Raw genomic sequence first — 72,089 nt, forward strand, 5'->3', positions numbered from 1 at the left:
AAGAAACTATGGATCAGTTGGAGCTGGAAGCGGTGGAGATGCTTGAAAATTTGACCTAAGTCCGAGCTTTTGTCGGTCATTTTTGGTTTTTAGTCTGTTCTGATCTTTTGCTTGTTGGCGTTTTGTATGCTAGCTGTCTTTTCTTTTGCTAATGTCTTTTCTTAGTTGTGCATTAATGCTTATCTTTTGATCTTCCTAATGTACTGGGTTTCAGGAACCCATCAAAACTTGTTTTCCCTTAATCAAAAACATTTCATTTATTATTTTTTATTCACTTAAAGTTATTTTATTATTATGTATGACAAAGTTTTTAGTTTATTTATCTACTCCTAACTTAGTGTATTATAAGTAACAATTAATAATCAATATCAGTTGTATGGGACACAAATTGAAGTCTATAATATATGTAATTCCTATTTTCTTAGCACCCTTTAGTTATATTTCTGGTTTTCTAGATTGTAATATACCATTTAAAACCTGAGGAGTCATCCACTTCATCATATAATTTTAACAATGACATTTACCCAATGCCATTTTTTGATGTCCACTCATATCAATCATTAGATATTAAACCATAGGGCTAAATAGGTAGATTGATATAATTTATAAAATCTTTACTTAATTGTATTTATTTTTCATGATATGAATTTTGGCTTATGCGACCAATTTGTGATAATGCTTTCAAGATCAACACATATACCACCATAATATCCTCTACCAAAAAGAGAGATACTACTAATATAAGTTGAGACATGCTTATAACAAAGAGAGACCCCTAAAACAAATTTATAAGCCACCACAAGCACAAATGCAACTAAGAAAAACCTAGACCATGGGATGCAAATCCAAACAAAAAAAAAATCATAAAACCCTTATGCAACACTTTATTGTTGTTTATAACCATAGGGCCATCCAAAGTACATAGAAATATAAATTATTGCAAATCATGAGGGTTGTCAAAGAGTATGTTTTTTTCTATTGTGACAATCAAAGTTTCATTGAATAGTCCAAACTCTAATCTTTTATGCTAGAACAAAGAATATTGCAGCCTTTTAGCATTATACCAAGTACTTGATCCAATAGTGATCCAATAGTGGGTATGGGACTAAAAGAGTAGAAAACTTATATTTTTAATAAGACCTATTTTGAGATTAAGTTCGTTTATGTTAGAAATTTGATAGGATCGAGATAAGTCACATGATCATTTAATGTTTTTCAATTATAAGACAATTATTATCAATGTCAATAATTGTATAAAAAAGTGAATGCTTTATGTTGCGAGCCATCTCAAATAAAATTTAACATCAAATATATATATATATATATATATATATATAAATGATTTTCTTTCATATGAAACGCTCCACTTCAAAACCCTAAAGTGTTTAAGAAAACAAAGAACAAAATCATTCAAGGGCCATGCTTTTAGTTTTACCCATTGTGCACTACTATCAACTGAATGCTATTTGATTTATAATTAATTCAACTTCCAAAATAATTGGAATATTGCAGCCATAATAGATACTAGTTTCTAAAGAATATTGAGCCACACATAACAAAAGAATTAAATCATCATTCATAATTCGTTAGTCTGCATGCCTGGCCACTTCTTCAATTTATTGAGGAATGATAAAGAAGGAATGCCAGAAGAATCCATGGAAACAATTACATGAATTTGCCCTGAATGAAATCGACTACTGTTTTATCACTGCGGAAGGCCTTGGTCAATACACCATCTGGCATAGGAGGATTTGCTGCAACAGAGAATTGGAAGTAACCTGAACTCCTGGATTCTGGCTGCTCAACCCAGCGATGGCCACTGCATTTCGCTGCCCCACATTCTGCTGGAAATGTAGTAATCCCTTGGGAAACACAAACACGTCTCCTTTCTTCAACACCTTGCTGTGAAACTTGTTTGTTGTATCGATGAATCCCACTAGCAACTCACCTTTAAGTAAAACCAGGATTTCTGAGGCTCTTGGATGGGTGTGAGGAGGATTAATTCCATCCACAGCGTAGTCTATACGGACCAACGATATTCCCAGAGTGTTTAACCCCGGAATCTGGTTAACGTTGGCTGCTGTTACGTTAAACCCTACGGCGTTGTTTGTGTCCCCTCGTCGCAGCCCTCCGAAGAAGAAGTCCTCTGCTGAAACCATTTTGGGGTACTTGCAAGAGAAGCCGTTCACCAAAACTGTTCATATTCGAATTCATATTCACATTTTCTTAGTACTCTTACATGTACATAGAGAGCTAACAAAAAAGAAACATAAATTCCATGCATCAGACTTTACCTTGGCCTTGCCGGTCTGCAACACAGAAATCTTGCAAGGAATCAGGATCTCCTCCCATCACACGCTCACTGCAACAACACATAAATACACACAGGAAAATGAAGCTCATGCTCAAGCACCCCCCCATTTTTCCCAAGAAGATTATATCAACAGAGAAAACTCTGAGAAGTGAATTTGATTGAATTGCAAATCATGAGTCAACATTATATAGTGGAAATTGTAAAGGAGAGATTCGAAGTCACGTCGGCAATACCGCGTAAAGCTTAATTTTAATATGAATTATACACGGTCTTCATTACATAGGGGACCAAGAAGCGACCCCTTAGAACGACAAAATCGAATTCAAACTGCCCTCCCGCGCAAAGTACGGTAGAAACCCGTAAGCGTTTGATCTTTAATCTTCTGTCGACTTCATTTTTAATTTGCATACATCTAAATAACGCTGCCAACATCATCTAAGACGTGGGTATGTTTCCAGCACAAGGGTGATCCGTTAGCTTCAGTCTATGCAAATGGTTGCTGCAGCGGGAACAACGGGAGCTTCGAACAGGGTATCCGCATCTATCAAATCATAATGGAATGCGCATTATTTTTAGAATTTTACAGTTATAAATGCTCTGGTAGACATGTATGCAAAATGTGGAAGCATAGACAAGGCACGTGAGCTGTTTGACAGAATGCCTTAATGAATTGAGCCTTATAATCTGCTCATGGCCTCTTTGTGAAATATAGCCTTCAATGTTCTTTCTATCCCATGCTTACTGCAGATGAAATAAAGCACGTAGAGATCTTACACATAGAGGAATGAACCTAAAGGGTGTGACAATGTTGAACACAGAAAAATGTGGCCAACGAGAGAGAAATTGGCCAGAGCAAGAAACTAACGGCCTAAATAAAGTCATGGCAGTCCAAGAGTTAGTCTTTCATGTAGAAACAACCATAAAATAAGAGTTAGGTAGTCTTTCATGTAGAAACAACCATAAAATAAGAAATTGTCATGGAATGTTTGCATGCTACATAGACATCCAAGCATTGTACTAGATTCTAGACAATTTTACCTCCAAAAAGGATGTGACAAGTTTAAAAAAGCATAAGGCTGCCACAAGGACATAAAAGTTGACAAAAAGAGACCACGAGAAATAATAACTAAGAAAATTGAGGAGAAAACATGATCCTAGAAGTAGGCTACTAAGGGAATGGACACAAAGTGAGAAAAAAAGTTAACGTGAGATTGTAAATGTCATATGTAATTTTTAGTGTTATACATAAAATTTTAATATGGATTTTTTTAATTGATTATAATTATAAAGTTTTCTAAAGAATAGAGGAAAATAAATTATTACAAAATCATGAGAGGGACACAAAGTGAGCAAAAAAGTTAACGTGAGATTGTAAATGTCATATGTAATTTTTAGTGTTATACATAAAATTTTAATATGGATTTTTTTAATTGGTTATAATTATAAAGTTTTCTAAAGAATAGAGGAAAATAAATTATTACAGAATCATGAGAGGGACACAAAGTGAGCAAAAAAGTTAACGTGAGATTGTAAATGTCATATGTAATTTTTAGTGTTATACATAAAATTTTAATATGGATTTTTTTAATTGGTTATAATTATAAAGTTTTCTAAAGAATAGAGGAAAATAAATTATTACAAAATCATGAGAGGTATCAACATAGCCTTGTTTATTTTGTTGTAACAATCAAAGATACATTCAGTTGTCCAAAAAATTATGATTTATATTAGAACAAGGAATACAAAGTTTTATCATCATTACATTAGATATGACATTCTACTATGGGTGATCAATCTTTAATACAACGCAATGTCTCATGATTATTTTATGGATGTCATTTATGGAAGATTGTTATGAATGTTGACCATTGTATATGAAGGCAAGTGTTTTTATTGCGTGTCATCTTATGTAAACTCTAGCATTAAGAAGAGATATCAAAATATATAATTTAACAAATAGATAAGTTGAGATAGTTCATATTAATGATTGTTAGATTGAAAAAAAAAAAGAAAATTGTACATAATGTATATATAAATACTATATATTATTAGCATAAATTAAATCAAAATAAATTTCCTCACCTATATAAACTAGCCTTTTTGAGGAACTAATTTTTTAGAGTTATAATCAAGATCAAAATTATTCCCAAAGCCATACTTTTAGTTTTATCCATTATATACTGGCTATGTAGTTACTCGACTCAAATTTGATGTTTCAACTAAGGAAAACTTGGATTAGGTGTGTGGGAGTTAGTTCATCAATGCCTACTCTATAAATTTGAAAGTCCACCTATCTAGTATGGCATCCTTTTAGATATCAACAAAGGAATCAAAAAGGTAATTATCAAGGAATTTCCAAAAATATTATAGATATGATGAGTTCTAAAGCTCAACCTTGAGCTAGAAATATGAAGATATTATTAGGGAGGCTAAAGCAAGCATTATCAACTTAGATGATTTTAAAATATAGCATATTTTTAGAGAAGGCAACATGGCTGCTAATCTCTTTTCCAACCACAACCCCTAAAATCATAACACCATGATTTGGAGTAGTATTGCTATAGTGTCATAAATTGTATCCTTATAAAATTCCATACTCACTTGAACCTCACTTTGGAAAAATTTCCCTTACACCCTAATTATGTTGGATTTTACTCACACCAGTGCCAAATTTGTCATCTTCATTATTTTCTCTAATTTCTAGACCTTGGTTTAGACCAGATGAGATTGACCATGGTGCTAAGCATCATACTCCAAACCAAAGACCCAAATTTGAACCCTCTAATGGTCATAAATTGTTGAGTGGGAAATGTTTTCTGATGTCAGCCTTCTTCATAATTTTTAACACGTTTCATGAGGATAGGTATAAAATCATCTTATCACCTCATTTGAAACTAAAAGAAAGTATTATCCCTTCATTTGAAACAACTCTCTCATCAAGGAAATTCACTCCACAATTCAAATTTAAGTGATTAAGCAATAAAGCATCATTGCAGCACTAAAGGAGAGGTCAAGTATTCACATTTCAAGCATTCAAGATGGCATCTATGATCAAATTCTTATGAAGACATCCATGAATATTACTTCCCAACATCAACCTTTTTATGAAGACTTAAAGGCAAAGGAGATTTGCAAAATAAGGTATAACATTTTAGTTAAGCATTTCATTTTTAGATCTAGCCTCTACCTCATAATGGCATGCTCCCTTTTCCATTTTATTCATCATCACGTTAATTCTAAACTCAAGGTTTCACCTAGGAAATTCCCTATCAACCCAACAATACTTTTTCTCACTTATGTGTGTACATGATAGGATCATAAGAGAATAAATGTAGTTCAAAAAAGTATAGATTGAAACAAATTGAACCAGATTTTGAAGAACTAGAAAACTTGGACAATGGAAATCGCAAACAACATCTAACACCTTTTTGACAAAATTTTAGGAGGATATTCAAAGCAACATTGTGATCTTAAAACTATTTTTAATATCTGAAACTGATACCTTTGAGACTAGGTCGCTTAGCCCCATAGTCAAGCATTCTTGAGCCCAACTTTTAGACATAGATTCCTCTTTGCTTCCCTTTTCCAAATATTTTCTCAAAGTATGCATATATGCTCTAAAACTATCTGGTATATGTTGATTACTTTCAATTTTGCATCATTAGCCTTAGTTCTTGCATTTAATCAATTCATATCCAATTAAAATAATTCAATTAAAACAAGGTGAGTTTTATTTAATTTGTGCACAACCCTTTCCAATAGGTTTGAGTTTGAGCCTATTGAACTTTACTCACCTTAAAATTATGTTGTTAATGGGTTTGGATTCAAATCCTTGAAAAGGTGAAAGATAATTACCCGAATACTATTAGAAGGTTCCTTAAAATAGTCAAAATTAGTAGGCTATAGAAAGGGTACAATGTAGATGACCTCATTAGCATCTAGAAGCAAGTTTCTAAATTTTTTATGTGGTATATTACATTGGGAGGTTACTAAAAAAGGGTTATTTCATACCTTTTCTCAATGATTAACCATTTTAGGCATAATGTTAGGATAAATCTTGTATTTTGGCTTCATTATTCTTTAGCTAAATATTAAGTCCAATTAAATGAAATTGATATTTTCTTGCACTAGGGGATTATCTACTACCTGTACTATTATAATTTTTCCCTTACCTTAGTTCTTGTTTTCATAAAATGCATATATAACCCCTCACTTATCAGGTTTGAGTAGCTTCCCAGCCTTGAAAAGTGAAAAATTTGGCATGTCCAACCCTACTAATTGTTACATGACACTTCTTGGGTTGGATCTACTTTCATTATATAATATACCTTTCTTCTTACTTTGCCAAACCAAAAAAGGTCTCCTTAAAGAAACACCTCATTAGTTTTTTCATTTTCTCTTCTCATGAGATTGCTACCCCACCCAACTCCCCTATTCAAGATTAATCATACCTATGGGTAAGAATTATACCCCTCCCCTTAAAGATCACCCCACTACAAAATTATCCCCAACTAATTTTACATTTCTTAGTAAATTTCATCAATCTAACAATAAAAATCTTTTCTATACTTGTAATGTGGGGAAATAGGGATCACTAGCCCGTATGGGAAAACTAGAAATCTTGGGCCTATTTCCACTTTAATTACTATGAGAGGGAGAATGATCCAATTGTTCCAATATTTTCTTAGGCACAAGGTGAATTCAATGGTCCTTAATGGGGAGAGTTGAAAGGTGACTCTGCAATTTTAAGGAGGGATGCAAATGGGGTGAAAAGATGACCTTTTTGTGTGCATAGGAAAATTTTTAATTGATAGACCAATCCTAGAATAAGATCTAGTATAGTAGACTATAGCTATCCTATAGAATAAACCCTAGGAAAAATTGGAGGAAATGGGGCACCCTGCTTGAACTAATTCTAAGACTGACGCACCTTACTCACTTTGCTCCTAACAGTTTCAGTTCCGACGAATTGCAAACAATAGATCTCTACCTGCTTGATTTGTTCCTATTTTCATGGGTCCATCACCTATTCCTACACATATAAAAGAGGGAAATTATTTGGTAGAAAACAATTTTCCTAAGTCAAACCCTAATTTTGGAATTAACCTTGAAATTGAATTGAAATTTACTTGAAAGGAAAGCATGTTGATATGTAACAAAGGCTAGATTTGAGAATTAAAATGTCTTATACCTTGATGATGCAAGTGGTTTTTTGAAGATGATCACATATTTTTATGCAATAGCATGATTATACAAGATACATAAAAGGAAATCATACAATATATGCTTGCATGAAGATTGTTAAAGGTTTCCACAATTAAGAATATTGTGGGATGAAATACATTGAATAATAAGAATAGTTAACCTCCTTTATTCATCCTTAATTCGTGATTCATTATCCTTCCCAAAAGAAGGACAATACCTTTCTAATATAAATCTCCCAAGCATTTTGAGGTGTAAAACTTGGAACAAGCTGATATGAGAAAAGATTTCCAACTTAAACCAAGCTAACTATTAAGTGGTTTGAATTTGGTCCCAAACAACAGGGGACAAGGCAACCTGATTTGCCCAGTCTAGAGAGTGGATCACCCTAGGTGCCTTGACCCCTCCGATGTGGCCCTAAATTGGGGCTTGAGGTCCAAAATGGGAAGGAGAAGCCATAATGAGATGTAGAATTGAGTTGGGATGAACAACACTATATATGATATAGGCCATATATTCTTATATAAGGCCTAGCTAGGAAGTTAATTGTATAGAGATGCAATTTACAATACTACATTTAGTCCACCATTTTAGTGGGAGTATGAGCCTACACACATACTCATTGTACAATAGAATAAAGAGAAAGAGAGAGAGGCATTGTGAATGCATACAAAGAGATAAGACATCACTAAGTTCAAGGGAAAAAGCCCCCAAACCAAGGATTCTAAGTCATGTCTGATTTTGCCCAAGTTTACTATAGACATTGACAAGAAAATAAGGGAATGTGAAAGTCAGCTAGCAAGCATATCATAGTCATATGCACCACAATCATCTTTGGCTAGCAATTTTGAACCCCAAGTTGTGAGTATATTGAATAAGATCAAGGGTTTCAATCAAGAAAGGGATAGATTTTTGGGTAGAGTGTCTGAACTGAGGAGTCTTATTACTACCCGGATAGATTCTTTGATGAGTAGCATGCAGGATGCTAAGGATGCACTAAATAAGATTATTATGGAGATAGATAGGGAACATAAATGCATGCTTGCCTTTTCAGTGGAATGATAAGCATTTTGGAGATCTTGAAGAAGGCATGTGATAATCATTTGCTTTCCCTTAGAACAATTTTTGTACACATCTTCAAGTTTTTGTGAGTAGTTGTACATATCTTTGTATATCAGTTTTGGCGAACTCTTTGGCATTGTTGTCAAAGAGGGAGAGAGTAGAGTGGAAAATGGTGTAAATTCTTAGGGGGAACTTACAGTTCATTCAGCTCATTTTTCACAGTGTTTCCATCAATGCCAAAGGGGGAGATTATTGGCAAGAGACACTGTTTCGGTGAATATTGGTGCATGATAGATGTTTAGGGGTTTTCATTAATGGCAACTCAGTTTTTAGATCACATCCTGTGTACATGAATCTAGTTTACCGGAAGTCATTTTGTTCATAAGGCATAAGTCTGGAAGGTGGAACATAGTAACCGGTAGAGCATAAGATCATGGTGCACATCTTGATTCCAGTGACGTATTTTTGGTTGCGGTGATCAAGTTAGCTAGTTCAAGGTTCGAGTTAAATTACTTCATGATCCTAATATCCGGTGTTGAATTGTGTGTAATTTTAGAGCTCCAGTATCCGGTAACTCAGTTAGGATAGAACTATTTTGGAGTAACGTGTGTTGTGGATTTGTTGGGCTGATTTCGGTGATTAGTTTTATGTTTGAGGTGATTGGGTCGACTTATGGGAAGCATTTTATCATCTTATTTTGGTTTGCATGTGGATTTGTGATTGGATCGAGCCGACTTGGTGAAACACATTTCATGTTGCGTGTTATATGGTTGTTGGAAGCCGACTTAGTAAATAATTTTTTTGATGGTGCACATATATAAGATATTTGGTTGATCATTTTTTCATATGCGATGAGTGAAGGAAGTTTGTGTGAGCGAATTTGTAAGTTTGGTAAAGATTTTGGTGCTCTAGTATGTGACAGAGCAATATTATAGAGCAGAATGACAGATCAATTGAAGGAGACAATCTGAGCCTAACCAAAACTGTATTTTGGCATAGTTAGATGCTACACTTTAGCTCATTGATCATTGTAATCCTTTTGTGATAGCATGTAAGGAAATGAGCCTTCCTCTAGGTTGTAGCCCTTTTGTAAATGAGCAGTGAGCTCTAGGCAGTGTGCCTAAATGCAAGTGTATTCCTCTTTTCAAATATTGTTCTACTACTTGCCATAGTATAATAATATTATGGGTACTCAATCTCACCATGGTTTTTCCCTTTTCAGGTTTCCAAATGAAAATATTGGTGTTATGGTTGTGTGGTTGTTTACTTTATGTTTTTGCACTTCGATTAATTTCTCATGCATCTGCTGGTTTAAGAATCAGCTTGATAAGTTTGCGAATTATATAACACTGATTCACGCCCCCCCTCTTAGTGTTCATTGATTCCAATAGTTACTTCATTCTTCTCTAATTATGATATATTTCTCTCTAATGCAAGGTGCACAAATACTAAGCAATAAAGTACTGATAGCGAGAAATAGTAGAAGTGGGATTACTAAATGGACATGATAATGATGCTAAACAATGGATAATTGAAAACTATTTTGACAAAATAAAAATGCAAAAAAGGTGGATAATTTGAATGAAGAACAAGGTCTCAATTTATAAAAAACTAGAAAAATGATGGATGGTCGGGATCAAAATAATTTAAGGTTAATCGAATGGACCTGATTGAGTGCATGAAAAAGATGCCATTCGAGGAAGGATGAAGATGTAGAAAGTGGAGGAAATAGAAGAAAGCTGATTTTCGCATGTTCATTTCTCCTTTTTTAATTTAAAATTAAAATAAATGAGATATTTAAAAAAAAAATTAATTTTTAAAAATTAGGGAAGATATTACTTCCCCAAATTAAAAAATTAGGAGGATAAATAGAAGATTGAATTAAAAAATAAGAAAAAACAGTAATTATCCTCATATGAGAGGATAAAGAGTGATAATTTAATAAATAAAACTTATTAAATATCTCATGAAAAAAAAGAAGATAAAGATGAATTAATAAATTAAATTTATTAATTATCTTTATTTTGGAAGAATATAAATATAATAAATGAATAAATATAATTTATTTATCTATTATTTAATTTATGACTAAATTAATTGAATAACATAAATTTATTTAATAATTTGATGAAGGGGATAAATAAATAAATTATTAAATTTATTTAATTAACTTTAGAATAATTGTTAGTTAAGAAAGGGGTTTAATTAATTGAACCTAAAAGGACATATAAGTCAAATTGATGTCTAGAGACCTTTACTAGGTCAAATTAAGTCAAATTAGGTCAAATTAGATAAAAATGGGAAGAACTAGGAAGGTTCGAACATAAAATGGGAAGAATTGTTCAATCGAAATGGGAAAATTAGGTCAAAGTAGGTAAAAATGGGTAAACCAAGTCAAAGAGAATCATAGGACTGAAATGGGACCGATGCAATGCAATGAGGAAGGAGAAGAGGTAAAAATGATGTCATCAAAACTTGAAATTGGGAGAAAATGATGCAATCTAAACAAAAATGGGAAAGAGGAAATGACAAGATCAAAATATGAGAAAAATGACCTAATCGAGATAGGTTTTCGGATGAATTGACATTTTAGGATTGAAATGGTAATGAACTGACATCAATGGGATGGATTTTAGGCCAAAATGATATCCTAGAATTGAAATGGGGAGAAAATGATGTGAACTGGACAAAAAATAGGAAAGGAGAAGCAAGACAGTATCATGTGAATAATAAAGACTATACATGTAATTAGGTTTAAATAAAAAACGTAGGAATTTACCAATTTTGAGTGTCTACAAAAAGAATAAGAGATAGAATCCTTTCCCCTCAAGCGTGAAGGTCAAGGAAAAGGAGCTATTATGTTTCTCACAAAGTAAGATTGAAAATGAAAGAATAACACCATGCAAAAAAAGAGTTCACCATAAGGTAAAATACTATGATTACATGGTGTGGAGAAACAAAATAGGAAAATGGGGTGCTAAGGCACAACCTCTTTACCAAGAAAAAGAATAAGATCAGTTGTGAGAGTAATATGAGCTTTATCATGTTGGTCCTAAAAAAATTCAGTAAAAGCTTTACAATTATTAAGTGAATGAGAATAAATATGATGAAAGAGACAATACACATCACAATCTTTGTTCTTATAATTATTGCCATATATTATGAAAGGAAAAATAACATTCTTTTCATACTTCTTTCTCCAAATTATTCTTGTAGCTAGTTTTTCTTAATTGTCGATATGGATATGTCTTGTCTCTTGAGATATATGACAAGATACACTAGTGGAAGGCGAAGGGTTGTTTTCTTGTGGTAAAATATTTGATAAGGGAGGAGGTGGATTGTTTGATCAAGAAGAATTTTTTAATGGACAATAGTTTCCATTTTTCAAAGTACTCCTTAAGCATTTGAACCTTATGAGAGTCTTCCATAGATGTTTGAGATGATGACTTAGGATATCCTATATCTTCTCTTGTAGTTTGTGAGGGAAGATCTATAAGGATCTTAATTTTCTTTTCATTATTTCCAAGTCCTTGTCCTCTATAGCCTTGTTTCAAAATCATGCCATAGACAACCTCATAATATATTCACAATTTTTAAGGACCTGTTAGACACAATGTGCCACTGAGAGGGGGGGTGAATCAGTGGTTTACAAACTTTTCCCTTTATCTACACTATGTGTGAATACCAGTTATCATCCTATTACCTAGTGGGTCTACTAGTAAGATAAATCAAGACAATGCAATGCAAGCATACACAAGGGCACATCCCATAACACCAGTATATACGAGGAAAACCCAAGATGGGAAAAACCTCGGTGAGAAATGTTGCTTGAGTCTACTGCTCCAATCCAATCTCACAATGAAACACTTTGGTTACAACATTTAGGGCACCAACCCAAGGAGTACCACTCCTATAGTTTATGGGCACCAACCCAAAGGAGCTACAACCTCTACACCGAGCACCAACTTAGTGATCTACAAAGAAACATTATCAAATACAAAAGTGATTGTTACAAGTGAATCTTGCAACCACCGCATATAATTTCTCTACGATATGACCCCTTCTCTACCTTATCAGTTCTCTACTCTTCCTGTCACTCTACCTCTCTTCAACTTTCTACTGGATCGCTATCTTCTGCTCTCTACTACACTCTTCTGCTATTGCCTTACCGGATCAATTCTACCGGTTACCTTTCTTTTGCCTTTTCTCTATTGAATCTCCTCTTCACTTGCTCTACACTTCAACACTCTCTACTATCTTCCAGCTAGTTTTAGCATTGTTGGTTGGCTTCACTGACACTCTCTTGCAGCTTGCTGGTTACTTTAACCTTATTGGTTAAACCTTCGCTAAAACATATTACAAGTTGTCTCCCTTCTTCTCAATCTCTATTATACTTTGCAGATATCACTCTTCATATACTTCTCTATTTTTCCTTTGGTATTACTTGGGAGCATCTCTCTTTGAGGCAACAGCAAATTCTATCTTTGACCAACATATTTATGATCAGAAATTCCTGCCAAAAGAAACATTCCAACTTGGCACCTTAGGGTTTCTTCCATTGATCACGAGGCACATCGAATCCAATCAAATCTCCTTCCAGAGATCGATCACCTACAACAAATCAATCAAGTTCCACCAATCAAGTGGCTTCTAATACATGTTTGCTAAGTTTACCAAACACGGCCCTGTATGTCGACCTGCATCTAAAAAATGCCATTAAATGGTTCAATGATTTGCTTCACAAACTTTGATATATCTCTAGACATCCTACATCGATCAATGCATTCCACATATTCAATCTGATACGTCCTACCTCGAGCCGCAACCCCTCAGCAACTCGACCCACAATAGTCACAGTCAATATCAAATGTCGACCAACTCTATAACAACCTCACTGTCACGGTAGTTCACCGACCTCTACAATCTTGCCACCTCAGCTCCACATGGCATCCCTTTCGATATCCATCTTAGCTTAGACCTTTGTGTCGATTCAAATAGGATCACCGACCAAATACTCAACTGGGGCACACCTACCAGACATCTAACCCTATTGGTTCTCTAGTAACCCTACTAGTTTGTCTTCTCTTAGCACCTTTGTCGACATCCACCTTAGCTGACTATATCAAACCATCATGGTCAGGTCGACCAATAACATATAACTGGTATATACTTCATACTACCGGTCCCTCTTTACGTATTGGTTAACCTTCTTGCCTTCTCCTTCCTTGTTCCGGTAGATTTTCTCAGCCCGATTGTCAATCATGTTGGTATTCAACAACACTCTTAGATGACACATCATGTGCATCTTCATCAGACTGAGAGCACTTCACCTTTGTCTCTTTGTCCACTTGATTGTATGTCGCTATTCTCCTTGTTTACCAATTTGCATTTTTCTGCCTTCATACGGGTAGTGTGCATGATATCTTCATGCCAACTATCTTCATCTGTTATGTATCTATGTAAACACCACTTTCCATCTTCATACCGATGACTCCATGTGTGCAATTTCAGAGCCTCATTTTCATTTGACTGGTTCTCCTCTCAACCGGTTTGCCAGGAAGGAAAACTCACCATCTTAACTCTTCCTTCTCTACCTGGGTAGCACATCATGTCTTCACACACTGATCCAGTGTTCATCTCTGATCTCACACTCTAGAGGCTTTCTCATCTTCCACTTGGTCATTCATTTTGTGCATCCAATCACCTGCCTTGGCCTACTCTAGCAGCCTTATCTCGGGGAATTATTCTACTGGTATAAATGAGACTTCACCGAGGGGAGGAAACATCTTCACCTTGACATATGTCATCCTTGCTCACAAAAGAATCACATTCTTAGTCAGCCTTTCACTAAATCTTGTGATACCTTCTTCATCCGATGGGAGTCCTTCTAGTATGACTTTACACTGCACACCGGCAGTCTGCACATACTTTACCTTCGGTGTTGTTGTGATTTAAATAACATTGTGCCTCTTTATCACCATCAACAACCAACAACTTTTCTCACTTATGGATGTCATCATGTTGCATCTTCATCAATTTGGATTCCATGTCTTCATACCAGTTTCACACACATTTGTTTGCATCACTATGCCTTCAACCATTAACTTGTCACTTCACTGGTCTCCAAATCTTGTCTTCAACACAAGTCAGCATGAACTTGTGTATCGATGATCATCAATGACATCACAATACTAACATCAATGATAGTAATGTCAACACTCTCCCATACTGGTTGATCCTTCTATACCAGTTGACATAAATGACAACATAATGCCAACAACACCTTCATCCTAAATTTCTTTAAAATGTGTTGTGTAACGATAACTTGAAGGGCCAAAGGGATGAGTTACTAAAGAAGGAATGTCCTTTGTAGGGAGATTCTCCTTTCTATCATCATTATTCATGTCATCTTTGGTAGGTCTGGAAGGAGGGTCATTTAAATATTCTTTTTTTCTTAGTGTTATGTTTGGAGATAGATCATGAATAAAATGCATAACATCATCTTGTTTTAGAATATTTTGATGGCGAAGATAAGATGTAGGAGAATAGGGAGGATCTAAAGTGATTGAACTAGTTAAATTAAGATGCTTAACTTGTCCTTCTTGCACTAAGGTATCTTTGTGAGGATAGGGTCTTGGAGTATGGACTCTAGCCTCATTAATAAAAGATAACCTAGGGGAGGTACAAGTGTTGTTTATGTCAATGTCATCTCTAGTATTATCATTTTCTACATAAGTTCTTATGTGATATACATATGCTATACATTTTCTCAAGAATACCATCATAAGGCAACATACAACATCGATAAAAGATTTGACAAATATTTTAAAGTAGGAAATATCTCTACAATTCTAATGATATCATAGGAAAGAGTACTATGAATGAAAATAAGCAACATGAAGTGAAAGAAACCATTATTCAACACATGATTTTGATAAATATAACTAGACAACAATGTAATCACATGTGAAATAAAATACCAATTGGATTTAGTGAATTCCATTATGAATAATGCAATATAGCCAAATCAAATCTGAAAATTAGAAAATGGAAGTATAAGACATGTCTGGTTCACCAAAATGTAATGTGAGGAGATAGGGTTCACTAGCTTGTATGGGAAAACTAGGAAGCTTACGCTTATTTCTAATTTAGTTACTTTGGAATGGAGAATGATCCACTTGGCCCAAGATGCTCTTAGGCACAAGGTAAATTCAACGGTCCCACATTGGGGAAATTGAAAGGTGAATCTACAATTTTAAGAAGAGGCATGCAAAATAGGGTGAAAAGATAACCTTTTGTGTGCACAAGAATATAGTGGATTGATATACTGATTATATAATAAGATCCAACAAAGTATATTGTATCTAGCCTACAAAATGAATCCTAGGCAAAAATAGAGGAACTCGAGCACCCTACTCAACTTGCTCCTAGGACTAAAGCGCCTAGCTCAACCCGCTCCTAGTAGTTTTAGCTCTGACAAATTGTAGACTATATATCTCTACCTACTTGCTCTATACCTAGGTCTATCATATGTTCCTATACAAAGAAAAGAGGAGAAAAAAATGGGTAGAAAAGGTTTTTCCTATGTCAAACCCCAAATTTGGAATGAATGTAAAAACATAATTGAAATCTACTTGAAAGGAAAGCATTCTTATATGTGGTAGAGGCTAGATCTAAGAATGAAAATGCCTTGTAATTTGATGATACAAATGCTTCTTTTAAGATTATCACAAGTGTTGATGCAATAGTATGACTCTAAAAAAGACGTAAAAGGAAATCATAAAAGATATACTTGCATGAAGGTTATTGAAGGTTGTCACAATGAAGAATATGGTGGTATGAAATACCTTGAATTCTTGAATTGTATTAAACTGCCTCTAGTTCCTCTCCTTTATTTGTCCTTGATTCATGATTAGTTACCCTTCCCAAAATAAGGGAGGATACCTTTCTTATATACCTCTCCCAAACATTTTGAGGTGTAAAAGTTGGAGCAGGCCGACACATGTAGAGATTTCCCACTTAACTAAGATGATTACTAAGTGGTTTGAATTTGAGCCCAAACAATGGGGAATAAGGTGCCCTAATTGGCCCAGACCCATGAGCCCAAGATGCCTTACTCCCTCCAATGTTGCCCCAAATTGGGACTGGGGGTCCCAAATAGGAAGGACAAGCTAGAATGAGATGTGGAATTGAGTTGGGATGAATATGACTAGATGCAAGAGGCCATACATGTTAAAATAGGGCCTAATTGAGCACTAAATTGCATAGGGATGCAATTTATGATGCTACAATACTAACGCCTATACTAGCCATAGTTCTCAAAAGCTTATTATATCAACCATTGTGAAGGATGTCCCTACTACAAATCATGTGGCCTACCAGAGGAAACAATAAATAATCTATATAAGGTAGTTAATATCTAAACCAATATCCTCAAGTGATAGGTTTCCCAATGACATATGGCCAAAAGGAAAATTCATAAATTGGGCTCAACCCTATCCTTGAATAAATCTCTTGAATGAAAAAATGAGGAGATAGATAAAATATGTGGGAGTATGTTGAAATTCTTGTAGATAATTTTTATAAGTGGGAGTTCCTAGAAATGAAGGGGAATATGTTAAAAAGTTGGTCAATAAATTTGATAAGAGGAGGTTCTTGGTGAAGTAAGTGGAGTCCCTCAAATTGAATCGGGAGAATATCCTCTGAAATTTTGATTCAATTATAAATATTGTTATTACTCTTCAATTTTTCAAAGATAAGCTAGAGAAAAGAAAAAAAGAAAAACTAGGCCAAAGTGATTGTTTCTTAGGTTGATCCTATTACATTTGGACCTACAAATAGAACTTGCAATAAAAAGAAAGAAACCTAATCACTCAATCTAAATTTTATCTTATCACAGATGGTGAGAAGAGAGGTGATCCGAAGGAGGTTTCATTGGAGGAGAATTTTTAATTCCTAAACCATGAGTGGCGATACATTAATGACCTAAAACTTCTTAAAGATCTTTAATTGTCTTTTACTAGTCCTCAGTTGTGTCTAGTGACTATTATGGAATTAATTTATTTCTCTTTTTTATTTTAGTTTTATTTTATTTTTACTCCAAGTGAAATTTGCTCCATTTTTCATTATGCCTATTATGTAATGGGTGTAGACCCTTTCTCAAATTTATCTTAATCAAGACTTTGAAGTGAGTAAATTCTAATTGATTTATAACTACTTTTACTTTCAAACTAATTGTAACATTGTAGCCATAATGGATACTAGTTTCTAAATAATATTAAACCATGCATAACACAAATAATAATCATCATTCTTATTTTGTTAGCCTACCAGGCCACTTCTTCCATTTATTAAAATTGAGGACTTCTAAATAAAAAATGCTAGAAGGAAGCCCTAGAAGGTATTACCTGAACCTTCCGTAAATGAAATCGGCTAGTGTGTTGTTGGTATAGAAGGCCTTTCTCAAAAACCATCTAGGATGGGAGGATTTTCTACAAAGAGGGAATTGGCAATAGCCTAAACTCCTTGGTTCTCTATACTCAATGCAATCATGGTCACTGCATTTCACTATGCCACATTTTGTTAGAAATGTAGCAATCCCTTTAAAAACACAAACACATCTCCTCTCATTAACAACTTGCTATAAAAAAAAAATTGTTCTTTTGATGAACCATAATAGAAATTGTCCTTTAATTAAAACTAATATTTATGTTGATCTGGGTTTGGTGTGAGGAAGATTAAATCTATCCATAGAGTAGGCTTTATAGACCAACTATATCACCAGAGTGTTGTTGAATTGGTTGTTAGAACCTCCTTGGAGACTCCTAACATGGCTTAACAGCCTCCTATTGGTCGGGTTATATCTGGCATTTGTATCGGGTTTTGATAGTTTGAGCTTTTGGTGCATTGATAAATGATTCCAACAAGTGTTTAACCCCACGTTCTACTTAATATTAGCTATTATAATGTTATAGTCTACAATGTTTCTTGTATTCCCTATTCTTCCCAACCATTGGAAGAAGATGTCCTCTACTACAACAATTTTGGAGTTCTTGCAAGAGAATTCATTTATCAAAATTGTTTATATTCATTATCATATTCATATTCACTCAGAACTTTCACATGTGCATAGAGAGATTAAATCTAAAAACTTAAATTCCATGCATCAAAATTTACCTTAGTCTTGCTTTTCTGCAACACAAAAATCTTTCTAGGAATTTTGATATCTCCCATGACACTATTTCTACAACAACATATAAATGCACACAGGAAAATTAAGCCCAAGCGAAAGCACCCTAACATTGCTTTCCAAGAAGAGGATATTAAATATTAAGAATCTAAAGAGCTCAAGAAGACTAGTATTCAAATGAAATATCTTTTAATAGTTAACTTTTCCTCTTAGTAAGTCTAGATCTCCTCAAAATATAGACATTAGGAGACCATGTAGAGCATAAAGTCCCAAGGAGAATGACAAAATTCTAATGAGGTACATGCCAATGCAATCTATTGATTATATTTAATAAACATTATCTAGTTCAATTATTGATCAATTTTTTTAATAAAATAGGATAAATATATATCACTTTTTGATGTGGATGATGAGTAAAATTTCTGTTTTCTATTCAACCATTAAAATTTTGAAGTACACGATGTTTAAGTAGAGTATCAAGTGCTACTTTTAAAAAAAATAGAATGATCATGTTAAGTAATTTCTTGTTGTGATCTTAAATTTTAAAAATTGTAGATTACACTTGCTTCATCTTTAATCTTTGAAATAATTTTAAGGATTTGGTGACTAATAAATGATATAATCTTTTGTATTCCTTGATGATGACTTTGATCTAGCATTTTCTAAACTATTTTAGGAATCTTTTATAAAATCACTTGCTTTATACAATTACTTTCTATTAATATTGAACTATCTATAGATGCAATAAGATTGGTTACAAGTCATGGTATTAACTTATTTGATAACCTGAATCAATTATCCTAAGTATACTAAGATGATAAATATTGAACTATGGGATTGTTCAGAAGTATAAAGATGTTTTATTTTGAAAGATATCATTTGGATCTTATATTCAATACTAAAAAAATGATTTTTTTTCCCTTTATTTCATAAGGAGAAAATTTTGCTAAACATCATTAAACAATATGAAAAATATGATATAATGGGTGTTTTAGTTTTATTGTCCTACCAATCTAGCGTAGTTGTCATACTATTTTTTCAATCATTATTATTGCTAATCATTCTTACAAAGGTATAGATGGTTTATACTATCATTGTTGTAACTAATCATGGTGTGGGTTGTAACATTTCAGTTATTATTTTTTATTCACTTAATTTTTTTTATTATGTATGAAAATGTTTATATTTTATTTATCTTCTCCTAACTTAGTGTATTCTAGGTGACAGGTAATAATCAATATCAAATTTATGGGACATAAATTGAAGTCTACAATATGTAATTTGTCTTTTTAGAGATAATTTATTTTGTTAAATATCTAGGAAGGGTGAACCCTTTAGTTACATTCCAATTTTTCTAGATCGTAATATACCATTTAACCTAAGGAGCCATTCACTCCATCATATTATTTTGACAATGAGATTTACCCAATGCCAATTTTTTCATACCCACTCACATCAAACATTAGATACTAGACCATAGGGCTAAACAAGTAGACTAATATAATTTAAAAAATCTTTATATAATTACATATATTTTCATTCGTATGAATTTTATCTTATAAAAGAAATTTGTGATAATGGTTTGAAGATCAACACATATACCACTATAAGATCCTCTACCAAAAAGAAAGATACTACTAATACAAGCTAAGACATGTTGAAAACACACGGAGACCCCAAAACAAATGTAAAAGCCACCTCAAGCACAATTGCAACTAAGAAAAACATAAACCAAAGATACAAAGCCCAACCAAAAGAAGTTATAAGACCTCTTTGGTTGTCTTTAACTATAGGGGCCTCCAAACCACGAAGGAGAATAAATTATTGCAAATTCATAAGAGGTGTCATAATGGCTTATTTACTCTAGGTGACAATCAAGGTTTAATTGCATTGTCCAAAATATAATCTTTCATGTATTAAAGTCTTTTAGCATTATATCAAGTACTTCATCCAATAATGGATAATCCATTTGTAATATCACGGGACAAAAGACTGGATAGCTTATCTTTTTAGAAAGGCCTTATTAGAGATTAAGTTTGTTTTTCATAAAAATTTATTAAGATTGAAATAAGTCATATGATTATTTAATGGTTTTCAATACTAAGAAAACTATTATGAATGATAAAATAAATGTTTGGTGTTGTGAGTCATGTCAAATAAAATTAAATATATTTATATATAATATCCTTCGTATGAAACGCCTCTCCTAGAAGCTAAAACTATTGAAGAAAATAAGACCAAAATCATTCCCAAGAGCCATACTTTTGTTTAATCCATTTTGTCTTACCATGTAGTAACCGAATGCTATTTGATTTATAATTAATTCAATTTCCAAAATAGTTGGAATATTTCAGCCATAATAGAAACTAGTTTCTAAAGAATATTGAGCCACGCATGACCAAAAATAAATAAATCATCATTCATAATTCGTTAGTCTGCATGCCTGGCCTCTTGTTCAATTTATTGAGGAATGATAAAGAAGGAATGCCAGAACAATCTATGGAAGCTATTACATGAATTTGTCCTGAATGGAATCGACTACTGTTTGATCGCTGCGGAAGGCCTTGGTCAATACACCATTTGGCATGGGAGGATTTGCTGCAAACAGAGAATTGGCAGTAACCTGATCTCCTGGATTCTGGCTGCTCAACCCAGCGATGGCCACTGCATTTCGCTGCCCCACATTCTGCTGGAAATGTAGTAATCCCTTGGGAAACACAAACACGTCTCCTTTCTTCAACACCTTGCTGTGAAACTTGTTTGTTGTATCGATGAATCCCACTAGCAACTCACCTTTAAGTAAAACCAGGATTTCTGAGGCTCTTGGATGGGTGTGAGGAGGATTAATTCCATCCACAGCGTAGTCTATGCGGACCAACGATATTCCTAGTGTGTTTAACCCCGGAATCTGGTTAACGTTGGCTGCTGTTACGTTAGACCCTACGGCGTTGCTCGTGTCCCCTCGTCGAAGCCCTCTGAAGAAGAAGTCCTCTGCTGAAACCATTTTGGGGTCCTTGCAAGAGAAGCCGTTCACCGAAACTGTCCATATTCTCATTTTCTTAGTACTCTTACATGTACATAGAGAGCTAAAGCAGAAAGAAAAAAAATCCATGCATCAAACTTTACCTTGGCCTTGCTTGTCTGCAACACAGAAATCTTGCAACGAGTCGGGATCTCCTCCCATCACACGCTCACTGCAACAACATATAAATACACACAGGAAAATTAAGCTCAAACGTAAATAGCCTGCCATTTTTCCCAATAAGAGGATATCAACTGAAAGAACACTGAGAAGTGAATGTGATTGAATTGCAAATCATGATTCAACATTATATAGTGGAAATTGTAAAGGAGAGATGCAAAGTCACGTCGGCAATGCCGCGTAAAGCCTTTTAATATGAATTAAAGACGGCCTTCATTAGATAGGGGACCAAGAAGCGGCCACATGCAGGAAAGTAAAACAAACGACAAAATAGAAGGACGGGGTGGCATTTCGAAGCGACAAGTATCCTTTAAAATTGTACATATACAACAAAGACAGTACTAAATACAAAACTAACATGCTTGAATAAATACGAGAACAACATGGAAGGCGGGCAGCGAGCAGGTAGGATAAAGACGGCAAGAAAAATTGCAGTAGTAGGAGGAAAAAGCCAAAGGAATGCCCCACTATGGGCAAGGCAATAGTAGAGATGGAAAGAGCCCATAAAACTGGCTTGTGTGGGCCCCCAACGCCCTCCGGATCGCCCTTCCCGTTTGCCTCAATCCAGCCCAGAGTTATATATTTTCAAACTGTTACGAGCCTTTTCTAATCCCGCCCGTTAGATCTTCAACTCTCATAAACAGGTTTTCGACACCAGCAGTTTTCATTTGCAGCGGCCTGTACCAAAATGGGAACTTTCGAATAGGGTATGGATGTCCATCGTTTCTATTGGAAATGCGTTGGTAGACATATATACAAAATGTGGAGCATATACAAGGCACGTGAAATATTTGACAAGGTGCCTCAAAGAAATGTGGTCTCGTTTTCTGCTACGATTGCAGGGTATGCCCAAAATGTGTTTGTTGATAAGGATTTGGAAGCCTTCAATCTAACGTAACTGGGACGTGTAAATCCAGAAGCCGTAATCCCTGACTGTGCTAAAATGGGAGCTTTAGAACGGGGTATGGACTTCCACCAATTTTGCCAGAATACCTTCAAGAACTGTTTACAGAATGCCATGATTGTAGAATATGCAAAATACGGGCAACTGAACTGTTTGACAAAATACCTCAAATTACACTGTTCTAGTGGAACGCCCTGGTCGCAGGATATTACCAAAATTGGTTTGTTGAAAAGGCTTCAAAAACATCCTAAACCCGGCCACATTGGAAGGCCGAGACACTTTTGGAGGGTGATTATGGAGGTTGAAGAACACGATCTAGATGTAAACATGTCACAACTTTCTTCAAGCGATTTCTTTGTATATTCTCAGAGAGGGCATGCAAGAAGTCGACCCTGCTGAGCTACAATATTCTCTAAAAACTAGGTTATTAGCAGCATATTAGGTTTTCATGGCACATCGTTTCATGAGGAGGTTGACAAGCCCATTCCAGCTGCTTTAGATTTCTGCCATACTATCAAGCTTTCGTCACATAGGCAGTCTCTTGGATGATCACTTTTACTTAGATATTCGATTTAAATAGTTACTTAAAAGAAGAAATAATTGTACTGACAAATTCACTGTGATCTTTCTTGTCTTTTCATTAATAGAAATATTGTAAGACTTACAATGGGATATATTGATAGTTATCATATTAAATCTCTGTTGGAAAGTGAGAATTTGTTTATGTTTAATTTTTTTATAATAAAAATCATATATAAAAATGTGGACAAATAAAATCAATTTTGTCATTTAAAACGGTTTAAATATATTCTAATATCAAAGGAATTATATCATATCTTTTTAAGTTTTCATTTGATGATAATAATAGTCTTTGATTTCTTTTCTATTATGTTAATAAATCTTACATTAAATTTATTAAAACATGCAATATGTTTCTTGTAGATAATTAATAAACCATGTAATAATTGAAAAGATTAAATGCATGTCTAGTGGATATAATAATAAGGATTCAAAAGAAAAAACAACCTAAGAAATTATTATATAATAAAAAAGTGAATGTAGCATCTTTTTTCTAGATAATGATTTTATTAAATTATTATATCTAATCATAACTACCAATTTAACCATTCGTTAAGAAATGAGCATTACTAAGAAAGCTAACATAAACTAAAAGATTCATTTCCATTGAATTTTCACTAAAATGAGATACTAATTGCATTCATTTAACCTTTAAGATTAGATTCATTTTAGAACCCAAATCAAAATTTTCCTACAATTCGCAAACTAAAAAATGATTAACATATACTTAATCCAACTACACAATAACATCATTGCAAATCTCACATAAATCCCACAAGACCATTTCACTTAAATAAAATCCTAATTACATCAATGTTTACATCATCTCCCTTAAAGGTGTATTCAATATTACAATTACAATTGATATAAACATGACAACAATATAAAGAATATATGATTCTTCATCTAATCTACTAAGCTAACTATATCCATGAGAAGCAACTAGAGAATCAAGCAACACCAATCCACTCCTCAATAGGTCCAAAATACTCGATGGAAGAAGGCAACTACCACCTGACTAGGTGGAACCCAAAGGCGCACCCCCCATGCTAGAAGATAGACATATGGCCCACATTCACACAAGCAAGGGATAAAACAGTACAAGGTCACTACCTACCTCCACACGATAAGGACAAACAATCAAGGAATACAAAGATGAACCACTTAATAAGGACAACACTAGAGGTTTACAAATACAACACAAGAGTAGAGCACTAGTGCACACAAGGGGATAGTGTCATCACATAGCTTGATATGGGTTATCCTGGTAGGTCTCCATAGACCCCAACCCCTATCCTAGTAGTCTCTCCCAACCCCTGACCCCCATACAAGACTCATGTGGAACCAACATACCTTTCATGAAGACAAGGTAGTTGATCTTGTCATTCCATGCCTTCCCATCTTATCTCGAGCCTAAACAAGCACTCAAGCCATGAGTGGGGCATTACCATTATTTTGATTAATGTCAAATGCTATCCAACCCTTCCTATGCTCGATTATTAATCTTATCACTTATTAGAACAATTCTCCTAATGGGTTATCTTGACAATCACTTAGGATCCCCACCCCCAGGGAGAGCCACTCTCCCTTATGACACTATGCCTACTCAAACCCAAATCAAGGCATAATAAGAATCAAATAAACAACATAATATGATTCAATCAAGTCTGGAGACAACATTGCATCCTTACAACATTAATATCAACATCCCAACAAAAGGGCACATAGGGTCACATTGGTGAACAAAACTCATACTTATTCCCATTACAATAACCTTGGTTGAAAAGTGGGAAAAACTTCAAATTAAAGTAACTAAATTACAAACACATAAATATATAATAAACATCATTAATTACTAAATAATAACACACGGGTAATTATGATTAATTTAATTTCGTTGGATTGATTAAAACCAATTACAAAACGGTTGATATATATTTAATTAAACTTTATTTTATTAAATTCATTCAAAACATAATAACAAACTTAACCACACAAATAGATAAATAAATAAATGATTTATAACGATCATAATAATACAATAAATAAAATAAATTATTCAAATCCTACTTTCACCCAAGCTATATCCTAGAAATGCATCCAGGTAAATAGTTGAATATTGGTTGGTGGTTGGTTCTTTGCATAATCCAGACAATAAAAATATATTACCAAATATAATCTCCCAACGTGAACAATAAATAATAAACTAAACTCTAATGTCCAATTACAACATTTAGAGACTTTATCATTTAAAAATAATTAATTACACAAGTTGATCCCTCAAATCTAAAAAAAATCTAAAACTATAAGGCATAAGAAATAATGAGCAGCCAAGGACGATGCAAAATAAATATATTTTAGATTATAGGACCAAAACCCTATTATCTAATTCCCAAATCCATAAACTATAATTTATAACAAACTATTTGCAACTCAAAACTTTACAATAAGATTTAAAATCTTGGCCACTAAAACCCTTAAAACTATCTTAGCCTCTATATTATAATATGACAAAATATAATTCAAAATGCAGGATCTTATTGGCTAGGAAAAATCTCATCAATGCCTATGCAAAATGAAATGTTGGCTGGTTGGACAAAGGTTAGCGTCATACTACACTACCAGGGCGAGATGGAGAAAGGTTGACAACTCGCAAATATAGTGTGAGGCATGGGTGATCACCCCCACATAGGTGGGAAGTCTCATGGGAGGAGCCACTATGCACGTGGTCTCCCCCACGCAGGTGCGAGATCCCCCACCTTGTGTGGAAATGCCTATGCCAAGGCGGAAAACCCCACCTTGTGTGGGATTTCCCGTGCATAGTGAAGTGCCCCCACTCCCCCCACCCACAAACAAACTCAAGCTCATGAAAGAAAACACAGAAAACCAAGGGCCGACAAACATCAATAAAAAACTAGGAAGCACAGGAAAATAAAATAATATATACAAGCTACGAAATAAAGAGCCAATAACAATAGTATAATAGTCTTCCTATCTAGACATGGATTGAGTCTAAGTCTAATAAGAAAATCTGATTTAAATAATACTAAGGTTTAAATCTGAGAACTATTTGAAAATTAAAACAATAGAGAAAATGACATAAACACAATAAACAGATCCAAACATTGCATGATGACAGGCTTAAAATTCCTTTGCGGTATTCTAAGCAAACACAAAGAAATAATAATAAAAAATTCACGCTTAGTACAAAATAAAGAGCCAACCTAGAAACACAAATAAACCCAAGCCTGAAGACACTTTCTGCAAACTTCAATCCAGCCCCAATCCTTCTACAATCTCTTGTTAAAACCTCCACACCAATAAAACAAAATAACAATATTTTTGAAAACAAGATCCCTCCAAAGTTCTTTCCCCATTTTTTTCAAAAACCAAAACTCTCTCCTCATAATGCTTTCTGATAGATTAAAACCTTCCTCAACTGCCCAAAACTAACCATCCATGAATGGTAAGAAATTCATTTAATTAATTTGCCACTAACTATTGTTCAAGTTTTTACTTATTTATATTATTTAATTTATTGAATAAATTTGGGTAATTGCTTATATTTTGTTAATTAAATTGTTAATAAGGTTATAAGGTTTATACATAAATATTTACATTTATATATTATATTATTACTTATTAAAATACAAACCATTAGATTAATGTTTATAATTAATAATGAATACAAAAGACATGGGCAATTAATCTCCTACACAAAGACACACATACTCAAACTGGATTGTCGGATATTGCCTAAATGGTATTCCGATCAAGTAAACACAAGACAAGGATTATTGCCTCGATATAGAGAAAAATTTATAGGTTAGGTCAATAGGGCCAATATGATATCTCCCACAACCACCATCGGTGTTATTTAGGCATCCTCTGAATAGGTGGAGTCGATGTCCTGTACGCGCAACCCTACATCACAAATGAACACATTTGCAAATATAATATATATGTATATAGCATGCACACACACATCAATGAAGGAAAATTGTGAAATCCTATGTCTCTCCTTAGAGAGTGATAAGACATCACCCCCTTGCACCACAATGAGGACTTAGGAGCACACAGATGATACATAAATCAAATCTCCATATACTTCAAATTTTATAACCAATCACATTTCATAGTCTAACTAGATTCGTTAGTACATGGGTCATTAATCATGTATACATCACCTATTACGAGCTAGGGTTGTTGTTGCACCAAAAGATCGACCTGTCAATGCCCGATATAACCACTAGACTTATAGAATCCACAGGGGGCTTTTAAACCATGTCGTGAATCCCCACGAGGGACGCTGGCCCACTACCAACAATCCCCCTCCTAGCTTCACTCATCACAGCCTGTGTGATTCGAACCTATGACCAAACTCTGATACCACTTGTTACAAGCTAGGGTTGTCGTTGCACCAAAAGATCGACCTGTAAATTTCCGATACAACCACTAGACTTATAGAATCCACAAGAGGTTGTTAAACCATGCCGCGAATCTCCACAAGGGACGGTGGCCCACTACCAACATAACCCACATTACATGTTCATAAAGAAACATATTCATAATTCATTGCAACATAAACATAAATCATGGCATCTATCAATCCTAACATCATAACAAGGTCTCAAACCATCACAAAATGTAGCATCATCAAAACCCCATATAGAACCAAAGATGTCACCATGAGTCCATCTAAATAGAATCAATGTCTAAAACATGGAGGGGTATCACAAAGCTTTTGAATAACTTTTCAATTATCCACACCATTGACCATCTATAAACCATACCTTGTCTATTTTTTCTTGGTTTCCACTTCCTCTTCTACTTTTATAGACACAATTTTCTAACAACCTTCATTTAGAGTAAACCATTATTATAAAGTGTAAGCTAAAAAATAGTTATTTTGTAGTGGTACAATGCAAAAAAATACAAGGATAGTTTCTTTATTTTATTTATTTTTTATTTTGATGAATATTGATATTTATATTAGGAAATAAATTCATTCAAACATAAAAAATTGTGATTTTAAATAACATTACAAACAAAAAGAATTTTGAATAAATACAAATATTTTTAAAATATAAAACAAATGAATAATTTATATCTAATCTTCCTTGGTAAAAAATTAAATTTTTTTTTTTATCAATGATCATAAATTGTACAAAAATCTAATTGAATCAATATTTTTCTTGTTTGTGAAAAAACCAATTAATATTAAATATTTTTAGTTAATTATCCATGAGCCATATCTTATGAACATAATAGTAAATTATGTACTTGATTAGTAATTACAAGTTTTTGAATCAAAATTTTGTATTATTTATTTCTCTATTTCTTTTCCTTTTCTATGCAGTTAGTCAATGTGGTCAAAAAGTGCCAAGCTTTAATATTTTTTCTTGTCAATAGTCAATACTAAATATTTTATATGAATTTGACTTCATCTATAAATTAATTCATGGCCTTAAGATAGACAACCCTATGGAAAAACAAGAATTACATCTAGGTCTTCTAATAGCATCTATAGACAAACCCCACTTTGGATGTAGTCTTAAAATGGAGTCCAAAAAATAGTCATATGTAGATTTAGTTGCGCTCAAGGAATATTGGACACAAAACTATCAACTCTATCAAACTTAACACATTCATTATATTTAACTTTATTTTCACTAAAATCCCAAAATGCAACTTTGTAATTACATATGATGAATAAGAAATTCACAAGTGGTTTCTTTAACCTTGAATAACATGTAAAATCAACATTTCTATAGAATAAATATAATAATCACAAAAACTATATATATAAATGAACCAAAAGTTACTCCTAGCAAAGCAAGAAGTTGGTAATTCAAGAGGTATTGAGAGAATAAGACAAAGACAGGTATAGAAGCATATCAAAATTTATTTTAAAACTTCTAATCAAGCCAGACTAGACAAAATTTTAATTATCTTTAGATATTTCTGAAAGAGAAGAAGAAAAGATAAATAGATCAAAGTCAATAATAAATAGTTCAAGGTCAAGTATGGTCAAGAATATGTAACAAAATATGGAATTTCTAAAAGCAAGGGTTGGACCAAAAGAACACTAGTGATGGTGTTTTTATAATTCTACCAGATGCAAGTAATTAGTGTTTTAGTATTTTCTATCACACTTCGTAGTGATTAGGATGTGGTACTTAAACATTGTGTGATATTTTTGGACTGAATTTATAGTTTGAATTGTATTTTTAACCATCCCTTGGAATCCATTGTTGCAAGTGTATCTCCATATTTTGGGTCATCATGATATTTTTATAAGAAATTAAATTTTCACTTTACAATTCACAAAAGTATATTTAGACAAAATAAATTGACACATCATCATTTCAACTCATCACTTGTCATTTCTTTTATAATTTAATCATTTGTATTCAATTGATTATCTTATTTTCTTTCTGAAATAGTTAAATAATATTTCATTATTTTTTTACCCTATTTCTAGCATTTAATCCAATTAGTCATTTTTTCCTATATATTAACTTAGGTAAATAAATAAAAATATATATTTGTAGTATCGTAATGGTCACCGGGCCAATTTATACCTCATGTTTGTGCCCCTACTTTAGTGTGTCCTATCCTCATTACCTATCTAGGTTCATTTTATGCTTATTCTTTAGTTCAGATGTCATTTACACCCATTGATGGATTCCCTTGTGAGGTACCCTACTCCATGAGGCCTCATTTTTCTCCCTCTTAGTGTGGCCCAAATTTGAATTGTGGAAGGGTTCTTATCTCTGTGGCTCTGCATGACCATTGGAGGTCAGCCTAATCGATAATTCACCTAGATAGCCCTACATAAAGACACTTCATCAATATAATTTCATCCAAGAATTATAAATATTCATCTATATTCAACCTAAAGCATCCATGCCTCCATCGAGCATTTATTATCAAGCATTTTCAGATATCTTCAAGGTTGTGTATTCTCCATTTAGTCATTGTGGAGTAAACTTACATTATTTATATGCAAGCATGTGTGTGTGATTAGGGTTTTTTCATGTTCATGCCATTTCATACAACATATGTGATTACATTCAAAGAACAAAGAATCATCATCAACAATTGGAGATCTCAAGTATATCTTTCTAGTATTTATTTCAATACTTGCATTATTTCATTCAAGGTTAATTCTTAAAATCAGGTTTGAATTGTTAGCAACAACCAAGAAGGAAATCTGAGAGGTGGGCGGGTGGGTTTGAATCAATTTTCACCGGACTAAACAATTTAAGCACAATCTCAGATCTAAACAACTGCAACAAGAATGAATTTAAACACAATATCACCAAGAAACATAACACCGAGATTTTGACATGGAAAACCCAGTTAAGGGGAAAACCATGGTGGGAACCTACCCACAATAAGATGATACTCTGTAGTAGTATGTGTAAATATTACAATGGGGAATGCAAATGCATTTAGGCACACTACCTAGAGCTCACTACTCAAAATAAGAAGACCTAAAAGGCCCCAAGCCTCAGGGAACGCTCACTACCTTACAATAAGATTCAGACTACAATTTGAATTGCATGAACTGCAAATATAGCATCTCCTTATGCTTGATGACAGTTCTGATTAAACACATTTGTTTTCCCTGCAATAATCTTTTCTCAATACACCACATCAAAGGATAAATTTTCTTAAGTACACATACACTACTCTTTGATAATGCAGAGACCATATCAACACCAAAATTACATGACTATACCACCTATTTATACAATTCATCAACCTTGACGACAAGGTCAGCCAAACCCTAAACTCTCAATTATAAAATTACATCACACGATACATATATGAACCATCAGACCAATAAAATGATATGCATCACATAGCATGGACCTAAACCAAACCTCCAAACATGCATCATCACCAAAAATCTTGCCAAGATCAACCACAACATGCTACACCACCAAGAATACCGCATAACATGAAGAATATCACCGGATTAGCATAAACACCAAGAGAATGCACAAGGATCAATGCAGACCATAAAAAAAAAAAGATCACGATCAAGAAACACCAACAAGCACATTAGAATCATCCACAATAGCTGCACCAACACCACTTATTGAAATCTTCATCGATCAACATGCTAACTCTCAAGAATACTCAACAACAGCAATTTCGACTAGAAAGATAGCTTGTGGAGCACCAAATGAGGAACCATATTAACTGAAGATACACATGAACATCCAAAACATTCTCCCAAATCCACAACCAAAGATAGAACATAACGGAGCTCACCAGATCAAATACCAAACACTGCCAACCACAGGAATAGAAAGACTGAACTACAAACTAGATCAAATAATATGATCAAGTAAACTTTCAAACCACTTAAAACAATAAGGAATTAAGTATTCAAACATCCCAAATAGATAAACCAACCATATAAACTCAATGCAATCATCAGAATACCAAGTATCTCTCTATAACACAAGAATATGTTGACATCAATGACAACAACATATCTTAGCAGCAGCAATATCCAACAATCTTGCCCTTTGGCATTGATGGCAACATATGAATGTGGAAAAAATCAATGCAAAGGAAATATATCAACACCAAAAATTAGCAACAAACTCCCCCTAAGATCATTCACTCAAAGCTCCAAAGATAAGGTAGTTTTTCGCATGACCCTCTCCCCCTTTGACAGTAATGTCAAAGAAAGAGTACAAATTATGCTCTCTCTCCAAAAACTTATCTTCTAAGAAGAAGACCTAACATGCCAAGTTGTTATATGGATACTTGGCATGGTAAAAAGATTATGTCTAATTACAGATACCTGGTATGGTAAAAAGATTATGTCTAACTACTTTAGTATGTCTAAGTGGATGTAGGAGATTTTTTTATAACACCCATAAAAAGGAGGGAAAGTATCATCAAGGAGAGGGGCACAAACACAAAAGAGGTCAAAGTTGTCATCATTGCCAAGATCCTTGAGAAAAATAACCTTTTAGGGTTTGATTTGTTACCCTATAGTTGTAGGGTCAACTTAGTGATATTTCATTTGTTGTCAAGTTTCAGTTAATCAATTGGTCTAGTCAAGGTTGCCTCTTTATGTTAATCTTTTTCATTTTAAAATCTAATTAAACACTTTGAAGAGCACTCATAATGATAAAAGATCAATGAAGTTGAGTTTGGGAGTAACTAATACTCAAACATTTTAAATTATTATCATATATGCCTATGGTAGTACAAGTTAATAGAATGATCTATGGAATTGGATTGTCTCTTCATTGTGACTAAAAAATTTATCAGAAAGCCTACAAAGTCCAAAATTATTATAATTTTCTCAAGTGGTACAAATTTATTACTAAAATTATTGTATGGGATGGTGTACATGCATTTCAATCTCTTTGCAATGAATTTGCACCACATTAATGAGTATCAACAAATATGAAAGTTTCAAGAAATAAAACACATAAAATCCACCAATTACAAAAAGTTATAAGAAAGGAAACTACATTTAAAATCAACTAAATGATGCTTAAGAGATCCATTAAAAAATAATGACTTTTCATAGGAATACTGCAAATGAAAAATTTAAAAGCATCTTAATAGGTTTTTAAATCAAATGACTTGATGTTTCACACGAGACACAATAAAAGTAGATATACATTCATAGAGTAGGTATCAACTTGATATTTCTAGTTCATAAATATCAACATGATAGTTCTAGATTCCTAAATTATAAATTTGGAGTTTGAAATTTGTTAATTGAAAGAATCATTAAAATAACATCATAATTATAATATGTTTCTTTGACAAAATAAAAATGAATTAGGGATTACATTCTAGACTTGAAGTTAAGGTTGTTATAAAACATTCCTTCAATTGATTATAAACAAATATGTAATACGTCCATACTTTGTTTATTATACTTGTATTTCAAAGATAAATTTCAAAATTGCAAATTAAATAACAAGTTCAAACATCTATTTTACATCTTTGATGATATAATCTATAAAATAAAATTGAATCTACAAAATTGATATTCTACACAAAAAATCAATGCACCATATTTTAAATATTACTTTCTACACAAAAATTGGTAATAAAATATTATATCTTCCATTGCACTAATTGAATTGTACTCTCTATGTCTTCAGATGTCTAGTGTTGTGGTATAAACACTCCATTGGTGAGACAACCACCAAGGTTTAAACCCCCTACTAGGCCATTGAGCCGAGCTTTTTGCCTTTGTTGGGTTGTTGAGCTCATGGGTTTGAACAAGTGATGTGTGGGGAATGATGAACCCCCAAAAATGGAATTTTACTCTCTAACTTCAGAACTTGTATGTAACTTTCTATCTGCATAACCATTGCAACTCCTTTCAGTGTAAGAGTTAGTTATGTTGTGCAACATGTCCTTGATCGGGCTTAGGTTTAGTAGGTTCAATGAAAACAGACCCTTTCTCTCCATTGTACCTACATTTCTCTACATAAAAATACAAAGTATTATAATAAATAGGGGGAATATGTATTTGTGGAATAAGACCATATATAAATGCATTTTACCTTAAATAAAGATCTAATTCACAATATAGCAAGAACTCACAAAAAAATTCACAATATAGCAAGAACTCATAAAAAAATCACACTATTTGAAAGTAAAAATGTACTAGATTTTCTTTTAATAATATTAGGTTTACTAAAATTTATGAAAGAAAAAAATATTAGAAATAAGTTTTATTGAAACAAAAATTAATAGTGTCTATATAAAACCAGTAGCTAATGATAGAACACTCTATAGAAAATGAAAGATCCTAAGCTTGAATCTTTAATGATGAATGAAAAGCTCAAGGAGATATCAAATTTTAATCTAAGAAAAAGAAGGGTCGCCTAATCAAATGGACTTATTATTTGCGTAATGTGAAAAGGGAATTGAAAGAGACCACCGTGCTTGCTGATAGTAGAAGCCGTTGCAGTGAGAGGCTTAGGTGCAATGGATTCATGCCCACTGCAGATGGGTTTCCAATGCACAGCAACGGAAACCTTGGGGAGCCAGTAAAATTTTCTTTAAAACTGAAAAAATTCAAACATGATATCAAATTTTGGTTCAAGGCCAAAAGGAGGGGTTGCTTAATCAAATGGGTTTTGTGCGTGTAATGTGAGAAGGGGATTGAAACAGAGCAAAGTGTTTGTTGATAGCCTTAGCAACGGAGGCGGCTGCAGTCAAACGCTTAGACAATGGATTCATCCCCGCTTCAGATGGGTTTCCAATGCGGAGAAATGGAATCCTTGGCGCAGCCAGTAATGTCTCCTCAAGATTGGGTGCTGTTTTTTCGAAGGAAAAAATCTAAGGTGTTCCAACTTCTGTCTGGCGCCAACCGAGTAGTCATGATGAGTCTGGGCTAGTGGATTGTTCTTCGAGGCCTAAGAATGGAAAGCTTTACAGGCGATGAATATCAGAGCTGCAAGTATGCAGGTCCTCAGCCTCTGCGGCCATTGATACAGTTGAGGGTGACGGTGCAGAGGCTTTCACAGTTGCAACCCCATAGAAATTCATGGGTGTTGAGATAATCACATTGAAGGAGGTCATACCTCTTGGACTCATTTTCTTTCTGTATTATTTTCTACTACACAGTCCTGAGAGATACCAAGGATGTGCTCGTGGTGACTGCCAAGGGAAGCAGTGCTGAGATCATTCCATTCTGAAAACTTTAGTGAATTTGCTAATGGTAATTGGTTTCATGGTTGTGTACATAAAGCTCTCAAATGTTTTGTCAGATAAGGCTCTTTTCTATGCCTGCATACTTCCTTGTATTGCCTTCTTTGGGGTATACGCCTCCTTGTTATACCTACTGAACAATGTAATCCATCCTACAACATTGGCTGATTCACTGCTCTAATTTCTGGGTCCTAGGTTTCTAGGGTTTATTGCAATTCTAAGGATATGGTCTTTCTGTTTGTTCTATGTTATGGAAAAACTTTGGGGAAGCGTTGTGGTTTCAGTCCTCTTTGGGGATTTCACAATCAAATTATAACCGTGGATGAGGCAAAGCAGTTTTACCCTCTTTTTGGCCTGGGAACCAACATAGCCTTAATTTAAACGGGGAGAACTGTGAAGCACTTCTCCAATCTTCAGACGAACCTGGGTCCTGGTGTGGATAGTTGGGCAGTCTCCTTGAAGGGAATGATGCGTATTGTGCTTGTTTTAGGGCTTCCCATTCGTGGAATTTACTGGTGGGTAAATAAATATGTACTGGATGAACCTACACTTCCCAAAGCGGAAGCTCGTAAGAAGAAGAAAATGCCAAAGATGCGAATGATGGAAGGTTTTAAGCTTCTATTGTGTTCAAGATATGTGAGAGATCTCGCCATGCTTGTGGTTCATATGTTGTTAGCATCATGTAATTCATTTTCAAGTTTAATAGGGAAGACATTTTATCTTTTAGAAACACTTGTTTATTGTCTGGATTGTCTGGTTTCTGATTCAGAGGTGGGTCAGGTTAAAAGTTTGGAGCATTCTATACAATGATTTTAAGGGGATGTTTGGAAATAAATCAGATTTGAATCAAAGATGGGTTGGTTCTATAAGAATGATTTTAAGAGGATGTTTGGAAATAAGTCAGATTCGAATAAATGATGGGTTGGTTCTATATTTAAGCCCTAACTGGTCCATGTACAAATAAAAACAGAAAAATGATAATAAAAAAAAAACTGATAATACAAAAAAGATAATGCAAAGAATAGTGGCCATTCCAGACATGTGACAAGTGACATAAACCCAATTCCAGTCATGTGACCGAGGGAAAACTTGAAATTTGTACATGCAGAAATAAGTGTTTTGAGTACAAAAATAAAGGCAAGAAAGGTATAAGGACTAAGGAGCGGCTTAAAGAGATCCTCTCGGCTGTTTCTACCTGAATAAGAAGTTGTTCGTTGAACTGCTTACATCGGCCAGCCCACAATTTTTCTCCCTGTTTATCAATAAGACCTCTACCCGTCAGAGTACAACTTTCCACTTTATCAAATCTCAAGATTTTATTGGTATTCATCTTCCTCCCACTTTCTTGATTTTGGGGTGCAACTTGTTAGGAAGAAGAAACGAATTTAAACAGCAAATAAACAGAATTAAATACACACACAACACAGACAAATAAGACACACAGATTTATCGTGGTTCAGTAATTGCCTACATCCACATTGAAGCAGGAGAATCATAGATTAATAACCAATCTGGTTTACACATATACAGAGCTGCAAGTAGCTCTAGAATTAACCTCTACAAATGAGTTACAAGCAGCTCTTAAAGAGCTTGCAAGGAGAAGTTGAACAGCCAAGAGTTTTGGCGGCAAAGGAAGGAGTCCATTGGACTTCACTTCCAACAATCTCCCACTGAAGGCCAACGAACTGCTGCAACAAGTAGATTCCCCCACTCAGTCCTACTATTAGTTATTGGAAAGGCCGAGAGAAGCTCGGCAGAAATCGAACTTCTCCCACTTAACCACTTTAGTGAGCACATCAGCCGGATTCAGGTCAGTATGAATTTTATCTACATGAAACTTGCCTTCTTCAACCATATGGCAAACATAATGACTGTGAACATCAACATGTTTTGACTACAACTGTGATGTCAGATGTTTAGTTATAAAAATGGCAGTGCTATTATCACAAAACAAAGCAAAATCTGATTGCTTCAAACCCAACTCGCTGAACAAGAGTTGCAACCATACCATCTCTTTTGCTCTCTCAGAAAGAGCTATGTATTCAGCTTCCACGGTTGATTGAGCAACTGTATGTTGTAATTTTGAAGCCCAACTAATCGCTGCCCCGACAAATGTGAAAGCATAACCTGAAGTAGATTTTCTTTTGTCTAAGTCACCGACAAAATCAGAATCGGTAAACCCTTGCAAAACTGCCTTGTCCTTTCCAAACCATAAACAAAAAATAGAAGTACCCTTGAGATACCACAAGATATACTTAACCGTCTCCCAATGTGATTTGCCCAGATTAGACATAAATCTGCTCACCAATCCCATGGCATGAGCAAGGTCCGATCGAGTAGACACCATAGCATACATGAGACTTCCAACTGCAGATTTGTATGGAATTTTATCCATAAACTCGTTATCTTCTTGTGTTTTTGGACACAACTGAGAAGACAACTGAAAATGAGAGGCTAAGGGTACACAAACAGACTTAGCATCCGCCATACGAAATCTGTCCAAGACTTTTTTAATGTAGTCTTGCTGAGATAGTTTGAGTTCTCTCTTTTTCCTATCCTAAAAAATAGTCATTCCTAGAATCTTCTTTATTGCCCCTAAATTTTCCATGGCAAATTCCTTTGCTAAATGAGTTTTAAGTTCACTCACAATCCTCATGCTTGTGTCGGCCACTAACATATCATCCACATAAAGGAGAAGAATGACAAATTCGCCATTAGGAAGCTTCTTGTAATAGATACAAGGATCAGACTCACTACGAGTAAACTTGTGATCAATCATGAATTTGTGAAATTTAAGATACCATTGCCAGGGGGCTTGCTTAAGCCCATACAAGCTGTATTTCAATCTACAATAGAGGTGTTCCTTGCCCTTTTTAATGAACCCTTCTGGCTGATGCATAAATAGTTCCTCATCAAGATCACCATGGAGAAATTTTGTCTTCACATCCAGCTGTTCAAGTTCAAGATCCCAAGCTACAACTAAGCCCAATACTGCTCGGATGGTAGTCATTTTGACTACTGGCAAGAAAATTTCTTTGAAATCGAGGTCCTGCTGTTGAGCATATCTCTTTACAACTAGTCTTGCTCGAAATATTTTGTGACCATCGAATTCATCTTTTAGTTTATACACCCATTTATTTCTTAATGCCTTTCTATCAGGCGGAAGTGGCACCAAATTCTATGTCTGATTTTGCAATAGTGCATCAATTTCTTCGCACATTGTTGCGTGCCAGTTATCGTAGTTTGTAATTTTACAAGCTTCTTTGTATGTTGTAAGCTCCATTTGATCAGAGATGAGCAAGGTAGGTTCAACTTCTTCACAAAACAATAAATCATAATCAGAAAACTTTTTAGGAGGTTGCCTCTATCTAGTTGATTTCCTCAATTGACTCTCTATTTCAGTAGTAAATTCATTAAACTTTTGTGATCCCTGTTTATGCAAATTTATATCTCTCCCATTGTTAATCTGCCTAATAATGTCCCTATTTTTGTATCTGGTAATGTCATTGCCTGCAGGGTAATCGAAGGCCTGTGGATTGTTGTCCACATTGGATTCAGGCAAGTCGTGGGAAATAGAGTCCGCAGAGACATCTTTCTCTATTAGCGTTGAACGAGAGAGCAGGGGTCTACAGGAGGGAGCTGCCACATCACTGATGGTAGGGAAGCCATGCGGTGGTGGCACAAGCCATGTGGAAGCATGCGACCACGGGGAGAGGAGCAGGGAGGGCCCATGGGGTGGGGAGCCTGCGGGGAGCTTGCAGGAAGCCTACAATGGTGGTGAGTCACGCGAGGAGGGAGGCGAGGGAGGTTGCTATAGAGCTTGCGGAGGTGGGTGTGTTGCGTGTGAAGATTGTGCAGCATGTCATGGGGAGAATAGAGCACAACGTGTAGGATGCGATGGAGGTGCAGGGCACTGTGGAGGATGCCCAATCAATTGGGAATAACATGAGCGAAAATGCTCACCATAAGGATGATCTTCCAAGTTTCCTGCGACATGAGTGCTATTTAGGTGAGGATTTGCTCTGTTCTGTAGACCCTCAATTTTAGAATTAAATGAAGACCAAACATTATCAACACTTTCTTCATCATTCTCAATCTGAGAATTATATTCAACTGAGGTAGATGTCATAGGGGCTCCCACTGAATGATAGACCGGAAGTAGAGAGCTAGAAGTCGAATTTTGAAACAAAGACATAGGGACAAATTTTGTCTCTGATTTATTTGAATCTTGTAGTGCGGGAAAGGAGGTTTCATGGAAAATTACATCCCTGTTGCGAACAATCTTTTTATGAACTAGATCCCACAGTCTGAAACCCAAATTGCTCTTCGCCATACCCAACAAAAATACATTTCAGCGACTGTGGATCCAATTTGGTTCACTTCTCCTTGGGTATATGTGAGAAGACTTCGCATCTAAACACATGAAGATGCGAGTATGAAATCCTCTTCCCTTGCCATTCCTCTTTCGGAATACCAAATTCCAATTTAGATGATGGACTTCGGCTGATTAAATACATTGTTGTGTTACACGTTTTGACCCAAAACTCCTTGCCTAAACCTACATTAGACAACATACATCGTTCATTTTCAAGAATTGTTCTATTCATCCTCTCAGCTACACCATTTTCTTGAGGAGTGAAAGGAACAACCTTGATTCTTTGAATCCCATTATCAACACAAAAATCATCAAATTAATGTGAACAAAATTCCCCACCGTTATCGGTTTGTAAGCATTTAATCTTATGCCCAATCTAATTTTCAACTAAAGCCTTGAAAATTTTAAATTTTGAAAAGATTTCAGATTTCCTAGAAAGCATATAAATCCATACTTTTCTTGTACAATCATCAAGAAAGGTTACAAAATAGTTAGCTCCTCTAACGGAGGTTACCTCGGTAGGCCCAAAAACATCGCAGTATATAAGCTCCAGCGGTGTTGTCTTTGTGTCATGCCCACCTTTCAAAAAACTAGCTCTCTTTTGTTTGCCATAAAGACAATGTTCACAAAAGGCTAAGTCAACAAGTTTGAGGCCCAGTAGCTAATTTCTTGTATGCATAACATGGAGTCCTTTCTTGCTAATATGGCCAAGTCTTTGATGCCAAAGATCTACTTTGCTATCCTCAATTACTATTGCAGCTCCCACTTCACCATGAGTCTTAAAAATATATAGACTACCCACTTTATTACCATTTGCAATCAGCATTGTACCATGAGTTACCTTCCATGTATCCAGAAGAAAATTTACATTAAGACCTTGATCAAAGAGTTGTCCAATGGATATCAAATTCCACTTCAATTTTGGGACATGGCGAACATCTTTGAGCAGCCATGTTTTGCCACCTTCTAATGGCAGCAATACATCCCCTTTGCCTGTAATTTCACAAGCTTTGTTATCTCCTAAGAAAACATTGCCAAAATGACCTTCATGGTAGTTAATGAATGCTTCAAGACATGAAGTAGCATGATGGGAGGCACCTGAATCAAGCACCCATAAATCCGGAGTAGTGTCGGTTGTTCAAAGGATTAGTACACTATCATCTTTATCATAGACTGTATTTGCTTTCATTGTCTCGCACCCTCTCTTGTGCCCTTTTGAAGTTTCTACAATCCTTCTTCACATGACCAACTTTGCCACAAAACCAACATTCACCATTTCTGTTTCTAGACTTCAATCTTTTTGTTGATTTCAAACGTCTATGGTAATTATTTCCAGCCTCTATTATGACTTCTACCTCTATTTTCGGTGCTGACCACTGTTAAGGCTTGACCGGATGAAGGTTCATCATTCTTTCTTCTCAAATCCTTGCTAAGAAGAGTAGCAACTACATCATTAAAAACCAACTTATTTTTACCGGATATTGAAGTGCTAACTGTTGTTACAACGCCATCCTAGCTGCTTGGTTAAGAACATAATAACAGAACAGCCTTGCTTTCATCATCTTGTCTCATCCCCACCGAAGTCACTTGACTAATCAATGTATTAAATTCATTGATGTGGTTTGCCATAGCACAACCTTCCTTCATTTTCAGTATGTATAAGCGCTTCATAATAAACACTTTATTTGCAGTCGATGCCATTTCATACATGGCTGTGAGTCTATCCCATACATCTTTTGTTGTTGCATCACCCGTGATATTGAAGAGAACATTATTGGACAACGAGAGAAAAATTGACGCTCTTGCCTTCTTGTCCAATTTTTCCTATTCTTCATCAGCCATCCCAGCTAGTTTCTTTGCTTTCCCTTCAATTGCAAGTGAAATGTCTTTCTTTATCAGCAAAGATGGCTCCATCTGCACTTTCCATAGCCCGAAACTCTGACCAGAGAACTTCTCTATCTTCGCTTCTTCCATGATTTTAGAATTTCAACCACCAAAATCTAAATAGCGATATAACCTCGCTCTGATACCAATTGTTAGGAAGAAGAAACGAATTTAAACAGCAGATAAACAGAATTAAATACACACATAACGTAGACAAATGAGACACACAGATTTATCATGGTTCAGCAATTGCCTACATCCACATTGAAGCAGGGTAATCATAGATTAATAACCAATCTGGTTTACACATATACACAGCTGCAAGTAGCTCCAGAATTAACCTCTACAAATGAATTACAATCAGCTCTTAAAGAGCTTGCAAGGAGAAGTTAAATAACCAAGAGTTTTGGCGGCAAAGAAAGGAGTCCATTAGACTTCACTTCCAACACAACTATCATCCCATCTACCTGCAAATGGAAATAGATCACTTAGTTCATGAACACATAAAATAAAATTATTACAAGTACAATAAATATTTCTCCTTTTAAATTACAGATCTGAAAAATGAAGCCAGGTTGACAGGGCCCTTGGAAAAGCAAATTGTTTACAACAAATTTCCCGTTGCCTGGCACAAACAAGATGGAGGATGGTTTTCTGCATGCTGTGTACCATGCTCTTAAAAATGCCTGCCAGAAAATCACAAATTTATTTGAAATCAATTTAAATGAAATGTTGGTTTCCTTTTCTTCTTATTGTTTGAAAGCCTACGTATGAACGAATGATTCCTGCATGTAAATTGAAATAGATATAAAAGCCATTAATCTTTAAAAGAAAGAAAACAAAAATAGTGGTTTTTGCAGGAAATGCCTTTGTATACATAATATTTGCGCTGTTGCTAGTAATTAGTAGTAAGGGAAAAAAATGATGAATGGCCCGAGTAGAATTATGATTTTCATCGCCTACTACGCCATATTTTTCCACATTGAAGACGGTTACGGCAGAATGAGCAATTGTTTCTGAAGAACAATTCTCTGTAACAGAATATTGGTTGATCTCACTGTCTGAAATTGTTTGGACAGATTGAGCTTCTGCTCCTACCATCGCTATTATAATAGTAGCCATGAATTCTATGGCCATTATACTTGTTAGATTTGTCAGAAGATTTTGATCAAACCTGAAGTGTTTAAGTGTTTCTCTTGCTTCTGGTGGTTATTTCTCATAATTTCCCTTATCCTGCTTGTGTTCTTCTTCTCTGTTTGTGTTTGTTACGGATGGAAAAATGTCTGGAAACAATTCATGCTTTCTTTCTAAAATCATAAGAACAGGACATCTCTTTTTATTGGAGATCCACCTACACGGCGAGCACGACCACCACCGAAAGGAAAACCATAAGAACAGGCTACCTCTTTTTATTGGAGATCCACCTTCAGGGCAAGCACGACCACTGCGTAAAGGATGAGAATCCACTCCGACTATCTCACTCCAAAAATAAGAAGACAAATTAAGGTTTCAGGGTTTATCTATTTATAGCTCTTTGTATTCAAGGTTTTAGGTCCCTTCAAAATCTTTTTTTTTGTAATTAAAAACAAGTTTTGCTAAAGCAATCTTGATATGGATAGTCTTTCTAATGTTTAAGGAAGACTATTAGAGATTGATAAACTTTCTTGAAGGAATAAGAGGCTCATCAAAGATCCGAGCATTATTGAAATAGGAAGACTATAATATTGGCTTATAAAGATATAACAAGGAGTTGTTAAAGTAAACAATTCTTTATGATGTCACTACAATATATATAGTCGATGAAGAATTCAAAAGACTACAAATATGCGGATCTTGAGCAGGAACTTATGTCTATTCAAAATTGAATATGATCGCCCTTGTTTCAATTTTAGATTCTTTTATTTGTAAAAATAAATTATTTTCAAATTTCTTAAGATTCTAATCTATAATTTTAAGTTTGAATAGGAAGGGAAACTCTTGGTCTTCTCCTTTAATAAATCTATAGAGATTCATTGTAAAGGATTGGAAATTATGTAGCTTCTTCTTTAATAAATCTTTTATTCTCTTTTACTCTATTTTTCTTCACCTTATGGTGTTTAGTCATGGGTCATACTATCTTGTTCTTTTATCATTGGAATGAGTATTTAGTGAATTCAAAAATAGTCCATATCACTAAAGGTTTGATATTTATGAATCTTTTGTATTCTATGACATATTTTTCACAAAGGTTGTGGAAGTTGTGTTTTTTATTGACACTTGAAATAGCGTAGTTGTCTAGTCCTAGCTAATTATTATCTACTCTTCCTTTCATACTTGATTAGCCACTAGAAGTTGTACTCACTAGAAGTTGTACTCTCTTTTGTTATTGACTGTATGAATACTAGTCAAGTAAATAGTGGTATGAATTGGATTCATCCACTCACAAAATTAGTTTTGAGGATAGAACAAATCATGCTCATTCTAACCTTTCTTCTATATTTTTATAAATATTTTGAATTAGGATTATATTATAATCATTTTAGAACTTAATTTAGGGTTTTTATTCTTTTTGTAGTTCAAATTATAAATTCAAGTTTAGTTGCAAGTGTTTGGATAAAGATGACATTTACCTTGCAATCTTATACATATTTTATGTATCTCCCTCTTGTGAAAGTAGTTTTGAATGCTTAAGCTATAACTAAAAAATAATGTATAATTAATATTCCCTAAGACTCGTGACATTAGTTGTTATGTGCATTCATAAAGGAGCTACAATTAGTTGTCTTAGTTGTCAAACTATTTTTAGCAATGTTTTGAGCTTGGGCATGAGAACTATTTAGTAAAGTAATTTGCATGTTATTGATGGGTCACATATAAGTTGAGTAATGATTTTTTATGCCTACCTTGATATGTCCATTATGGTGGAGTTACAAATCAAATACGTTACCTACTATTTTTATGGAGGTTGTTTTTTCTATCTATGAAATGGTTTCTTAAGAGTTACATTCACTATTCTTGAAAGAGCCTCTTCATTTTGGATATGAATTTTTTTATTTTATTATAATTGTGATACATTATTTTGAAAAACCATTTGTAGAATTTATCTCCCAATATTATATAAATACAATATTATGTAAATAGAAGGCATGAGATAGTAGTTTCATAAATTTATTTTTGAAACTACTATCCAAGTGAAAAGAGTTAGTGTTGTCCAAATTCCATCAAAGTGAAAAGAGTTAGTGTTTTGGATGTATCACTTTGTCAAAATTTAATACATGTACACATCCTCTTTCTCATATGGATTTCTTCTAATGAAATGGTTTCATAAAACCAAAAGCATGGCTCTCGAATTTATTTTGATCTTGGTTTCTGCAATCATTTAGTTTTCAAATTGTTACCCAAAACTCCTTGTCTAAGACAAAATTTGTATTTAAAAAATAAGTGCATTTTTATAAAGATTATTAGCTGATAGACTATATATGTATCTTTTATCTCCTCAAGTACCTCAATTGATGGTATTTACTAGTAGCCGGTGATAGCTATGAGCAACTATAAGTATGTGGTTTTTTATAATGTTTGTTCTGCATAGGGTTTTGAGAATATATGAATTGCCAGTAGATAACATAATTTATACGGTTAGGTCAGATAAATTAGAATACTAAAAAATAATGATAAAACAATTTTAACATTAACAATATAATATTAAAATCATTATAATATAAATAAAAATAAATTAATATTATAGTTAAATTCAAAGTAATATATAATTAAAAAAAAATTATAGTAAACAAATTATCAATGTCTTTTATCATTTTATATAATCAAATATTAATGTAAGATAATATAAAAAAAATGATTTAAACAAAATATAAGATAATAAATATTAATATAATGTAGCATAAATAAATTTAAATCTAGTATAATATTAATTTAAAATATTCAAAAAATTATTATATTTTAAAAAATTATACAATATAGACAAATATAGATTACATAAGTTTAAATACAAAATAATTAAAGATTAAGAATTCACTCATTATAATCTTAAATGGTACAAAATAAGTCCATCACCATCTAAATACATTATCCAAACTATATCTGACCATTGCATCTTATTGAAATGCAAGTATTAGTATAAATTAAATCACTTTGCTTATTCGAACCGTGGTCTAGTGTCTAATACTTGATATGAGTGGATACCAAACACAAGGGTTTAACCAACACACAGCTTTGACCTTTGACCGCTTAGGTGACTGGTGTGGCCCCATTCTTCCATGGTCCATTCCCGTTCAAAGAACTGCTACTGTTATCTTGTTCAGATTCAAACTGCCCTCCCACGCAAAGTACAATGCAAACCACTAAGCGTTTGATTTTTAATCTTCAGTCGACTTGATTTTTTATTTCGCATACATGTATATGCTCCCTAGCCATGATAGAGTGATCCTGCCACTCAAAACATGGAGATCTATATTTGAATAACGCTGCCAACATCATCTAAGACGTGGGTATTTTTCCAGCACAAGGGTGATCCATTAGCGCTTCTATCTATGCAAATGGTTGTCCTTTAATTAAAAGTAATATTTATAAGGATCTTGGATTGGTGTGAAGAGGATTAATCTCATCCAAAGAGTAGGCTATATAGACCAACAATAACACCAAAGTATTTAATTCCACAATCTAGTTAACATTGGCTATTGTGATGTTATATTCTACAATGTTTCTTGTATTCCCTATTCTTCCCAACCCTCTATAAAAGGAATTCCTCTACCATAACTATTCTGGATTCCTTCCAAGAAAATTCATTTATCAAATTTGTTCATGTTCATATTCACATTTGCTCAGTTTTTTCACATGTACATCGAGAGATAAACCAAAATTCAAGAAAAACAAAAATTTCATGCATCAGAATTTGCCTTGGTCAATTGCTTTTTTGTAATACAAAAATCTTGCTAGGAATCATGATATCCTCCCATGACACTATTACTGCAACAACATATAAATGCACACATGAAAATTAAGCTCAAGCAAATGCATTGATACAGAAGCATCCCTGGTTCTTGGCAATCTTGCATCAACCAAAAATATTTATTTTTTGTTTTGATTCTTGTTTTGCAGTTTCAACATTTCTTTCTGTATTTCCTGGATTGGGCTCACCTGAACCTATGGAGTTGGATTTTTCTTGAAGACTTGATCATCTTCCTTATTCCCAAACCGCAGAGCATTTGGATCATTTTTCGGCAAGTTATCGCTACTAGTTTCCGAGATAGTTTTTCGTTACCGGTTGCCTGGACCTATTTGCATTGGTGACCTACCGAATCTTTTTTGTAACTTGTGGAGCCCTAAGCGTTGATTCCGTAGTTCCTTGGCGAGTGGTCGACCTTTCCCCGTGATCTACACTTCATCCTTTTGATTTTCTAGAGGAATTTCTTTGGCAGAGGCCGACCTTGTTCGTTTTACACATTGTCTCTTGTTCTTCAGGTTTTGATCCCGTTTTGGTTCGACCAGATCCCCCTGGATCATATAAATCACTGTAATAGTGCATTAGAATGTATCTAAGGAGTTAGACATAACATAGAAGATAGATCTTTAGATTGGAGGTCCCAGTTGTGACATGTTCTATATACTGAGAATGTTTTAGCAGGCCCGTGAACCGGTTACTATAACCCGGTTGTTATTGGCTAGTTGTAATCAATTTTCATTATATAATTCAATGTATTTTGCATTACCTCCATCATGTCCTTGTTTTTCCTCTGTGTTTACTCTTGTTGACCGGTCTGGACTGATCTCTTTGAGGTCCCTCCTAGTCGGTGACTGCACCAAGTGGTATCAGAGCAAGGTTTTGTTCTAGAGATTGTGTTGTCCTGATAAATTTTGCTGTAGGGTGGCAGACTGTGGATCCAACTTACAACTACAGAGTAATAGCGTAAAGATGGCACAAAGAGGAAATAGGAATGGTGGAAAATGTGGGAATGCAGACCCTTCTATGATAGAAATGTTGCAAGGAATCGCAGCCCAGTTGGAAGCCATTGAGACAACCCAGAGAAGAGGTCGACAAATTGAAGATGTAAGTGAAGATGAAGGAGAAGAAACCCTGACAGAACAAGTAAATCCATCCACGATCAATCCAGATGAAGAAAGGTTTTTGAGGGTTTTGAGTAGGGCGAATACTAAACCTCATTTTACCCCACTGGAATATGATGGAAAGTTGGATTTCGATGAATTAATGGATTGCATCTCAGAGATGGAGAAATATTTTTATTTTGAAAACACTACAGAAGAAAGGAAGGTGAAATATGTTTGTACCTGGTTGAAAGGTCATGCATCTCTTTGGTGGGAGAATTTGCAGGTTGATAGATAGAGAAGAGGTAAAGAGAAGATCAAAACATGGGATCGGATGGTTGCGAAGTTGAAATCAAAGTTTATGTTAGCTTATTATCGAGTGAATTTGTTTCAGAAGTTGCATAATTTGAGACAGAAGGAATCTAGTCTAAAGGAGTACACTGAAGCATTTTATAAGTTGAATATCAGATCTGGACACATTGATGATGAAGTTGAACAAGATGCAAGATATTTGAATGGATTGCGGGTGTCTATACAAGATGAACTTAGTTTGGTCAAATTGTAGAGTGTCGAAGAAGCTTACTAGTATGCCTTGAAAGCATAAGAGAAGTTGAATAAAAGACATGAGCAGAGACAGAGAGGTAGAGGTGGAAGGTTTATCAGAGGAAGATTTCAAGGAGGAAGAGAATATACCAGAGGTAGAGGAACTTGTACGGATAGAACAAGGACAAGGAAGTAAGAAAAGAAGGTAATTCATATGGGAAAGATTATAGAAATTTCTACCGGAGGAGAGAACCGCATGGCTACTAGAATGAGAATTTTGGAAAAGATGACATAAGACAAGACAAGAGAGTGTTTAGAGGAACCTACTATAAGTTTGGAGGAGAAGGACATCATTCTTTCGATTGTAAGAAGACAGCGAATACCGGAAGAATAGCAGTGGTGGAAGAAAAGCCCACCAAATCAACTAAAAAAATAGAAGATAAAGAACTATTGATTATGAGGAGAGCTTTGTGTCATATCGAGAGAAATGAAGAGCCCTTGCATAGGAAGAATTTGTTCAAGACCAGATGTAAGGTATCCAATAAGTGTTATAAAGTTGTCATTGATAGTGGTAGTTCAAATAATCTTGTTTCCAAAGAGATGGTGAATAAGTTGAATTTGGAAAGATTGAAACACCCTAAGCCTTATCACATAGCATGGATTCGGGATGATCATAAGTTGTTACTAAGTGAGAAATATTTGATGAAATTAAAAATTGGGAATTATCATGATGAAGTCTTGTGTGATATTATGCCTATGGATATTTGTCACCTTTTGTTGGGTAGACCTTGGAAGTTTGATAGACATGCAATACATGATGGGAGAAAGAATATATACACTATTGTGGCCAATGGGATGAAGCAAACCTTGTTTCCCTTGGAGGAACCTTTCAAGAGTGAAGTCTATACAAATGCTAGGATCTGTTTGGTGGATGCAAGGAAATTCCTAGATGGATTGAGACATAAGAATGTGTGTTTTGCCTTAGTTCCTAAGAAGATTGAGAATCCAGAGCATGAAGAAGAACAATCGAAAGAGATAAAAGATATCCTGACAGAGTATGAAGACATCATTTTAGATAATGTATCTGATGGATTACCACCTATGAGAAGTATCAGTCAGTGCATGGACCTGGTTCTCAGAGCTACTTTTCCTAACAAAGCTACACACCAGATGACACTGACAGAGAATGAAGAGTTGAATAGACAAGTGCAGGAGTTGTTGAAGAAAGATTTGATCAAAGAAAGTCTAAGCCCTTGTGCAGTACCAGTAGTATTAGCACCTAAGAAGAATGGAGAATGGAGGATGTGTACCGATTCCAGAGCAATAAACAAGATCACAATGAAATATCAGTTTCCTTTGCCTAGGATGGATGACATAATGGACTGTTTGAGTGGATCCAAGTACTTTACAAAGAGAGATTTGAAGAGTGGATATCATTAGATCAGGATTAGAGAAGGAGATGAGTGGAAGGCAACATTCAAGACAAATGAAGGACTGTATGAGTGGTTGGTGATGCCTTTTGGGTTAACTGATATAGCGAGTAGTTTCATGAGCCTAATGAATGAGGTTTTGAAGAAATTCTTGGGTAATTTTCTTATTGTATATTTGGATGACATCATGATTTTCAGTAAGACAAAAGAGGAGCATTTGTTGCATTTGAGAAAAGTTTTGTAGAGGTTGAGAGAAGAAAAGTTGCTGATAAATATTAAGAAGTGTACTTTCATAAAGGAAGAGTTAGTCTATTTGGGATTTCTGATATTTGAGGATGGTTTGAAGATGGACCCTGAGAATGTAAAAGCAATTATTGAATGGCCTACACCGAAAGCGTTGGAAAGGTAAGATCATTTCATGGATTGGTTAGTTTCTACCGGAAGTTCATCAAAAATTTTATTTCAATTTGTAACCCTATGGCTAAGACAATGAGGGGAGATAGGAAGGAATTCAAGTGGACCACCAGATAAAACAAAATTTTTGAACTATTGAAGCAGAGAGTGACTGAGTAGCCTGTGTTAGTTTTACCGAATTTCAATAAAGTATTTCAAGTTGATTGTTAAGCAAGCACTAATACATTTGGACTAGATTTTCGACTGAGGTTTCCGACGGAGAAGGTATATTGTGGCCAAATTTGATTTTTTTTGAAAAAATGCCCACATTCATCGTAATTCCAATGGAAATTACCCATTTGGTCTCGATGAAGAAGGCATTAGCAATGAGAATTTTCTTTTTTTCAAAAAAGTGCTCGAGTTCGTCATAATTACAACGACAGCGGCCATTACAAAATAAAAAAAGAGGCAGGGAATTGATTTGTGAATTGCAATCCCGCGTAGGCATCTGTGGCGACTTCAACCCCCAAGAACATCAAACCCGCGTCGAAGGCAATCCCATGTAGGATGTAGATTCAAATTGCCCTAGTTTTTAATTTCATGTTGCAAAAAATATACATGTGGTGGTTAATTGTCCTAGTTTAATCGCGTAAAACCATAGAACTATGATTGAGGAGTGAGTGTTCAATTTTGTATCAGCAATCCCTTCCTCCCGTATACGCGCGTATTGGTTGTTCACATGAGATCACATCTCTTTGCGGCATCATATCAAATAATTCATGAGCCTTGTCCATGTTTCCACAATTTGTATTCATGTAAAGCAGGGCATTTGCAAGTACAACTCCTAACAAAATTCCTCTATCTGTTATGCTTTGATGGATGTCCATACCCTGTTCCAAAGCTCCCATTTTTGCATAGGCAGAGAGGATGCTGGCAAAGGTTGTGGAATTTGGCTTTATGCCTTCCAATTTCATTTGCTTGAAAATGTCTAAAGCCTTTTCAACAAATCCATTTTGTACATATCCAGCAATCGTTGCAGTCCACAAGACAACATTTCTTTCAAGCATTCTATCAAATAGTTCACATGCCTTGTCTATGTTTCCACATTTGCATACATGTATACCAAGGTAGTTACAACTACAACATCTGAAAAAATTTCTCTATCCTTTATGCTTCAATGAATGTCCATACCCTGTTCCAATCTCCCATTTTGGCACAGGCAGGGAGGATAGTAGCAATGGTCGTGGAATTTGGCTTTACACCTGCCGATTGCATTTTCTTGAAAGTTTCTAAACCCTTCTCAAAAAATCCATTTTGTGCAGTTGCAACTACATCTGACAAAATTCCTCTATCTTTTATGCTTTGATGGATGTCCATACGCTATTCCAAAGCTCCCATTTTGGCACAGGCTGGGAGTAGGCTGGCAAACGTAACTAAAGAAATGCAATGATCAGCTCCAAAGACATCAAACCACTACTAACAAAACTGAGAGTCTAAAATATGATAGGGAATAGTGTGAGCTGTCCTGAAATAAAATATTTTATTTTCAATTTCAACTAAAACATAATTACTCAACCATTTAATGTTATTAATAAGTGTTTAATTTATGAAAGAGATAAATAGTTGGCCACAAGTACACGAGTTACTAAATGCACACAAATAAGTGAATTTGATATTCAAAACTATCTACAATGAATTCAATTCTTGTCCATTAGTCATTTATGTTGCCATAAGCATCTTTCTTTGTTTTTCTTAATCTTTATTCATAGTTATGTGCATATTTCACATTCTATAATTAGGATATCAATTGCTATGGTTGAACACTAGAATGGTGTTGGTGTTGTGGTATAGATGCGTGGAAACATAATTATGGGATTGTTATATTATAGAGATCATAAATCTAGATATCAGATGGATATCAAATCTGCATTTTTGAATGGTGATCTAGAAGAAGTTTACATTGAACAACCTGATGGATTTTCATTGTCAAATGATAGAGATATGGTATGTAAGTTGAAGAAAGAACTTTATGGATTGAAACAAGCTCCTAGAGCCTGGTATGCTAAGTTAGACAAATACTTGCTAAAATTGGGATTTATCAAAGGTGCTGCTGATAGTAATATGTACCTTAAGATTGAAAATGATAAATTTTGATTGTTGAAGTCTTTGTTGATGACATTATCTTTGGTGGTGATGATGATATGAGTATGAAGTTTGCTAGTGATATGCAAAAATAAATTGACATGTCTATGATTGGTGAGATGAAATTTTTCTTAGGTTTGCAGATTGCACAAACAAGAAAAGGTATCTTTATATCTTAAACTAAGTATATGAAGGAACTATTGAAGAAGTTTGGACTAGATGATTCCAAACCGATTGGAACTCCTATGGTGACTAGTTGTAAATTGTCTAAAAATGATGAATCTCTTAAAGATAATTAGAGTTTGTACAGATCTATGGTTGGTGGGCTGCTATATCTTACTCAGACTATACCTGACATTATGCATATTCTGTGTATGGCTACTAGATATCAAGCTGATCTGAAGGAAAGTCATGTCACTATTGTCAAAATAATATTCAGATATCTAAAGGGAACTGAGAATTATGGTTTATGGTATCCAAATAATGATGATTTCATGTTGTGTGCTTACACTGATGGAGATTGCGTTGGTGATGTTGATGACTAGAAGAGTACTACCGGTGGAGCATTCTTTTTAGGTAAGAAGTTGGTTTCATGGGATAGAAAGAAACAAGATTTTGTATCTTTATCTACTGCTGAAGTTGAGTACATTATTGTTGCTAGTAATTTCTCTCAAATAGTTTGGATGAAGTAAATGTTGAAAGATATCAGAGTTATTTATGATTAGCTTACTTTTATATACTGTGATAATTCCAATGCTATAAATATGTATAAGAATCTGATGCAAAATTCAAATACTAAGAATATATAAATTAAATATAATTACTTGAGAGAGGAAGTCAGTGAACAGAAGGTGAAGTTGGAATATGTACATACAAAGGAACAAATTGCTGATATTTTCACTAAGCCATTTCTTGCAGATACATTTGTTTATTTGAGAGACAAGTTAAGGGTATACACCCCTCCTGATGAGAACTAGAAGCATTGAGTTGGATCAATCCAGTGAATTTCAGAGCCTTATTCTTTTATCTGGATTGATGAGTTGGTGTTGCTCCTATGCTAGAGTAGAATGGTGATTTGGTTGTGTATCCTAGGGGGAGAGACTCATGATTCTATATAGAGAGTTTGATTTTATGTTTTGGAGATCTTTGGCATTTTTGTCAAAGGGGGAGAGAGGTCATGTGAAACATTGAATTATCGATCTTGATATTAGGGAGAGTTTGTTGATGATATCTTCTTTCTTTGCATTGACTGTTTTTCACATTCATAGGTTGCCATCAATGCCAAAGGGGGAGATTGTTGGATTTGGTTGTTCATTGTTGTTGCTAGGATATGTTGTTGTCATTGATGTCAACATATTCCTATGGTCTATTCCAGTGAATTTTGGAGGAATTTTTGATCCGGTTAAGTAGTTTGGTTTTGCTGATCACTGTTTTGCAGAATCCGGTATTTCCTCCAGTATATTCCGGTGTGATCAGATCTTGTGCTGAGAATTTGGATTATTATTTCAGATGATCTTGTGTATCTTCATTTTAGATGGTTTATGATTTTGTTCTCTGCAAGTTATCTTTCCTCATGAAAGTTATTGATTGGTTGTGTTCTTGAGCTTTGAGACGTTGACCGATGAAGATTTGAAAAGTGGTATTGGTGCAACTGTTTCAGATGATTCTAACATGCTTGTTGGTGTTTCCTAGTCGAGTCCTATTTTTTTTTGCGATCTGCATTGATAGTTGTGCTATTTGTTGGTGATTTCTATGAACTGGTGAGGATTTTCATGTTATGCGGTATTTCTGGTGGTGTAGCGTGTTGCGGTTGATCTTGGCAGGATTTTCGGTGGATGTAATCATTTGGGAATTTGAATTAGGTCCATGCTATGTAATTTAAATCAGAATATTGGTCCTGTGGTTGATCTTTGTATCTTGCAATGTAATTTTTACAATTGTAAGTTATGGGTTGAGGGTTTAGCTAACCTTGTTATCAAGTTTGATGATTTATATATAGGTAAGATGCTTATGTAATTTAGGTGTCGATATTATGTCTGAATTATCAAAGAGAGGTGATTGTGCGAACACAAGATTTATCATTCAAAGAAATGTTGAGGTGAGAATGGTGTTGCAGAGTAGACAATTATACTTAACTGGAACTGTCATCAGGCATTTATAGATGCTATCATTGCAGTTCATTTCTTCTAGATTGTAGTTTGAATCATATTGTAAGTCAATGAGACTTCCCTGAGGGTTGTAGCCTTTCAGGCATATATCTTTTGAGCAGTGTTCCTGAATGCATGTGCATTCTCCATTGTAATATTTTCACATACTACTACAGAGTATCATCTTACTGTTGGTAGGTTCCCACTATTTTTTTTCCCTTAACCGTGTTTTCCATGAGAAAAATATTGGTGTTGTGTGTTGTGCTGTTAATTTTCTTACTTTTTGTTGTTGCAGTCTATTAGTTTAAGTTTTGAAGTTTAATTTACTGTGATTTGGTGAAGACTAATCCACCCCCCATCTCAGTCTTCCTTTTTTATTGCTACTAACAAGACGAGGAAATGGTGTTTTGGCCTAGGAATACAAACTAGGGACTTATTCATTCACCATTTCCAAATCTTTCATTTGGGAATGATCGATTAGGCTCAAATTAATCCTCTACGAGAGTTGAGAATTATGATTAATTGTTCGCTTTTAGATTTTATTTGATATAATTAGATATGATTGAATTGAAGATACAAGAACTAGGTAAAATGATGTAAAATTAACAAGATTCAACATAATAAAATAGAAAGCTAACACAAAGGTACAAATCTAGAATTAAGACTTAGAAAGGAATGTGTCACTGAAATCTAGAATTGAAAGTGCTGGTCAAGTGTGCTAGGTGCCCTAGACCTAGAGGTTTTTTTGTTAGATAAAACTTTGGATTCTAGATTAGTATGCTCTATAGATCACTCCCTCCAAAATTTAGCAAAAAAGTGTTGGTCACATTTGTAAATCAGCATAGACCTAGGATTTTTGTATATTCAAAGTATGTGTTAGAGTAATTTTAGGATAATTATGTCCTCTAATTATTTTTTCACTTAATCTAAACTTAGGTTTTATTTTATCGAAGTGTTATGATCTTCTAGTCTGAGTTCACTTAGAGGCACTTCTAGTTATCCTTTTATGCTTGCAGTTGAGCTTAATTTAGCTCCTACTTTGCATTGCTTTAGTTATTCTAATTTTAAGATTAGGGCATCTCTTGATTTCTATAAAGCAATCAATTAATTCATTGAATTGTACCTCCAATATTGTATCTTCAATTATTTTGTGCAATTTAATACAAAATTCTTTGGTTGTTAGACATTATACAGTTTTTATTTGATCTCTTTGTGTGATAGGTATTTTTCTTGTAGATGAGTCTTCGATCATGTGGTTGATCATCAATTTCTACATGGTATCAAATCTTTTTCTGTTAAGTTCCTATTTACATACTTGAGGAATCCAACCTGAGGTGAATTTTCTATATAGATTGGTTTCAAAGGGAGGTTGTCATTGCTTCTACAATGTTGAAAATACCTAAGATCAATTTTTGTTTGATAAAAAAATGAACAATTTGAAAATTGGGTCAAATTGGCTGAGGAGATGAAAATCAATGCAAAATCTAGGAGTAGCTAAAAAATCAGCACACCGTGGCACAAAACAGAGGTCACCATTGTGCTCAGAAAGGCCCAAAAACCTATAAAACGTCTAGCAAATTATCAAAAATGGAGATTGGAAAAATTTTATAAATTTATTTCAGGGGCATAAATTTTTATGTGAATTTATACCGCCTATGTCAACACCAACATCAACATAAAAGAAACACAATTTTTTGGACATAACTTTGTCATATGGAGTTGAAATCAAGCAAACAAGATATCATCAAAAATCTGATTCTAGAGCCAATCTGGTCATGGTTGTGGTTTGATTAGATTTTGCAACAATTTTCCCTACCAAGCCTCTAAAGTTAGCCTTCAGTTTCATGCTTCTAGGGTACCTAGACTTCATTTTTTGACTTCCATACATTTTTAAAAAGCTCTAATAGTCCCCTATTTAGATCTTAGGTCCTTTTTTATAGAGTTTTCATCAAGTACTCAAAGATATCAATCATGTCCTTTTTGGGCTACATACAAATTGGGTCTTTATTTGTATTGAGGGTTTCTATTTTTATATCATTTTTGCATATTATCTTGAGGAGTGAATCATGTATAAGGGTTCTAGGCGTAAATATTTTGGGAGCAACCAACATGGACATGAAATGTCTCATAATTTCTCTCATAATTCTTTTCAACTCTTACTTGAGTGTGCATTAAAATATCAAGTTGCTCCTATTCCACCAATAAAGAGAGTTGTTGTACCTTCATTGATTGGGACTCTTATTCCTATCAAGTATTTTAATTCATCTATTTGTCTTCCTGATTGGGATTCATATTTGATAAACATTTCTACATTGTTTGTAGAGTCTCACATTTCAGATTTGGGAGACACATTTGAGAGTTTATCCCTCTTATTTGATGATAATCATAGCACAATTGTTGTCACATCATGTTTGTCTTTGGAGCTTATTCAAAACTAGTTTCCATTGGTTCCTTCTTTGTCACCTTCAATTGTGATTGGGCATGTCCCTGATTGGTTTGTGGCATCTTCGTCATCCAAGGACTTGATGACAGGTGAGCAGTTTTTAAAGACATCATTATATATTTGGATTTGGATTCCTACATGTTCTTGTTTATGGGAGTGGCTTCTTATATCTCCAATGGATTGGTTTCTTCCAAAGGGGAGACATGTTTGCAAGAAGTGGATCAGTCCTATCTTCAAGGATTTTTTATTAGCACAAGACCTACTTCTATATTGGGGCTAATCTTTTCCTCATTATCTCTCTTATGAGGGGATATCTATTGTACTTCTATGACCGTTTCTATACTTGGGGGGCCACTTAGAGTCATTCATATTTGTCACATGTAGTACTCTTTTCTTTTTCATTGCATCTATAACTTTTGGAGAAGGGTTAGTTTCCATGTGGTTTTTGTCCTTGTCTCCATTTAGACCTTGTTGTTGTGATTTGCATCGGTTTGTAAATGAGTACCTAATCAAGCCTTTATTACTAGACATCATTCATGCATGCATTTTGCATTCATCATTATCTCTTTCACATATCCCAAAGTTAATCTTAAGGGGGGTGTTGGAGTAATTTTAGGATTATCTAATTATTTATTAATTAGGTCCTTTAGTTTTTTTTTCACTTAAGCTAAACTTAGGTGCTTTATTTTATCTAGTTGTTATGCTTTTTTATTCTGAGTTCACCTAGAGGCACTTCTAGTTAGTTTTTTAATCTTGTATTTGAGCTTAATTTAGCTCCTACTTTTCATTGCATAAGTTCTTCTAATTTTAGTATTAGGGAATCTCTTGCTTTCTATAGAGAAACTCATTCAATCATTGTAATTGTGCCTCCAATATTATATCTCCATTTGTACCTCCAATGTTGTATCTTTAATTATTTTGTGGAATAATACAAGATTCTCTAGTTGTTATAGAGCATACAATATTTGCTTGATCTCTTTTCTGTGATAGGTTTTTGCTTGCAGATGATTCTTGGCTCCTACCGTTGGTCATCAACTTCTACGGTATGGAACTATATGTCTTAGTCTACTTTAAACAAAATTTCAACTTTGGGTTGTCATGCATGTAACCTACACATAGGAAAGAGAAAAAAGTTTTTATTATGTAGGATATTCTCCAACTCAAACCCTACGTAGGTGTTTATGCCTATACAATAGCCTACACCTGGTAGGGCATAGACTAGAAATCTTAAGGAAATGATTGAATTTAGAAATAACACCTTGATTTAAAAATCCTTGGTTTGAAGCCTCACATAAAGCTTGATGTTTCTTAATAGGAGTTGGTGCATGAATTCATCATGGAGGAACACATAACTTGATCATAACTTTTTAACATGAATGTTATAATGTTTTCCTTCAAATTTCTCCTAAATTTTTTTAAAGAGGTCTGATAGAATGTTAAATTGGAGTGATAATAATGTGAACTTGAAAGATGGAGTTCAAATGAGGGAGGGAGTTGTATTTATACACAACTTACACATTTTTGGGTTTAAATTTTGAAACAGGAAAACATTGTGGAGCACTTCCCCACTAACCAATATTTTGAACATTCATATGATTTCAAATTTGGGCCTGAAGTGACTAGACCATGGCACGAGGCACCATAATCTTGTCTTTTCTGGATGAAATTAGGATCTATGAGCAAAGGATTGTGCTAAACTTCCAAAAATGGCCATGCATTAAGAACAATTAGATATCAATATGTGGCATGAGGCACAACTACCAAAGTGAGCCCAAAAATGAGTGTGGAATTATGAAGGGGTTACAATTTATGGCACTATATTTATCCCCCACTTTAGCAAGTGTATGACCTTGTGCACATACTCTTGGTAAATTATAGGATAGCATAAAAATACTTTCAATGGGATATTAAAGAGACAAGACAACACCAAGCCCAAAATAATTTGGATCTAATTGGTATAAAATATCAAGATAAAATGAGCAACATGATCAATATAGGTTACACATACACATAGAACATGGAAGAATAAATAATAGTGTCACATTGTAGGGCTAGTAAGGGTCCATAGGAAACTTACTAGGAATCTTGGAGAAAAGGTATGACATCTAGGTCTAGTAAGGGATGCTTGATGGGAGTCATGATATAGAGAAGGGAGAATCAAATGAATCTATCAAGGTGTGTTATGATAGTTGACTCATGCTAAATAAGATTATAAATTAAAAAAATTCTAGATAATCTAAAAATAAGACTACAAAATCGGTGTTGTAGTGTGCACCAAGAAAATTATGGTATGTGGTAAACTCTTCTTTCTAATTTTGTTTCTTACTTTTATTATTTTATCATAAATATAATTGCAAACATTCTCTTTCCTTTTGTTTCTATTCAAATTTCTTGGTATAAGTTGAAACCAAAAAGAAAAGACTAAAAATGTTGGAGGTGCATACATTGCTCTGATTAGATAAAGTGGGAAAGAGCCCAAACCCTTACCTAACAACTATATGATAGACAAAAGGGGTGTCATGAGGTGTGAGAAAACCCAACATTAATATTAGCAACCACAACAAAAAAATAGAACCAGACGAAAGTAAAACATAAAACAACACTAGACTGGAACCAAATAGAACCAGAAAACAACCCCCATGAGACACAAACAAATGTTCTATAGAGTGGAGGCTTTAATAGCTTGCCACTCCTGGCTAAGCTCCTTTAGTTTCTCTCAAAAAGAGAGTCTTTCAATTTTATCCTTAGAAGGAATAATAGAAACAGACTCAAAATTAACCTTAATAATTTTACCAGATAGCTCCAAGGCATCATCAATAATAGTGACCATCATGGACCTCTTCCTCTAAACATAGATAGTATTATAATCATATGGGAATGCATGCACATTTCTTATTTTGAGGAATATATTCAACTCTATACCCAATTATTGCAATTTAGATCTTATTATAGTAGATCCTTTTTTATATTCAAATATATAATGGATATCATACTACTAAAGCCAAAAAAATAGATAGATTATAGAAGCTAGCTAATTATGTTTTAATTTCATTAATTACATAAAAAATATGAGCTAATATTTTTGTATCATGCATTGAACAATACAAGTTGATATTTTTTTATAATATTTATCATTGTGGGGTCAAGATTAAACTATTTCTTAAGATTGTACATCATCATGAGTTTTGTATTATTATTCTAAACTATGGTCATTTTATATGCAATGGTTGTGATGTAAAAAAATACAACTATCTGAATGAAAGATCATTTTATAGTAACCTTTTCCTCTTAATGAGACTAGGTCTCCTCAAGCTTTAGAAGATATGAGCCCATGTAAAGAATATCTATACCTTTTACTTTATATTAATATTGGGCTATCTATACATACAAGAAGTTTCGCTAAAACTCATGGTATAACTTATTTGATAACCTAAATAAATTATCCTAAATATTCTAAGACCATAAATATTAAACTACTGGATTATCTAGAAGTATGAAGATGTTTTATTTTGAAAGAACTTATTTAAATCTGATATTCAATATGAAAAGCAATAAAAAAATTTATGTTTCTTTCATGAGGAGGATTTTTTTTTAAATATGATTATTCTAAATATGGACATATTAGATGACATCATTAAACAATATGGAAATATGATATGATGGGTGTTTTATTTTCTTTATCCTACCAATGGCCTATTTGTGATACTATTGTTTCAATCATTATTATTGCTAATCATCCCTATAAAGGCTTAGATGGTTTATACTATCATTATTGTAACTAATTGTGGTGTTAGTTGTAATATTTCATTAAATATTTATTATTCTCTTTAAGTATTTTTTAATTATATATGATAATGTTTGTAGTTTATTTATCTTCTCCTAACTTAGTGTATTCTATTTGACAGTTAACAATCTATATCAAGATTATGTGGCACAAATTGAAGTCTACAATGTGAAATTTGTTTTCCGTAGGTAACTTATTTATTTAATTATCTAGGAAGGGAGCACCATTTAGTTACATTTTAGTCTTTGCTAGATTGTAATATACCATTTACTCTAATGATTGATCTACTTCGTCATATTATTTTTTCACTGAGATGTACCCAATGCTAGTTTTTTAATATCCACCCACATCAAACATTAGATACTAGACCATAGGGCTAAATAAATAGATTGATATAATTTATATAATATTTACACGATTGCATTTATTTTCCCTAGTATGAAATTTGGCTTAAACAAGAAATTTATTTTAATGGTTTGAAAATCAATGCATTTGCCACCATAAAATCTTATACTAGGAAAGAGAGAGGACACCACTAAGGTAAGTTGAGACATGCTTAGAATAAAGATAGACACCTAAACTAGTGTATAATCCACCACAAGCACAAATGTATAAGCCACCATAAGCACAAATGTATAAGTTAGACATGCTTATATCATGGATGAAAAACCCAACCAAACAAACACGTAAAACTATAATGCAAGACTTCTATGACTCATTATAACCATAGGACCTTGCAAACTCAAAAGAGGTGTCATAGTGTCTTATTTACTCTATTGCCACAATCAAAGTTTTATTGCATTATCCAAAATTTGCATTGTCCAAAATCTAATCTTTCATGCTAGAAAAAATCATATTGATGTCTTTTATCTTTATATCAATTAATTCATCCAATAATGGGTGATCCATTTGTAATATTATGGGATAAAAGACTCAGTTTATCTTTTCAACAAGGACTTATTAGAGATCAAGTTTGTTTATCTTAGAAATTTGTTAGGGTTGAGATAAGTCGCATGATTATTACACTGAAATGTGTATTATGGTAATAGACGGATGGAAAGACCTTCGTCAATAAAAACAAAAACTAAAACTAAAACAAAATAGATTCTATTTTTTTACGAATTTTATAAAAGCAATTTTTTATTTTAAAAATACGAAAAATAGAATTTATATTACATTTTATGAAGACAATATTTTTAAAAATCAAAAGAAAAACTAAAACCAAATAGATGTTATTTTTGTTATTAATTTGATAGAAGTGATGTTTTTTTATTTTAAAAATAGAAAAAATAGAAATTCTACTACATTTTATGAAGACAATGTTTTTTGTTTAAAAAAAAATAGAAAATCTATCAACTGTGCAACAAAAACTCAGTGTAAACCCAATGTTGGTTTTTGTTTAAAAAAATTATTTGTACAAACACTATGTTTAAAAAAAAAATAGAAATCTATTAAAGATGTAATAGGTAAAATTCTATTTAAAATAAGCAAGGAAAGAAACCATGACAATATCATCTATTCCTAATCTAGAAGAGTTTGACCAGTGGAAGAAGAAGATGTTAGCAATCTGAAGAAATTCTTCTAATGTGTTATGAATAGAATCTTAGAAAATTGAATACAATGAGTTCTTTTGTTATTCATCTTCTTCTAGCCACAATGGGTTGTCATCTATGTACTTATGGTAGTTGGAAAGGTGTGTTTTTTCACTTACATTATAGTTCTATTTTCTCAGTGATAATGCAGTTACAAAGATTGTCTAATCTAAGTTTGATATGGGTTCAACATGTAATTTAGGTGGTTTAAGAAAGTTATATTATTGTGATCTTCATTTGGGTTCTTGTGAATTGGTAGATGAGTTTGATGGAACATTTTATTTGATCATAATTCTCATATTGATTTTGATTTTTTTTCAACACACAATTTTCTTATGCTTGTCCTCGAAATAAATTTCAATAAATGTTGAAGACTACATAAATAAACTAATGGGGATGGTTAAAAATATCAATACTAACACTCAGGCGGAGGCAAAAGAGCCTTGTAGGATTTTTTGGTGAAAAAATCAAAAGCCCATTATCAGCTTTGCTTTCCCCAAAATAAAACTCTGATGACAAAATTCTTCATCAAATTTTGGGGTTGTAAAAAATTCAAATGGAATAGTTATAAGATGATGCCTTTAATGTTGTGCTATTCCTACAAAGACAAGAAGAATGGTTTTCAAATTTGATTATTATGTGTATATTGTTTGGCAAACAAAATGTTTATATTCTTAGATTAAGATATTATCTCATTTTGATTGTTAACAAAATTGCTTCAAATTCATTACAATAAAAATATTCATTATTATTTATGAACATTATATACTTTCAAATTTGATATCCCTTGATATATTTTACATAGATTTATTAAAATAAAATTATGCTAGTTTAATAGTTTTCAATAATATGAAACTTATTATGAATGTGAATTATTATATAAAAAAAAAATCTTTTTTTTTGTGCACTATATCAAATAAAATTTAACATTAATAAAAAATATTGATATAGATATAGATATATAACATAAAATATGTAGTGCCCCTACCCTAGTCGGTTTTGTAAAACCGGTTTGACCTTGGTTGACTTTTTTGATTTGGCATTCTTGGATGGTTGATTTACCATTATGTAATGTTGTTGATTAGATAATATGAATATTGTGCATACCTATTATTGTGCTTTCGCATCGATTCTTGTGTAATTTTAATTGTTTCCCTAATTCTTGTTATAAATCTCGAGTTAACGCCTTCATTGAATATATATATATATATGCTTGCATGACTCATGGCTGCAGGAGATTGCAGGTACAATACCGCCTAGGTGCGAGGTTTGTCTCTATCAGGATTCACAAGGTTGAGTATACCTCTTTTATCGTTAGAATTTGGATTAGGTGGTCGTAAAACCCTCATCTTGCCTTAGTCATGATCATGTGAGCGTCGTGTGTGGTTCGTTAGGTTCCCTTTTCGTTTGGGTTTGCGTGTCGCGTGATTGGTTGGCTCTCTTGGTTTGCATGCCTTGCGTGTGGTAAAATGGAGTATTTAATCCTAAGTATTTAATTTAATTTAATGTGTTCATTTACACATTAGTAATTGAGAAATTTAAAATAAATAGGTTTCTCTTATGTGATTAATCATTAATTAAAAAGATTGCTTTATTTATGTTTGTAGTGAGTTTAATTTAATGGTTAAATTTAAATAACGAATTCAATTAGTTTATGTGTTTTACAAAGGAAAGATTTAAAGTTATTTGAAATAGAAATAATTCAATCTCTTTTGCATTTTGGAAAAGAAAGGTTAATTTTACTTATTTAAGAAAATCAATTTTTATTAGAAAAGAAAGTTTAATTTATATGTATATTTGATATAGCGTGAAAGATTGATTTTGGGAATTAATTTAATTAAAATATTTTATCTTCGTCAATATTATGAAATATAAATGTTAGCTTAGTTAGTATTGAGAAAATTAAAATTAAATAAGAGAGAGGCATTTTAATTTTAATTAGAAAAGCAAGTTAGATTATTTGAATAGTTGAAAAGAATGATTATTTTCATTTTTATTTTTATTTTTTTTAAAAGTGCTTAAATTTGAAATTCGAAATTGGGTAAAAATTTCATTCTTTTAACCTAGGTTGGAAAGATATTTTGGGGGTTGTTGATTATTTTTTTTTGGATTTTTTTTTTGGATGGAGAAAATTGGGGATTTGGGAAGGAAGGATTTCTACCACTGCAGGTTGGGGTTCTTCTTCAAAATCTTGCCAGGAATGCTAAAGGAGGTAGGATTCTTGTTTACTTTTTTTTCTTTTTTTTCGTTGTTAAATAAAAAATGATGTTTTGTTGTTCTTCATGAAATGCTGGTTTAAAAAAAACCATGAATGTTCTCAGATTTGAGTTTTAGCTTTGAAAAAAAAAAATGGGTTTACATTGCTTATTATTGGGGAAAGTTATTGGGTATTTGGAAAATCATGTTCTTACAATAAAATTCCCCCTACTGTTGTTTTAAACATTCTGGAAAAATATATTTCAGTGACTATGAATGAAAGAAAATTTGGGGGTTTTTAGTTTATTATTGTTTTATTTTTATGGGGTTTTTGATTTGATATTAAATCTCGAGATAAACTGTAAATTGAAATTTATTCTCAGAGAATTCTAAGCCTGTGTTTGTAGAAGTGGGGTTTGTTTTATTTTATATTTTGAAAGCCATGAACATTCTGGAAAGTTTATTCAAATCTCTATTTGAGACTGGGTAGAAAAGAAAATAATAAAGTATTCTTTTTGTCTCTGCTGCTGTGAGCTATTTATTTTGGACAGTGAATGTTTTTAAAAATAAAAATAAATTTTTTAAGTCTCTGGGAGACTAGCATTTTTTACTGTGTTTTGCATAGCAAATATTTAAAAATAAAAAATTAAAAAAAAAAAAAAAGAAAAAAAAACCACGTGGTGGGGAATAAACTCCCACGACGGGGAGGTAGCGGCTGCTACCATGGTAGCAGTGCTACCATGGGTAGCGTGAGCTCCCAAGGGAGGGGGACACGTGGAGGGTTGCTTAATTTATAATAGTTTAATATAAATTAAATGGTAAATTTTTAATAAAGTTTTAATTATGATTAATTTGGGATTAATTATAATTTAAGATTAATTTGATATTAATTAATTGTATAATGGTATATATACGCTAATTAATATTCAAATTTCATTTTATGATTAATGCATATTTTTCTAATTAAATACTCGAATTGCTAATTTCGCTAGTAAATATAAATTTGTTATATTTTATTAATCTTGGATTAATAAATATATACATTAATTAATACTTAGGTTGGGAATTTGTCTTATTGATGAAGTATCTTTTTGGAAAAAGATAGAATATTACTTTAATTGCAAATTCTCGAGATAAAATGTATATTTTTTTGTGTTGGTAAACTTTAAATAATACATTATTCAGGAATTATGTTATTTGAAGAATTGAATGATAATAGGTCATTTGCAAATGTTAGAAATGAAATATTTTATCATTGGACATTATGAATTTAAAATGATATGCCATTGGGATGATTGGAAAACTGATAAAGTATCATTTGGAATTATGGTTAAGCTACTGATATTTTCATTTAGTAAAATAAATGGTTTAATTATATTTTTTCCTCTTTTTGAGAAATAGACAAATGGTACTATTGCAATTGCGGTATTGTATTCACCTTGTAATGATGATTTTCTGTTAATGTATTTTTGAAAAGCTTAGATCTTTTAGAAAACTTGATCAACCTTTAAATGTTAAAATCAATATGGGAAAGGATTGTATTTTTTTTTGGCTTTTTCTTTTGCAAGGTTTAGTTTATTTGTATTCACTTTGTTTAAAGAGATGGAAAGACCGTATCATGTTTGTTTAGACCTTGTCGTATGTCTGAATTGTGGTTGGCCCTAGTTTGGTCAGGATCCTAGTTAGAGTACCATCAGGCAATGGACCTTTGTATCAACTTTTAATATGCTCAGTTGGATTTGTTTCTATGTAGGGATCATTTAGGATTTATTGACCGAAGTGGTCATTTGTATATTGTTGTTCTCACCTAAAAGGCGGGAATGTAAATGACGTGAACCCTATGTAACTATAACTTAATTAATTACTAGAGGGGTCTTGCAGTTGAGCAGACTCGGAGATGTAGCCCTCTAGGGGTGAACTCCGAGATCATTTCTGTGTTATGTGATGTTTTTGTCTCTCATGTTTCATGGATAGTGCTAGAAATGTATGGATGATAATTGGATAGAATATATAAGAGGGTTAGATGAGAATTATCGTAATGCATGTATATAGTCATCTTTTAAATGCAATAAATGGACCATGAAGGAATGTAATCAATTACAGTTAATGATGGTACAATTAAGTATGCATGAAAGAACTCATTAGTTATGATGAAATTATAGTACATTTTGGAACAAGATGCATGGCATGTGTTAATTTAAACTTGAATGCAACGAATGGTTTAAAAGTTATTGGATGAACTCGTCATATCACCTAAATTGAAATTCTAATGGATGAACTTCATGTTGTTATCTACATTTTAATCTTAATAAATGAACTTCATCATAATAGCTATAATTGAACTAAAATGGGTGAACTCATTTAGTTATTTATATTTTAATCTTAATAAATAATCGTCATCCTAATTAACTTATTTTAACTATAATGGGTGAACTCATTTAGCTATCTATATTTTAACCCTAATGGATGAACTTCATTATGTCATTTACATTTTATCCTTAATAAATGATCTTCATCTTATTAACTATATTTTAACTATAATGGATGAACTCATTTGGGTATTTACATTTTAACCTTAATAAATGTACTTCATATTATTAACTATATTTTAACTATAATGGATGAACTCATTTGGGTATTTACATTTTAACCTTAATAAATGCACTTAATCTTATTAGCTATATTTTAACTAAATTTGATGAACTCATCAAGATAACTATATTTTAACCTTAATGGATGAATTCATATGTTATCTATGCTTTAACTTTCATGTAATTAAGATATCCTACTTAATTGGATCAAATGTCGCAAGTTGAGTTAGATGTTAAGCTACGTAATCACGTTGAGAAACTCCTTAGGTTCATTTAGTCTTCCGCTGTGTTATCTAAGCGTTAGATAACTCCAATGTATCTTAATGTTGTGTCTTATAAAATATATATATATATATTTACACTTCATTTGAGTGTTTTAGCTTTATCCCTTCGGGGTTTCCTGGAGGGGCATTACAAAATAGTTAATTGAGCTGATAGGCTCTTAGTATGGGCTTTTTGTGCCAGTAAATAGTCAATATGCTGGTTATTATCATTTTCCAAGGACTGTTTTGTTTGTCAGACACGTGGTCTGGTGGCATGGAAAAGGGAAGACAAGTTGTTGTCATGTTATTGTCATGACGGATAAACACAATGAGGTGGCAAATGAACAAGACAACCAAGATTTAATGCCATTTAACTGAGTTGATGTTCATGTTACGTATAGTCGAGATTTGCGATAATATCTAGTTTATTATGAAACTGAAGTTGTATTTTCTCGATTTGTGTATTCTTCTCTGGTTTTCCTTAGTTAGCAAATTCTTCTTTTGAGGCGGGTATTGTTATCGACGATACATTTTTATCTAGTTGGGTATTGGCCCAAAATAATATTCACAAAAAAAATAGGGCTTCATCTCATTCTTCTTAGCATCTCAGTTCCTTGAGTTTGGATTCGTTACTATGGCTGCAAATTATGAGGGGATAGGTTTTGGTATCATTAGAGGAATATTATTGCAGCAGAAGGAGCTTGCTAATATTCTCAGCCACATCACAACCGAAACTACATGTAAGATCTGAAAGCTCTAGGTTAACTTTTTATTTTTTTGGTTATTATTGCCAGGTAATTATTTCTTTGTTTTTGGTTTTGAAATTTGATTGAAACCCTAGATTTTCTATCTAGAGTGGTTTGTTTACATGATCTGTATTGGTTGCTCTATTGTTTCAGTTGTATCCAGGATGTGAAGCTCTTTTCATTCAGATTCACAAATTTTCTAGCTCTAGGTATTCAACAGAAGGAGCTTGCTATACTATTCTTAGCCACATCACAACCGAAACTACATGTAAGAACTGAAAGCGCTAGGTTAACTTTTTTATTTTTTGGTTATTATTGCCAGGTAATTATTTCTTCATTTTTGGTTTTGAAATTTGATTAAACCCTAGATTTTCTATCTAGAGTGGTTTGTTTACGTGATCTCTATTGATTTCTCTATTGTTTCGGTTGTATCTAGGGTGTGAAGGTCTTTCGATTCAGATTCACAAATTTGCTAGCTCTAGGTAAGGATTCTCAATTTTTAGTCTGGATTACACTAGATATAAACAATCCCAAAAATCAATTTGAACTTTGAAAACTTATCCTAAACCCTAGCTTTAAATAAGTTTATTTTGCTTCGTGTTTTTGTCTTTGGTGGATTTCTAGATCAAGATAATTTTGTATACTGGCTTAACAAAAGGACAACAATAAAATATTTCAGACTGCATAAAATAATATGCCCAAGACATCAAAAATCTTACTGAATTCATCAAGATTCTGACCAAATATTAGACAATCTTAACTTATACCTCAACTATTGTTTCTAGAACTTTAACACCTATATAATCAAATTGTATCATCGATGTAGAGTGTTCATTAGTTTAGGTTAATCCTGGTTATAAAAAAATCGCCCAAAATTTTATCTCGTGAATTTGTTGAAACAATATCAAAAGAGATGAGCTGGAGAGAAAATTCAAATTTAAATAAATTTATGGGAATGCATAACCTCTTTTCTTAAAGCAACTGAATCCTCACGGAATCTACCTCTCTTCTTCGGTTAAATCCATTTCCACATAGTTTTAACTTTTAAGTCATGGGTTCATTTGAATGTTCAAACAGTTCATTGACATCTGAACAATTTTTTAAAAAGGTAAAATTTTAAAAATCTTGATGGTGGAATAAGAAGGGATTTCTATTGAGGGTTGGATTTTTTATAAAGTTGAAATTTATGAAGTACCCTTTGTTACAGTTTATTTTTTTGTACTCTTGATATTACATGCATTTTGATTTCTCTTCCAATATATAGGATTGTATTGCACAATGATAGGGCTTTTAATGTTAAATTATTAAAGAAAAACTTAGAATCATGGCCACCTCAGGGGAAAATAACATTAGACTAGGGATGTCTATTTGTTAAATTTGTACTTGAAGTTTTGTACTATGGGAATCTTTCAAGAAATATTTAGTCTGGTTTTGGTCCAAAGGGGCTTTGACATCTTGCAAATTTGGATAAACTGTAATCGCCCTTGTTCTATGATTTAACTGCTGGAAACACAATTCTAAGCATTTATGTAATGTTTATTTTTTGGCCAAGCATGTGTTCCTAAGGAAGGATTCTAACCTGATTATCAGGTCCACTACCATTACATAGGTAAATACACTTGAATTGTAATATATTTCACTTCCCACAACGCATTTTCATCTTTGCAATGTTCCTTGACAGATACTGATTTCTTCTATCAGATTGTTTTCCATTCTTGAATTTTTTAAGACATCTTCTATGTTCCATTTAGTGATGGTCCAACGAATTTTATCTTGGATCCCATCGGTTGCTAATTTGAATTCTGAATGTTGTCATGCACATATTTGCTACAAAGAACATCATGATAACTCAACAAAAAAAACAAAAAAAAACCACTTATGGATTTTCAACAATTACCTTCCATTACAGAGGTAATATATATCACATGTCTTATAACTAACATAAAAGGTTTTTTAGTTTATGTTTTCATTCTTCATTTCATCATTTTTTTATACATTTTATGTTCTTTTCTATCTCAATCGATTATATTCTCTGAGGTTGTTTTGTTCATACAAGTCTTTTAGTCTAATGGAACTGTCACGGGACAATTGCATGCTATTTTCACCTTAGCTAAAGGTAATTCTTATCTTTTTCAAACTCTCCTTTTCAAATTTTCCCATTTCTTATTACTGAAATCCTACCACAAATGTAAAAGTTGGTTCATCCTTGTTCTTAATGATATGATGTTTAAGGCAATGACCATTTTATTTAAAAGATCCATTGTGTTTTATCATGACAAGTATAATATTTAAATTTATCTTTTTGAAATATGCTATATTAATAGCTTTAAATGTTTGAAAATTATCTTATTCTTACTTTAATCTAATTGTTGTATTCATGAACACTTGCACCAGTTCTTTGAGAGTTGAAGCAAACTAGCAAAATTACATCCTCAGTGTGACCTTGTCAACTTGTCCATTAGCACTTCCCTTTGCATTGATTTCCCTTCTTCTTTTGAGCACATAGCTACAATTAGAATCATTCTTTTTGCTTCATGTTCTTTTATAATACACTTTTGAAATCTACACTCACTGCATTTTAATCTCTCTTTTTTTAGGTTGCTTAATTTTCCATACACCACATAAAATAGCCTCAAAATACGCTTCTCTCACATGCATGATATTTTGCCAACTTTTTTGGTCATTAGACCTCTAAAAATGACCTGATTTTTTACTGGACCTCTCTTTTAAAGTGAACAATAAAACACTTTTGTAGTTTCTTATCTCTTTATGTACATTTCACATTGCAAAAAAAACTACAGTTTATTGATTTCTTGTATATCAAATATGTTTTCTTATTGCATGTTACAATAATCAGAATCATACTCTTTTCCCTCTCAAGTCATTTTAATGAAAAACAAAATAACTATGATATCATCGATTGAAGCCTGTGGGAATGATGCATTGATGTTATTTGTTGGTTGAAATTTCAGTTTTATTGAGTGCTATAGAAGACACTATAGAAAAATTACAAATCTGACAATATAGAAAATTGATCTTTATGATATATTTTGTCATAGCATTTTTTACCTCTTTTTTTGGTTAGATTGCTAGATTAAAAAAAAGGAGACATTTTTAGAATATCTTCTTATTTATTTTAAATGAGATTTTAATGGCTTGCCCTTATCTATGCAGGTTGATTCTATGTTTGAATACCTGACTCAAAATCCTATATTTGGAGTTGTGAATCCAGATAGTGTTTTCTATGCTCCTGTGCTTGGGTTCTTTGCCTTAACTGGTTTACCTACTCCTGTAAGTTGATAAGTACTATTTTTTATTACACGTGCTCCAATTCTTTGCTTGTATATATTTTTAAGTGGTTGTTGGTTGCTTAACATGGAAATTCCTTCTAGGGCCTGTAGGGCTTCCTCTGCTACAAGCCTTTTCAAGCTCCCAATAAAGCACCAGAGGAACATGATAAGAAGGTTGGTTATCAATGACAGTTTACTGTTTAGTTAGATACTTTCCTTTTATACTTGTGCCCTTCCAATATTCACAAAGTATATACAGACTAAATGTAAATAAGCAATTCCATAATCTTGATGTTCATCCTTTTTCTATATTAACTATTAATTTTGTTTTATTTTATAGGAGTCAAACAATAGGTATGTCTAGTAAAATATTTGATATTTAATTTAATAAGAAAATGTTCATGTTCTTATCTTTGATTTTTTAGCATTCAATAAGATAGCTGACATGCAACGAATTCCTATCTTGCACTCTTTGAGGCTTGCTTACAAGGATACTTGTGTACTCATGTTTTAGAATTATTTAGTTCTAAAAGTCTTGTTCAATTTTAAGTTCTAAAAATCAAATGTACGCATTGCCATCATTCCACCAGTTTATCCAGTTTACTGCATTCTCTTAAATATATATTTCTTTTGCAATGAAATATATATTATTTTATTTACATTTCCGCACACTAGAATACAATTTATTTGCAATGAATTACTCTTATTTTATTTACATTTCCTCACACTAGAATACAATTTATTATTTCAATGATCTAACGTTTTATTCTTGCCATCCTTTAGTCATTTGTATTATAGGTGGCTTCATATCCAAATCTTATATAGGATTCAAATACATAAATTTAAAATCAATATCATTGACCCATAGTTTGTGAGTAGTGGTTCACAAGCAACCATCTCTCATGAGCATGAATGGCCTAATTAACACCTATTGCATCTAGGTAAAGTATTGGGACTTCCAAAGAGGTGAACCAGCCTAGTATAACTCCAATCCAAGCATGCTTAACCATGGATCTCCCTCCAAGATCAAGTATAATTAGCTTGCCACCCCATTTTTAAGACCT

General features: G+C 33.4%; 1 protein-coding gene and 2 pseudogenes across 1 annotated transcript; 1 reads left to right on the forward strand and 2 right to left on the reverse strand.

The window, feature by feature from the left end:
- Nucleotides 1–1,665: 1,665 nt before the first annotated feature.
- LOC131875818 (putative germin-like protein 2-3) lies at nucleotides 1,666–2,352 on the reverse strand (annotated as a pseudogene).
- Nucleotides 2,353–21,264: 18,912 nt separating this feature from the next.
- Nucleotides 21,265–22,039, reverse strand: LOC131030187 (putative germin-like protein 2-1). The gene is made up of 2 exons (XM_057960899.2): nucleotides 21,894–22,039; nucleotides 21,265–21,806 (listed from the first exon to the last, which is right to left on the reverse strand). The coding sequence occupies exons 1-2, from the start codon at nucleotides 22,018–22,020 to the stop codon at nucleotides 21,277–21,279; spliced, it is 657 nt and encodes a 218-aa protein (XP_057816882.2). The 5' UTR covers nucleotides 22,021–22,039; the 3' UTR covers nucleotides 21,265–21,276.
- A 12,839-nt stretch (nucleotides 22,040–34,878) lies between these two features.
- LOC131875819 (ADP,ATP carrier protein 1, chloroplastic-like) lies at nucleotides 34,879–39,111 on the forward strand (annotated as a pseudogene).
- The last annotated feature ends 32,978 nt before the right edge of the window (nucleotides 39,112–72,089 follow it).

Source organism: Cryptomeria japonica, chromosome 5, assembly GCF_030272615.1.
Source record: "Cryptomeria japonica chromosome 5, Sugi_1.0, whole genome shotgun sequence".
Lineage (NCBI taxonomy): Eukaryota > Viridiplantae > Streptophyta > Pinopsida > Cupressales > Cupressaceae > Cryptomeria > Cryptomeria japonica.

Bases quoted from the DNA above. Each gene is read 5' to 3' on its own strand.
- LOC131030187 (XM_057960899.2), bottom strand. From the start codon at position 22,020: ATGGCAGGCTATTTACGTTTGAGCTTAATTTTCCTGTGTGTATTTATA. The intron at 21,807-21,893 runs GTAAAGTTTGAT...GAATATGGACAG, and splicing joins TGCAGACAAGCAAGGCCAAG to TTTCGGTGAACGGCTTCTCT.